This window comes from Kryptolebias marmoratus, linkage group LG4 (genome assembly GCF_001649575.2).
Source record: "Kryptolebias marmoratus isolate JLee-2015 linkage group LG4, ASM164957v2, whole genome shotgun sequence".
In the NCBI taxonomy this organism is placed as follows: Eukaryota; Metazoa; Chordata; class Actinopteri; order Cyprinodontiformes; family Rivulidae; genus Kryptolebias; species Kryptolebias marmoratus.
This window is the reverse complement of record NC_051433.1, coordinates 12,047,188-12,116,458: the sequence shown is the minus strand read 5'-3', so window position 1 is coordinate 12,116,458 and position 69,271 is coordinate 12,047,188. Positions and strand designations below refer to the sequence as shown.

Sequence of the window (69,271 nt, the reverse complement as noted above, 5' to 3'; positions counted from 1 at the left end):
GTTTATGTTTGCTGTCACTATTCACTCCTCCTCAGTCTACTCCTGCCTTCTGCCACACCCATCTCCACCTGTTGTCAATCTTCATTACTCACCTGTGCCCACTTCACCTGATTGTCCCCAGTGTTTAAAACTTGGTCTTCCTCTCCACCTCCATGCCGATTCATTGTTGCTGGTTAGATGTTTGGTTGTTTGTTTTTTGTCCACGATTCTTCCTTGCCTCGTCTTGCCATTTCTGTTAGGGATTTCTGTTAGTTATTTTTGCTGCCACGTCAGCTTTTGTTTTCCACTTTTGTTATTTAAAAATCTTTTTGTTTCTTAAATTATGAGTCTGCGAATTGGGTTTGCCACACTCTCCCTACGTCATGTCAAAGTCAATCAAATATGTGCTTCGTTGTTGTTTTTTGAGTACGTCGTGGAGTATTTTTTTGTTTCACAATGTAGGCAGAAATCTGTTACATCAGACAGTTGTATTTTGCAGCGAAGCAAGCATATTAGTTGAATAATTTCCCCCCAGTGGACTCAAAATTATTATGTGCAGGCATGTGTTCAACACGCATAGCTTACCTCAGCAAGATCCTCAAAGTCAGTAGCAAATTAACTTAAAATGACTGATAGGGATTATAACGTAGCTCGAGCCAAGTTAAACAATATTCGTTTTGGGCACTAATGAGAATTAAACATGTGTCGTGATTTGATTAAACTGTCGTTTGCATTCGGTGACACAGAGATTGTGAAAATTTAATGGCTTCATGAAAAGACTGAAACAAAGGTGTGTGGTGTTTGGCAGCCTCCAGTTAAAAATGAGTGAAAGTTGCAGCCACACTCCATTTGGCAGCCACTATTTCCTCCAATTACTCTGTAGGTGCAACTCCTGATCTCCTTCCAGCAGCTATTAGTCATTATTTAGTTCTTCATAAATGTTGTTTTTAGGCTGTAATAGTTTATGCACTTCCCTAGACAGGTTGGGGTGTAAGAAAATGTAAATTGACCCTGAGTCCCTATAAAACAACACCAACAAAAAACAAACAAACTTGAGTTAAACTGCAGCTGATTGACACCGCCTCTTTATATTCTTCTGAGTAAAAGGACTACCCATAAATCACGGCTCAGGATATGCACGTATAATCCAATCTAACGCTAACTGAGCTTCAGCCCTTCATTTCATTCCAGTAGTTGCTTTACCCCACAACTCTGCTCCACACAGGCACCACGTTTGCATATTTTTAGCTGCGGCACACAGACGCAGTGAAATTTAAACGCCAATAATCCACTGAGAAGAAACACTCACATTTACATACAGGGATGCCGGATAGATTTAAGTGGTCGTGTTGTTGAAGGGGGGAGGAAGACGACAAAAAAGATAGCTTTTTTATTTATTTTAATTTCTGGTGAAATTTGACAACATTTGAACATCTGTTTGATTAAAAAAAACATCTAGAAAGTTTTAGTGAAGGAAGAAGAAACAAAAAAAAAACACTCTTTGGAGAAGTAACGACTCATAACCAGAGAAATAACACTTCTTATGAAAATGCAACATGAACACTGAATGATGCTAAAGAAGCCAAAAACCGAGCTGTTAAAGCTCAAAGAAGCAGAACGCTAGCTAAGAGCTAAAAGCAGCAAAGTGTAGCAAAAAGATTGTTTAAAGCTAAATGTAACAAAAGGGTAGCTAAAAGCTAAAAGTAGCAAAAGCAGCATAAGAAGACAAAAAAATAGCGCAGGTATGTTGAAGCAGATTTTAAAGGGAACAGTTTTTTAAATGGAATTGAAGAGATCTCGGTGTACCTCTATGGGGGAAACCAAATGTCGGAATGAGCTGAACATTTTGACATGCGAAGGGCTAAAATAGCACAAGTTGTGCAGAAGGAAATAGATTGCCAAAATAATAATGATAAAAAACATTAAATAAAATTAAAAACAAGAAAACAGAGTGAATACTGAATCAGCGTTGCTGTGCAGCAAGATTGGATTAAAATTAGTTCATGTTCATGCTACATCGCTAAAAATCACCACCATTCTCTACAAGTCGATGACTCTTTAATATCTTTTGTAATTGCTGTGTTTAAAATCTTTATGAAATAATAACTAAAAAAAGCAGACAGGAGTGCTATAATTTCCTGCTTTTTGCATGGATATTGGACACGTTTCACATAAGGAATGAATGGTTGATGCAATAAACCTGTCTCACCAAACTGAAACCATTCAAAGAGCCATCTGCGACAGGTAAGATAATATTTGAGTGTGTTCTTTCCACAGAACCCCGCTTCAAAAGATCTGAGCGAACGGTTTAATGTCATATTTCTGTTTTATGTGTAACGTCTTCATCTTGAAAGTAAGTGTTAATCTATGTGGCACCTAAAGCCATCAGTTAAGAGAGTAAAAAAGTACAACATTGAAGCATAAAATTGAATCTTGGACAGAAGAGTAAAATTTCCCAAAGATGGTGGTTAAATTAATCTACTGCAGTAAATGTATTTTATTATTTTCCAGCCCAGATTTTGAGCAGCAGATTACAGGACCTCTATTATTTTCTGTTCCTGCTTCATTTCACACAAAGGGCTCGATCGCTGTAGGGGCAGAGACCAGCAAAATAGCTACCACATATATTCCCCCGTGCGCGCACAGTAAGTGATTCTACATTACTGACCCTCAAGGCTACATGTGCATGTGCACGTTGTTGGAAAGGAGATGCTTTATACAATGACCGTGTTTTTCTAAATGTGGCACCATGTCACAAACAACGGAGCTGATTTTACAACAACAAAAGCACCCCATTGGCTAAATTGCTCGCAATGCAAATGCATGGAGGTTTTTTTTTTTTTTTTTTTTTTCCTTTTCTTTTCTTTTTTGTTCTCCCCTATGTTAGAAAGAGCTATCTCAACCTGCAGGAAGCCACTAACAACAATTCAAGTTGCTCTGCCAGGTTCATCTTCTGTGCTCCAATACAAAACTCAAGACGAGTTCCACTAAGAGGCATGTCTAAAAAAATTACGACACTGGAGACAACATAATCACTGCTAAACTACTCAATGACAGAGCAGTGTTCGCTGGCAGGTATGCTGGGTTGCCAGTAATGTGCATCTGTCAGCACCACTGAGCCATATCAGGATTCAACAAATCCACCACTGTGCTCACAGTCCAGCTATGCCAACTACCACAGAAAATAGCCAACTCTGCCTGTCTGCCTGTCTGTCTGTCTGTCTTTCTTTCCACTTCCCTCAAACATACCCACTACACACACACACACTGCTACAAAACTGTAATTTTTTACAAAAAAAGGGTCGGATGAACCAGTCCTGATTCTATTCACAGCTGTCCAACAACATGAAAAGAACTGAGCTGGTTAGAAAAATACGTTTTTCTTCTTCTTTTTTTTTTTTTCTCTCTCTCTCTTCTCGTGCCGCTTCTTGCTCATCTTGACTCCCCCAGCAGCCGCCTACCTCTCATTAAATGAGCACAAAGAATCTTCACAATTACAGTTTGATAGACTGGTGCTTCAATTAATAAAATATCTATAACATCAGTAGGTTGAACAATTTCTCATTTTTTCCTCTTTTTTTCTTTTCTTTTTTGAACCGTTCCTGCAGTGCACGCCGTGTGGCAGCTTTACGATTAATCTAAAGGCTTCCAATCCATTCTTGGTTTTGTTGTAAAGTCAACTTGATATGTATTTGGCAGATTCTTAAGTACAGCACTGGAAATGGATTTCAGGTGCCTGAAAATTACAGACAGAGTGCCGTACAGGCAGTAGGGGAACAGTCAAACCTGTGTTTTGTGCACCCACCTTGCACGCACAGTCCACCATGTAATATATAGCATTTTCAATCAGCTTTGAAGCACAAATTTGCATATTTCATTGCATGATTAATCTCATCCATTTTTTTTTTTTTTTTTTTTTTACATTTCTATTAAAATGATGTGCAAAAAGCTGTGAAAACATTATCAGCATTAAAGAGATCGTTAAATCGGGAGCACATCTACTGTTCGAGGAGCATTTGCATCAGAGAGCTCCCTAAGAGCACAAATAAACATGTCTCATAATTATATTACCATCAAATCATCCCAACCTGACAGAAGCACAAACAGCAATGAGCAGACAAATTATTGCAAATGGATTCATTAGTCAAATAATAAGCATTATTTAATTATAAATATGTTACTAACGTGACTGATTTTTAACAGAGACGCACAGAAATGATCAAATTCAGCAGCGCCTGTGAAAAAAAAACAAAACACCCCAGCAATGGCAGGCAGAGTGGAAATTAATGAAGCCTGATAATCTTCCATTTTTTTTTCAACCCCCCCCCCCTCTTGCTTGCCACTTGTCTGTCTTGCCAAAACATTAACATAACCTGCTGACGGATATTGCCAACATGCATGCTTCGGTGCTGTCAGCTCGCATCCTGAGGTGTGAGGTTGTACATTAGATGCGTTGGAGACTTTTGAAGGTAAACTCACATTCCTCTTCCAAATGCCTAAAAGGCACGAGGCCAAATCAGTCACTTTCAGTCAATGGGAATATGTTCCCCTTTTTTTTTTTTTTCTCCAGACTCGGTTTTCTGCAACATGGGCAGTAATTATGTATTAGTCGAGTCAAGGTTATTTTTACAGCACATTCAAAAAACAACCACAGCTGACCAAAGTGCTGTACAAGGTGTCAAATCAATAATTAATTAAAGGCCTAGCAGTCCTTGAAGGAATGCATATCACCTGCTGCCTCGTGCCAAAGTTTTACACTGAAATCTTATTAAGTGGAGAAATAACTGAGTTGTAGCTGTTTTAGTTGAACCTTGAAATCAATGTTATGTGTGATATCGCGAGATGTGACACTCAAAATACATGTTGGGGATCAAACTCAGCTACGGTTACATTGTATTTTAGCACAATATCTGTAAAACTGACTTAGTTATAGTCATTTCTGTGCTTTCTAATGTCGGTTGTCTATGGCAGCCATCCTGAGTTGGAATGGCTCCAAAAGTAAATTAGTTGTAGATGTACATCCAGTGCTTATTTCCTGAAAGGTTCATTGAAATCCATCCAGTGGCTCATGAGTTATTTTGCCAACAGACAGATGCACAAATACTCATACACACAGACACGTGCAAAATATTATTGCCCACCTTTTGCCTTTTTTTCCAGCAGGCTTCAGGAACTTCAGTAAAATAATAAAACATGAACAACAAAACCAAACTTATGAACAAATAAATAAAACATTAAAGCCTGCACAATTAAAGCTGAACCATCCTTCTCTGGGGATCACTAGGAGTGGGTTGTAAGGAGTGTTTTAAAAGGATCAGTTTGGTCCGAGCAGCTCTGATTTTCAAAGATTGGCTGTTCACAGAGTAGTGGCGCTGCCGAAAAGACCCTGTCACCTGGTTTTTAGGCCTGGATCTTTGAATGGCCAAAACAAGTGACTTCTGGGCCTCAGAGCTCTGACTGGAGAGTAAAAGGTGCAGAAGATCAGACATATAAAGAAGCCCCGTACACCTTAGACTCTTAAAAACAAACAATAACATTTTAAACTGAAATCTGAAACGGATGGGAAGCCAGTGTAGGGACACCAGTGCAGGTGTGATGTGATCACACCTTTTCCTTCCTGTCGGATACAAGCTGCTAGGTTTTTCTACGGATTGCAGGCGTCAAAATGAAGAAAAAATTTAAGACAGACGGACAAAGAGTTACAGTAATACGTCAAGGTTTCAACCAGACGAGTGACAATAAAAACTGATTGTGCTGATAGCACTGTCACAACACTTTAGGCCCAGGGTACTGAAACTGTGGTACAAGTACCATTGGTGGGAATCAGGATCCCCTCTGCGGTACACAGAAGAAATTTTAGTGTCAGCTATTAAGGTAAATAAAACGCTAATTAATCATCAAAAGGTGAATTGTGAAGCAAAACTAAAAAAGCAAAGACAGCCAAAATGACAAGGGGTTCAAGCACATTATGATCTTGGCTCCAAATAGTAACTACTTGAAACAAAATAATTATGGAGAGTCATTTTAGGACCCTTGTGGAAACTAGACTGGACAATGATTTACCAAGGTTCTAGTGGCTATAAGTGCCGGTGAAGTCTCTATAGGACCTTCCAGCAACAAAAAGGTGCAAAACAGTGGAAATGCAATTCAACTTCAATTTGTATTAAGATGTGGGGCAAAAGAAGACTGCAGAGCATGTGGTGCTGTTCTCAGCAACAAAAGCAAGGAACCATCATGTATTAAACCAAGTCCTTCAACCAGGGTTAGCTGTTTTTTATTGTATCTCTATGGTTCCCTGTGAGTCAGTCCAATTACTGAAACTGTTTGGAGTCAAAGCTGAGGCACATGCCAATCAAGATGTCATGTCCTCTGTTTAACCCAGAGGTTAAACAAAAAGTTAGGTTTGTTGTTAGGATTTTGGAGACTCATCCTTAGTTGTGGGCCGTGAGTTCATTGTGCGTTTCGGCCATTAGACACTCTCACCCAGCTGAGAATGGCCTTCCTTGGGTTTGTTGAAGTGTTAAAGTTACGGTAAAGGAGCAAGATTGGTTTTTAGGTTAAAGCTAGGCATTCAAACAGGTTGGCCATGTTTTAAAAACAGTAACTTACAAGCTTTATCTCCATCCATGTTTGTATAGCTCGAATGAGGCTTGTTAGCCTGGCTGTTAGCTGGTACAGGCTAATAGAGCTGAAGTTCATCAAAAAAAACGTGAAAGGCTAAGTTGTGCTTTCTGAAAATGGACCCCATACTGGTGCCAAAAATGGAGCCTTGAGGTATCCCACAATTAAGAGGGGTCACAGCTAAAAAATGAAGAGAAGGTACAGATATGTCTACTCAGTATGTGAATATTTGGTTGGAAACTGGGACAGACAAAAACTGAAAAAAAAAAAAATCAACGACTTTTATCCTTTAAAAACAAAAAAAGTGACACCATCCAGAGTTGCCTTATGAATATGTAGGGATTATCTTCTGTCTGAATATAAAACCTACAAAACTGGGGCTTGTATTCTATTACTACAGCTGACATCAGTAGCTTCCGTGAAGCTACTGTGAAGTCTGGATGTGTCCAACATAAATGGAGCACTTTTTAAGAAGTCCGTTTGTTCACATTTTCAGTGTCAGATGAATGAGCTTCATAAGAACTCAAAGAAAGCAGTTTCAGTGTTAACATCAAGAGGAGTCAGTATCAGGTACTGACACTCCAGTGCTGCTCTGTACATCGCTAATGTGCCAAGAGGAGCTTTGCTTTGGGAAGGAGAACATGATTAGGTCATATATTAAAGACAAAAAAAAAAGATCACTTTGCAACAGACTCCAGGCCAGACCATGTTTGAATTGGGGAGCCGTGTGCATCCATGGTAACTGCATGATTTATACTGTATGTTTTCATCTTCCTGGGTGGAAAATAATATTAGACCGAGGGGTTGGTGGGAGGGGTTGAGCATATGGCATAGTACATTTTTCATCATTTCCTTTTCGGAGCATTTCTACTGTAACCTGCAGAGCTCTCCAGTTACTTTCACAAACATCAGAAAGGTAATGCATTTTCATCATGTGCCTTGTGGTCCTTGCCAATTCAGAGCCCACCAGCTTAGTGTCTACGTCCAACAGACACATTCATCACTCTTTGCTGCTCCAGAACCCTTGTCTCGGGGCGCGGTTGTGCTAAAGACAAAACACACAGAATGACAGTGGTTTAGAGGCACCATCGTGTGCGTTCTGTCCATTTTATCGGCTCCCTTCCAGCTATGAAACACGCCTTTGTCACGACAAATGTGACTGTTATCCCGGTTCGGAACCGAAAAAATAAAAAAAATGCTAAATACAGAAAAGGGCCTGTCGGTCTCCAGCCATGCATGGGAATTATCACCTGTCATTAGAAGAGACCTGCGTTTTCTGGGCAACAGTGAAACACAATTTGGAAACAGCATACTATGACAGCTTAATCAAGCTCTCCTTTATGACTCCACTGACTTTGGTTTATGTGCCTCGGGCTAATTTTACCGAATGACAGTCCTCTTCCCATCTTCTGTTTCCAGCTCACTTTCTCGTACATTTTTCCTCTAAGGTCATACTTGATTGGATCACACTAGGTTATAATCAAGGATGGCAAAAAAAAAAAAAAAAGGCAGAATATAAAATAAAATCATGACATGGTAATTATCCTTTTTAATCACAGCAAGTAATTCTACAACAGGACAGTAGTGGGCATTTCAACAATCACTTCTGTCTCTTTGGGCTCATTGAAAATGGAGTCATAGTAAAGATAAATACACACACAAATATATATATATATATATATATATGTATAATAAAATGGTTAAACTTTTCTTGATATTTTTAAATCAATTTGTCCTCAGATGGAAAAGTAATAACAGAAAATTGCTAAATTATTATCTGTCAACATCATAAATTGTCTGCTGTTAGGTTTTTCACACAATAAATGTTTTAAGGTTGATGTGACAGAAAAATAGCAGGTTTTACCAATAAGATAAAAAAAGAACATTTTCTGTAAAAAAAAAAAAAAAAAAAAGAAAGAAATCATCCTTATAATATATTTTTCTTGAATGAAACTCTTTTAAGGTTTGAGCCTAGTTAACGCAAGTTAATGTTTGTAAAACAAAATGCCAACATTTTTGAGTGATTTCTTTCATTTTTTTTTTTTTTGGTTATAGGCGTAGTTTCTATTATACATTAGTAGTTTAATTCACCGCGTGGTAATCCTGACAGAGAATACAAGCTTATAAAGAGTAAGAACAGTGTGACCTAAATATGTCTTCAGATATAACAGAAGAGTTGGCCTTCAAGGTGATACTGTTTATTAGACCAGAGGCTCAGCCTTTGCTCAAACTCCCAGCGTGCTGCTGGTAAATTGTTCACAGTAAAATCTCTTGTTTGTAAGCTGAGCTTGACAGAATGCTGGGGAGGAAAGGAAGAGGGGGGAGAAAAATACTCAGAAGAAAAGGGGTTAAAAGAAATGTTTGGGTTGGAGGTTTGGGTTAGTGCGTAGAGCTTACAGTATTTTAAATGTTAAGAAAATTAAAGGTTGTTATATGACCATACATATTTGTAATTCTCCCACTTTTGACCAAGTAATAATAATGATAGTTTTGTGGAAAACAAAAGGTCACGGTGCGGATTTTGTACCATTTGCCCCAAGCGAGAAGAGAATATGAACAAGGTTAACATTACTGACTTTACTTAGACATGTCTGTCTGTTTTAAAAGAAAAATTAATGGAAAAAAAAAAAATCATATTTAAGGCCCACTTTACAGTCATTCTCTGATTTTGTTTTAAGTCTTTGAGAGTGAATCATTTATGGAAATTAAAAACCTAGCATTCCTTGAAGAAATGCATGTTGAGTTTTAAACTAAAATCATTTTAGGGGACAGAATTACAGCTGATTTGGTCGTTATTTGCTCTCTCTTGCCATATTGGGGGACCTCATGAAATGTGTTAGTGCTCAAAGTGTGTGTTAAGGATGACTCTCAGCTACTACTGCACCAAATTTAGGGTCAACATCTGTAAAACTGAGCTGTAGAGACTTTTCTGTTGGCTAATATATGGCAAAAGTTAATCAGTTGTAGATGTACAATTAGTGATTACTTTCTGAGAGTTTCATTAGGATCCGTCCAGTGGTTCGTGAGATATTTTGCTAACACTACAGCCAAACAAACACACACGCAGACATGAGCAAAAACATGATCGCTCTTTCACTTTCAGTGGTGCCCAATAAAAATGACAAACACAGAACCAAGGCTGGTTAAAATGCTCCTGTGTGGGAACAAAAATAAAACGTTAAAGTCTCCAAAAAAAGAACTTCTAGTTTCATATAGTTTAATCTCACTAACAAGCTCTGTTATGATGCTTAAATTACTTTGCGCTGCATTACATTTCATGGATCTCTATTATATTAATTTTAATCTGGGGTGTGCTCGGTTTTTGCCTTTATTGCTCTGCTGATGCCAAAAGACAATCGCAACAATATTAAATGTAAACATAAAAGCCGAAAAAGAAATAATGTGATCATGATAAGAGCTGCACAGACTGCGTAGTAAAAAAAAAATACCAGTCAGCAGGGACTGGACCTATACAAGGCTACATAAAATGTTGAAATTTTCTCCTGCGAAAGCGGGCGATAACGTTTTTGCTTGTGTTCGTGCGTCTGTTATCCAAATATCTCATGAGCCACAGGAAGGATTCTAATGAAACTTGCAGAAACGAATCATTAGGTGAGCATTGACATCCGATTAACTTCTGGAGACAGTCCAATTAAGGAGGGCTGGCAGAGCCAACTGAACATGAAAAACACAAAAATGGCTTTACCTCAGTCAATTTTACACATATTGGCCTAATATTTGTTGTAGTAGCAGCTAAGGCTGATCATCAACACGCCTTTTAAGCACTAATGGATTGCTCAAAAATTTTGTTTAAATTTTGCTATTAAATATTTTGCTTCAATTCTGTCTGTTTGTTCACAAAATATCTCATGAATCATTTGATTTTTATTAAACAATCATTGAATGCACATCTTATAGTTTCTTAAACCAACATAATTTAAGATGGCCACCACAGCCAACTGATCTTTTAAATACAAAAATGGCTGTAGCTTTGTCAGTTTTACAGATATTGAGCTCAAATTTGACGAGGCAGTAGCTGAGAGTTATTCTAAACTCATCCTCTAAGCATGAAATCTCATAGTATATGCACAGGATTGTGCGTCGCATTATTTTCGAGGTTTAACTAAAACGTCCACAGAGCTGTCATTTCCAAACACCAGGTGAGCTTCATCTAAGACTCCCACAAAAAGGCGGCGGGCGATATGCATTCCTTCAAATGGGGTGCTAGGCGTTTAACTCAAGGTCAGTGGCGTTCACAGCACTAACAGAATAATCCAAAAAGCACAAAAGACGTAGAAAAGACCCGCATAAACGGCGACAAATACACATTAAGAACACAAAAGCAGAAAAGCGCGGGCGAGATCAGACTTCGCCAAACTGTAACACCTTTAACACGTCGACTTCCATCTGCAAATCAATACAAAGGCAATCAGAGAAAACAAACAAACGCATGAATCTTCTCGCAAAGTATTTCTTCTACCACAAGAGCAGCGGGTAATCTATTTTTTATCTTTTTCTATTAAAAATGTGTGCTCTTTGGTTAGAGGTTAGAAAACAATGAATATCGTTCAGTGATACCTTAATAATTATCATCAGAATCTAGGTTTTATAAAGAAAAATTAAGAATCCGCTTCTGCAAAGGAGATGTTTTTTGTTTTGTTTTTTTTAACTTTTGGCCTTTTGTTTCCTTGCAGATAGTCCTTCTTCTGGATACACCAGCTCTCTGCACTGTCTTGCGGTGAATGGTTACATTTTTCATGACGTTAGAAGCTTAAGCTTCAGCGTTGATGAGCATTTGGAAAAAAAAAACCCAGACTGGATCAATACAAATAGCTTTAAGGAAGAAGGCTGCTGCTGTATATGCTGTAAGACGCATTAAGCTTCTCAGCCTGCCTGTAAGGGTCACTCCCTGCATTCAAATACTATGTAAATCCAGTGTTTAATCCGAATCGTTTACCTGGAAAAACACAAACTGTATCTCGGGCTTTCCAGAGCACGATTAAAACAATTTTAGCCGCAAAGAGAACATCTTGAAAAAGTTCAGCTCTTTTGAAGTGGGTTTCTATGGAGAGGTAATAAACAATTAATAACTTACTTGTTGTTTCTTTGAACGACCTCAGTTTGGACTTATAGCAGTTCATGGGAACACAGCTAACAGCTTTTACAGTGGTCTCAGTTTTGAATTACATGATTTTTATCGCCCGCCACCAAAGGTGAAGCGGCAGTAATGTTTTGTGTTTGTTTGTCTGTATATTTCACGAACCAGTGGACAAATCTAAATAAAACTTTCAGAACGTGATCACTGGATGAACTTCCACAGCCAACCTAATTCAAGATGGTCGCTACAGACTTTCAAACCCACAAAAACAGCTATTTATGAGTCAGTTTACAGATATTGAGCTACAATCCAATGTGGTTGTAGCTAAGACTCAGTCATAAGACGTATTTTAGCGTCACTCTTGGCGTCAACCTTGTTTGTTATCGTAATCTCTCAGGAACCACCGAGTAAGTTTTAATGAGGCTTTCAGAAATAAATAAATCATTAAATGTACAACTACAACTGATTATCTTTTGGAGTCAGTCAAGTTCAAGATGGCAGCTTATCGACATTAGCCAACATAAAAATGAGTAGAACTTTGTGAATTTTACAGATATTGAGCTAAAACTTGATGCAGAAGTAGCTGAGAGTCATGCTGAACGTGACATCTCACATTATTGCTTGAGATTGACGTTATTTTCAAGGTTTGACCAAACGGACTCCAATTCCAACATTATAATTTCTCAGTATAATCAGATTTTAGTTTAAAACTCTCCTATGAAAGGTGGTGGGCAGTACACGTTCAAGGACTGCCAGGCCTCTAATTGGAAGATGGCTGCAATCAGCTTTGGTCTTTGCCCTGATTGGACTAGTCATCAGCTCATCCATAAGTCCGAATTAAGCTCTGTTTCTCCGAACCGAGGCTGTTTAAAGACGGGTAAGACATTGATTGTTTAATAACCTCCTCACAAATCCCTGCTTCAAAAGATGCGGACTGTCCCTTTAAGGGACTGTCCCTCCGTAGCATTTCATAACAAACACTGTCAACAGTAATTGAAGTGTTTTCAGTGGACTAAATAAATAGATTCTTCTCCAAATAATGAGCGGATAATTAGTCATAATCAAGTATGCTAACAAGAGCTGATTTATTAACTGATTTCTCCATACAGGCTTCACTGCATGCCAGCCTTTATTCTAATAACGCTGTCGGTCCCAATCAACATCAACCCATTTTTTATTTATTTTTTTTTCTGCAGAGAAAGAAGTCAGTTATAAAGCTTTCAAAGTGCCACGCTCTGCTGATGCATCCACACAGATCAGTATTCAGTGTCCTAATGAAGCAGCTATTCAGAGTGAAAGGTGTTTACACTGATTATAAGTCGGTGGTTCATGCAGTTAATGGCGCTACATCTGTTCTTCAGTTTATTAAAGGGAGCATTGTACATCTAGATCTTAGTTACACGAGTAGGTTACTAGTTCAACGATGTCCCCACAGAGATATCCCCGGCTTCTGGTGGCTGCGCTGAGAGGAAGTTAACGACGAAAAACTCTGCCCAGGCTGGTGAAGGCATCAGCGTAAGAGGAATAAATTGGGGAAAACAAAAGGGAGGCAAAGAGTAGAAGCAATGAGCCTGATATCTGTGGCAATTAATTTCAAGTTCAGGTTCAGGACCGAGCTTTTTGTCACTCCAGCTATGAAATAATTAAACTTGAATACCAGTGGCCTACATAGAGCAATAGGATTCACAATAATTGTTTCTATCTCACATGTGAACATGACAGGCATGCCAACTTGAGAATAAAATAGGCCCGCGAGGCATAACTTGTTAAGGCAAGAAGTTAAACAAAATCAGGTCATAATGTCTTCCGCTCGTCGTAAAGCGAACGTTAAGCTGGAAACGTGTCGGACGGATGCAAAAGAATCGTATCACCCAACGCAGATGATCTCATATCAGCTCCTCTTATCATTTGACAATGAGGGATTGTAAGGACAGGCTGACTGGGTCACGAAGTTATGACTTTGGGAAAGTTTTCTGGCGAATGTGTTCATTATCCCGTTCTGACCATGCCCTATATAAAACTGTTTACTTCTGCTGCAAAATCTTAAGCCGTTTTCAGTGTTAAAACACCGAAAAATGGTGACAGCAGGAAAGAGTGCAGCGCCGTTTGTTCAAAAACAATAAAACTCACTGTAGTCTTAGGAAATATTTTCTCTTTGTGTGGTCTCTTTTGTTCTAAATCCATAAATAACTGAGACCACCTAGTTTTTTGAAGTGAGACGTGCAGAAATGTTAATAAGCGGTAAGACATACAGTTCTACTTCCGGACGTATTCTCCCTCAGTAGCTAATTAAAAGACATCTTTTTGATCTTGTAATAGCTGTGCTTCTCGAGTAAACAAAGCAAGTGACAATGACACAATAATGGATTTTTTTATTTCAAGAGCAGATGAAACTTTTATACCGGTCTATTTTTAACTTTTTTTTTTGTAATGTAAAAGAGGTATGAGATATTTATTTCCATTCCCCTTAGTGAAAAGAAAAGAAAACTATTGCAGAGTCTGAAACAGAGCTGTAATTGCTTTGTAATTCTATTACAATGTTCTTGAAATTGTCACCACACATAGGGGCTTGTTTTATGTTGACGACAAAAAAAAGGCCTTAAGATCCAAAATAATAATAAAAAAAAAATGCAAATGTGACAAACAAAATAAAACTATGTACTGAGATGGAAATCATTTCAGCTTCTTGTTGGCAAAATATATGAACCTCTGGATGGATTTTGATGAAACTTTAATGAAACATTCACTGGATTTACCTTTAAAACTGATTAACTTTAGAGCCAATCCAATTCAAGATGGCCTCCATGGCCAGCTAATGTTAGAAAGCACAAAAATGGTTATAATTCTGTCAGTTTTACAAATATTGTACTAAGATTTGGTATTTTTGTAGCTGTCATTCACAACACTCCAACTGGTATTGTGCGGGATCTTTGCTTAAACCTTTAGCATTAACCCTGGTTTGTTAGCGAAATAGCATCTGAACCACTGGATGGATTTTAATGAAATGTTAGAAAATAACCATTGGATGGTTATTGGAGTTATTTCAATTCAAGTTGGCTGCTAAATGTCATTAACCATCACAAAAATGACTATAACTCAATCAATTTTGCAGATATTGTGCATGAGATTTTGCAAAACCTTATGTTAAAGTTTGACCAAAACATCTACAAAGTAAAACACATCAAATATCTACAAATTTAGTCTAAAACTCTGCAATTCAAGGTGGCGGGGAATGTGCTATACCTTTAAGAAATGCTAGGCCTTTAAGTCAATATCAGTCATTTTAAATAATTAAACATTATATATTTCCAGGTCATACACTTTTTGCCATCATTTATTTTTGATGTGACCATGGATATACTTGATTAAACTACACAGTGTATTTTTATGGTGGTTATAGTTTTACTAATTTCACTGATTTACTGATTTCAGACAGGAAGTGTTCGTCAAAAAAAGCGAACCGGAAAACGAGCACTTTTTTTTGTTATTTGTAACTATCAACATATCAAGATGTAAACAAGCTTTTTTACATTTTCTTAAATTCTTGAAGCCGTATTAGGGTTGTTAAAACATTACAACAATGTGTTTTATTTGTGAGAAATGTGATACAGGTGGTTAGAGCTCCGTTCAGACTGAGCGACAGTTAGAAGGCAACGGCTGCGCCCTCATGGAGTCTGGTAACCATGGAAACACGTCCGGCGTTAGCTAAACTCAGAGTAGTTTATGGGAGGCCGGAGCGTACTTATGTCATTTGTTTGCGCTTCACATAGTGAAGCTACTTGCTTATTTATTTTGGAGATAAAAAATTGAACATTTTAAGTTTTTATCGCATAATACGGTTTGGACAAATGTAACAGGTAAAAATAAATAGCTACTTTATTTTGTTTATGCGAAGGCACGTCAAGTTACGGACTGACGCATTCGACGTGACGTTTCATACAATGTTCAGGAATGATTATCAAGTAAGTGCTAGTTAGGAACCTAATGAATTTGACCATTTTGCACAGAGAGAATCTCGCTTAAATTAGCTATAACATGAGTTGTTGAATGTGGTTATTAGCCTGTCGCTTTTTCTGCAGGGGGGAGCTGTGTTTGACATCTTCAGTGGACAGGGAAAAGACCCTGTTGCTAAATGGAAACTTTGTGGGGGACCCTCTGCTATACATAAAGTGAGTTTTACCAGCTTCTGCTGCTGCTTCTCTCAGTCCTGTGTGTCCTCTCGAGTCCAGCAACTGTATCGTCCTCAACAATTCATGCTGCATCTAATACGTTACATAATGGCTCAGTAATACTGTGTTTACTAAGTAAGTGCCATATGGTGACACTCTGATAAATCAAATCAGATGTTAGCTAACCACTTTTTGTGGAGGTTAGTTGCTTTTTTCATGCAACACTGACAAATATTCTTCCCTTCATTACAATATGCCAAGCAATACTGCCAGCTAAACACTTTTTACAGCTTGAATTGATCTTGACACATAGATTTTATAGCTCCAACCTCATATATTTGCTCCCATAAAACCCATTCGTCACTCCTGGGGACATTTACACAACAGGTATACCAGTCATAACCCGCAAGGACTTAGACTCGGCAAGGCCCTCCTCTGAATTATGTTCTCTCTTAGGAGTATAATAAAGAAGTTAAAGGATTTGTTTACTGTTTGGAGGGCAGCAGCCAGACAGTCAAGATGCAAATGCCAGCGAATGCAAAAATGTCTCGTAAGTCACTACCAAGCTTTCGCGCGTCCATCTGTAGCGTTTATTTACCTTTTACTGACTTAATTGCACCTCGGCCCTCTGCTGTTTCGTTCCAGTCGGGCTCATCCAAAGGTTTTTGGTCCTTCAAGTGAATATTCCTCGGTGCTGTGATTTTTCCGCTGAGCTCGTGTGAGTACTTTTATGTAATGAAAACAATACAGCTCACAATGAACATCTTTTTTTATGGGAATGTGGACTTCTGGAGATATCAAGGAACAGTTGAATTCTGGGGATTATTGCTGCTAATAAAGATCTTAAAGGGGCATCATGACGATTGATTTTATGGCACAATGTTAATGTGAGGACACCCTCCAGAGAACACCTTAGAGACCGATAATGCTTCAATTTGCCTCATCCTGGGACATCTTAGTGACACTGCAGTTGTAATTTATGTGCTTCTTTATTTGTTATTTACAGGATAACAGATCCGGAGCACCTAAAAAGGAGGCTTCACTTCTCAACAGTGCATAAAGAGTTGTCGGCAACATTACTGCATGCGAAGATACCTTTGACAGAGCTGAAACGGGATACCGTGAGTTTACACTCTAAATTTGTGCATTTTAAATGGGTACTTGGGTTGTTGTTGTTTTTTTTTTTCTCATTTAAAACTAAAGCTCAAGCTGCATCACTGTGAACTGAAAATTAACTCGTCTTTGGTGTCCCAGTGGTCTACGTTGTGCATCGACCTCGCGTCGTGGACCGGTAAGCTGTTCAAAGGATTTTTGACCCTGGATGGCATCACGTTGTTTGCTACCTGCAAAGTCCGGAGGATCTTCACCATGAAAACAGACCCTGGGAAAATGTCAGACGACGGTAATGCCTTCGGTGTTTAGCTGCAAATTATAGAGTTGTAGCCGCTAACCCCCCGAACCCATCAGCATGCGCAGGTGCTTTTAGAGCTCGGGACGACAAAACCGCCTCTCCCTGAAGCCATTCAGTGGCCTCAGCTTCCCGATGCTCGCTGTACACTGCGTGAATAAAACAGTTGGTTGTTTTTATTCATTAGCCCCCAAAATATTGTTAAATGTCACAAAACTCTTTGAGGATTTCTTTCCTTTTTTTAAATACAGACGCGCTTCTTGGTGGAGCTAGTCTCGCGGAGATGATCCCTCGCAGTTTCCAGTACCCACTAGACGTGCGGCAAACCGCTCACACGTTGAGCGCTGAGGTTTTGCGGACGGCAGAGATGAGGCCTGATCCCTTCAGCTCTGGCTCTGGTAAGTAAACATAAAAACCACTGATTCATGGCTCAAGGTATGTAGTCAAAAAAACAATAAAATTACAGCAATCAATATCAATTAAAAAGGCTATTTAACGTCATGCTTTTGTGTGCTTTGCCTCCTCTTCGCCGCTTGCGGTCCTTTTATGCTTTAGCTTGACACTGCCCCTCGCGCACAAAACCAGGTGTGGGTTCAATGCGCGGCTTTTTTTTTTTCCCACCACAAAACTTAACTTATGCTCTATCGAACGCCCGCTAGAACTGGCGTGGCGAGTGAGAAATTGGTCTTATCTGCAGCACAGGTACCTGACCCCCATCCAGCGCTCGAGTGAATGAAACGCCTGCTGTCAGGAGAGCCCTCCGTGTAGGAAAGGCGCTGTTAAAGCTGCGTAATGGCGGAGATGAGACGTTAAACTCTTGAATATAATGGGATTTTTTTTTTTTTTTAACAGATTCAGCTTAATTTGATTGCTTTTCTACATAATTTAAGTCATTTAGTGTATGTCCATTTTATTGTCCCAAAGCTATTATTTGGGTTTATTTTAAGCAAAGACGCTAATTATAATAATTACACTGTGTTTTTTTTTTTTTTTTCTTGTTTGAAATTTCTGCGGTCTTCATTCTCGTGTTCATTCAGGCCTCACCTGTGCTCAGGGAGCTGCAATTATCTCCTCGTACAAAAAAAAAAGACATGCACCAGTAATCCCGTTCTGCTGCCTTTGTGGCCTTTTTTTATCATCAAATATTTATTTGTTCTGACAGCTGTCCAAGTCATGTTGAATCAAGCAGCAATGCCCTTAGAAGAGAGCAACAGCCACACACGAGAAATATCTCCTCCTAATTAGCATCTGCGTTATTAGCACAACATACCTAATCATAATTAAAATGATTGCTATTAAAGCGGGCATCCAATTTTGACTGTGACAGACTTGTTTGGTGTATGTTGTTCCTTCGGAGCCCAGTCTGTCAGAAACTGTTAAAAGGACTCCACAGATTTTTTTTGTCATGAAGCAACAAACAAGCCCCCATTATCCCAGAGCTGCACCAAAGACTCTCTGTTTGCTCTAAAGGTCAATGAATTTTGACTCAAATCCGTGCAGAAAAATGCTTCCACTGAACGTACATCTCATAGTAATCCTTATTGTTATCCCGTTCTTTATGGGCTTCTGACAGATTTAAAGCACACTGAAATTTGCTCACTCCAAGGGGTACATCTCAGTGTGTTCCATCTGTTGTATCGCAAAGAAGAAGGGGGAGTGATTTCCTTTCCAACTAATCTCTGTCTGTATCGTGTTGTCGATCATGTTTGTCTTGCCGAGTGGAAGTGTTTGCTCGACGCTTTGATGAGGATCAGACGGAACGTGTGTTTTTGCTGTTAGCTTCAGCAGAGGTGGTCCTGATTAGCCCCGGCACACATACAGCAAGGTCAGGTTGATGGCATATCGCAACAACTCCCACTTCAGCCTATTATTTTCACATGATAAAATGAAGCAGATTGTTAGATTAGGGGGAGAAAAAAAATACACAAAAATCTATCAACTATCAGATCACTTGTAGCGTCCAATTTAGATCCAATTATTTTTTATTTATATATTTGTATTAAAAAAAACCTACGTGCGGCTTGTTATTCAAAATAGGGAGCCACTGTATGAACTATGAAACTGCATTTAATGTTTTTTTTCTTCTTCTTTTTCTATTCACAGTGGAAAAAAGGAACCTAAAATAGATACTGTTGCTAGACAAAATGCTGCTCCTTACTGACCTTAAATATTCTGGTCTGTTCTCCAATGAGTTGAGGAATTTTCTTCTTCTTCTTCTTTTTTTTGTCCTACAGTACCTGATCAGTCTCCCACTGCCATATCAACCAAAGATCGGAGAGCCAAGCCCCAGGGTGTCTTACACACAGCCTCAGGCTCCAGAGCCTCGGCACCGTCTTCCCAGACTGGAGGAAAAAGCAGCACAGCCTCAGACAGAGTGGCGAGAAATGTACCTTTTATTTACAATACTGTAATCCAACTATTTCGAGAAGGGAAAAAAAAAGAAAGAAATGCTGGTCAGCAGCAGCATTAGGAGCAACCGTGCCGCCGGAGTGCAAGGTTCCAGTTTTTATGTTGTCATAACACGATCTGACCCTCGAGGCGTGGACTTCAGACGTCCTGTGAAGACGTCCGGAGGTGCGCAGCCTCATCAGCAGCAGTTTTCCTTAAATCTTGTGCTGTAGGATGCAACGAGGGCCTCTGTGGGTTCGACTTCTCTGCCTTTGCAGAACATCTCTCGAACGCTGAATCAGGCTGAAATCAGGCAGAAGCAGAGGCCAAGTTTACACTTTGAGTGCTCTGACATGCTCGAACCATTTCAGAACAGCTTTGTGTACAGTATAATAGAGCCGAACTGCATAATGGAGCTCAATTTTTTGATAAAAGAGCACTTCACGGAATAGTCATCTATGTAAAGTGGTTTGCCTTGATGTTAAGCGGGAATTGTCAAACAACCGCATGACTGCTACGACCCAAACAGAGCGTCGCTTATGGTATCAGGTTCTCCTCGCTGACTTGTTTTCTTCGCAGGAATTGTCCTGCAATGAAACCTCTTCCCCGGATAAATGATGCACGCTGTTCCAGGCTGTGCTAAAATGTGATTCATCAGATCAGGCGACCTTCCACCGGCGCTTCAGGGCGCAGCTTGGTGGCTGACGAGCCTTTTGTAGGCGCTTTTGGCAACGAACTGAGGTCACCGCAGACACTTGTTCGTTCTTAAGTGACTCTGCCTCGCAAAATGCAGCCATGATACACTCTGACACCTTTCTCTTGTAGCCAGCAGAAAGGTTTTCAGCAGTTATGCGCAGCTTTTAATTACCAAGCATACTGTATAATTAAGCCTTGCTGGTGTAAACACGGTCCTTCCTTGGGCAACCTGTAGTAGATAGAAAAAAACAAAAAAAACAATCCAGACTGTCATTGCCCAGCTGTTTTAAAGATGGTTTTAATGTTCTGGCTGACTGGTCTATATGTCTGGGAATTGCCCGTGCCATCACGGGAAGAATAAAACAAAATATTTAGTCACTGAACTCATATTTTTCTTTTGATTATGTGCCACAGGGTTCCCCATCAAGTCGAATGAACACAAAGATTACTCCACAGAGTCAGAATATTACCAAGATGGGTGAAAATTTATCCCACGGTCAGCGCTCCCGTACTCCTCATGAGGGTAATTTTGAGCACATGGTGTGGTTGTGTGTTTTCCTTAGAGTCTCGAATGCTTTCAACGTCTTAGCGCATCCTTGTTCCTCCTGCTATTCTATCAAACCCAATTTCTGTGTTTATCGTGTTTTGTTTCTTTTTCATTTGTCTGTTTTCTTATAAACCAACTTAGACCAAATTCTCTTCCTCTCAGCCGCATCTGAGCGCACTTGTGCACACCTAAAGGTGCGTGTGAGCTCAAGAGACGCGGACCTATATATTCCCACGTCTCTCGAGCTCACGCAAAGTGTGAAAGGAGATAGATTTTTCAATGTACTTTGGCTTCGTGTTTAGCCGAAGAGATAAAGAAATCCAGCTCAGAAAAAAGGAGGACATATTAGAAATAAAGCCTTGGAAGCAAGACGCTACTGATGTTGCAGTACACTGCAAAAACCATCAATGTAGAAAACAGAAGGGGAAAAAAAAAACGTGTTTATTTCGCTTTGCCTTAATACCTGCAAGTATCCTATGGCTCAGAGTCTTGGTGAATGAAGTAATTCTGTTTTTTTCTTCATTCTACTCTTCCAAGCGTTGTGTATTATTAAAAGCATTACCTATGATGCAACAAATCAGCCAAAAAAAGAGTCCCGTTTCAATAGAGTATGTTCTCTCCAATAACAGCTTTTATGATTGGTAATACACCCTCCTTTCAGCGTGACTGAATGCAAAATCTGGATGATTAAAATTCCTTAATTCAGCTGAACATAATGTAGCTGGATATATTCCTTTTTTCAATGAATGAATGTAAGAAGCTCAGTTACCGAAATGCCTTCATTATTAGGGATTTTCACGGTGCATAATCAGTTCACGGATATGCTCCTGGCAAGCTTTAATAACATTGTTTGAATCTCTTTTATTTATTTTTTTGTGTGTGTGTATGGCATAAACCTTTTTTCTGATGTTGAAATTATTATTTGTAGGAGCATCTTTTGCACTCCAACCACGGCCGCCTCTGAAGAGATGTAAGAAGCCACGAGTCTCCGGCGCCGGAAGAGAGAGGCTACCGTCGTCAGGTAAATCGTACGCTTCGCAAAACAAAGCGCACGTGTGTACGGGGTTTAACTGTTTCGCGACGCTCCTCCAGACGCCGAACCGTGCGGCCGGAGACGGATGAGTGCAAGTGGGGAGAAACGCACCCTTCCATCCAGTGAGCAGAAGAGCAGATGGCAGCCTCTGACCCCGCAGGAAGAGGCAGCACATCCAACCCTGGGTAAGGCAGCGGGGATAAATGTACACTTCTACGTGGAGAGATAGTTGCATAAAAATATATAATAGGACAGCAAGGAATAGGAACACGAGACAAAAGGCATTGATATGCAGGCCTGGCGATTCTGATATCTGCTTGGCATGTTCTGGTTTTAATAAGCTGCTCCTCTATACTTAAGAGAAAAATACCTATTCCTTCTCTTTATATTATTCATAAATTAGATCACTTCAAAATATTGCATGAATTTTAATGCGCCTCAGTCTAAGCCGCATCTACTCTTTTGCCCCTACCCCTTTTAAATTTTACATAACCCACATCAGGGCCACTCGCATGACCCTCCTGAATCTAACCTGCGGACGCCCCCCTCCCCACCTCGTCCTTCCCTCCACATATCGACACGCACACACATTGTCCTTGCGAAACGAGCGCATGTGCTCTGAGAGCTCATTTATGGAGGTTTCTCTACAAGCAGTAAGCTCCTTTGGTGCGGCCCTGCCCACAGATGGAAAGTAGTTAGTTCATTAATGGTAATGTGGCACATTAAATAAAAGTCAGAGGGACATCTCCTGGGCCCAGGGTTTGCCACACAGTGGGCAATTAGAGGAAGTGATTATACTGTCGAGAGGTTCAAATTTGCTCACTCATTCAGATGTAGGTGCTTCTGTCTTTGAACTCGGAGAATAAAGAGTCACGGGTTTTTTGCACGCACGCACAAATTGAAGCAACTTTCATTTGGGTTTAGAAGAGCTTTTCCCCTCCTGACTACGCGGGGAAACAGCACCGTGTCAGATGTTGATTTCGTTTTCTAACAACAGTATAAAAAACAGCTACTAAAGCAGGACAACAGCGTTTGCTTGAAGACTAGGTGTTTTCTGCAGCTTATAAGGTTCTGTTAATAAGCTGGCTTACACGAGTGATCACTCATGAGGTTTTTTTTTTGTATATAATTTTTATTTTTTAAAACATTTTGCATAATAGAATTATCAAGTAAAACCTACAAGAACAATAAGTTTAAAAAAGAGGGATTAAGAAGGATAAATGAGCACAAAATTAGGGAAATTATGCCTAATGTGCCTTTGTTTGACGTTCTACCTGTATCTGTATCTGTAACTCACCTTATCATCTATATATAATTAATGTATTTTTTATTTTAGATGAGCTTAGTCGCAGCCCTGCCAAAGAAAGTCCCGGAGCCGTCGCCACACCAGCGGAGCCTCAGCTCCGACCGGGCTCGTCCTCCGACCTGCAGGTTTGGAGCAGCTGGGAGAGTGATGAGGGCTCCGAGCCCCAGCTCACTCTGCAGGAGGAGGTCTTCACTTTCTCGTCGCCGCCGCACTCGCCCAAACGAGGCCAGAGCCAAGGTGACCAGGAGGAGGTGGAGACGGGAGATGATCGGGTCCAGACCACAGGAGGAGGAGGGCGGCGGTGTGAGGCCCGGCCTGAAGACGACTTCGTCGGCAGTGAAAGCGACGAGGTATGTTTGCTGTAGCAGAGCGACGGACGCACGCATTAAAAAGTGCATCTTAAAAAAAATAAAACTGACTTGTACTACATATAGAGCAATGATTCCCAAAGTTGGGGTCGGGACCCCAGTGTGGGTCACCCAACACCAAGTAGGGGTCCTTAGATAATCTCCAGATATCAACTTATGATAAAAAACTTAGTTTTTATGCTATGTTTGCCCCATAATCATTACAAAAACTTCAAATACACATCCATAAATTGATTTAAAAAATAGCATAATGGATGTTAAGACTGTCTGTGTTGCCATTATGTCCTTATTTAATAGTCATCAGCATTTTTGGTTGTTTAAACAGCCAACAGATGGGGTCACACACCTTTGTCACTGTTATTTTATGGGTCGGAAGCAGAAAAGTTTGGGAACCACTGATATAGAGGACTGTCTCCAAACTATGTCAATCTAATGCATTAGTAACAAATTCAGCCAGTTATAACTCCCCCCAATAGGCTTCCTGTTTGATTATCTTTAATTCAATTTAATTTAAAATTGAGATTTTCTTTTCATTAACTATTAGTGTCAGAATGTGGAGTGTATGTTTTATTATCTGGAGTGTGGTGTGTCGTAATGCGCACTTCCCTTCAAAGGTCAGTGGATTTAGTTATAAGCTGATTTTTGTTAAACGTACTGATAAATGTAACAAAGAGCAGCATTTATTTTATGCTGAGTGGGAAAATGAAACAGTCGAGCTGAAGTTATAAAGACCTATCTTCAAAGAAATGCTAATTGCTTTTACTTATTTAAAACTTTATAATAAGTTTGATAATTCACAGCTAAGAGCCTCATTTTGTTGTGCTTCTGATTAGTTTGGCCTAATCAGATTTTGGGGCATTAAAGTAATGCACGCTGTCCGCCATTTTAATAACAAAACTCCATTTTTAAAACACAAATACGCAAAAATCGTTGCCTCAACCTTGGTGGAACATGTCAGTCGAGATGCGCAGAGCTCCAGAACCGCCAGGATGATCTCAGTATTACAAAGTTAAACCGCATAAAGAATGTTTGTTTCAAAATAAGTGAATCTTTTTATGGTGACCTTTGTAAAGTGCAGGTATAACCTTTTTCTTCCACGAAGCACTGTCCCGAGTTGACATTTACTTTGGAATTCAAATTTATTACCTGTAGGGTTTAAGAAACAATTCATATCTATATTCAAAACCAGGGGAAAGTGCACAGTCCTTTTCAGGCTGTCACTTCACATCATTTAGTCAAATTGTCCTCCGCCTTTGTTTATTATAATCGGCGTACGATTAAACAAGCGAAAAAAGACCAACAACAAGAAAAAGAAAAGAGAACATCCTGTGTAAGTGTTTGCTTTGTAAGTGGGGAGAAATCACATGGTACACTCGTGCGCTCGCTCGCTCGCTCTCTCTCTCTCTCTCTCTCTCCACACCCACACACCCTCTCACAAACACACTTACACACCCACATGCAGACAGGTTGTTAGAGGCGAGCATCTTTCTCTCCGCGCAATCAAATGATCATGTTGCCTCTTCGCTGGATTCATCGGAACACTTCAAAAGCAAAAAAAAAAAAAAAAATGAGCACTTCAAAAGAAACAAACTCCTCTACACACACATGTGGCCTCAGGTTTTTTTTTTTTTTTTTTGTTTTATAAAAACAAGAAAACAATATCATTTTTTATTATTATTATTTTAAATCTACCACTGTTTTGTTTTATTACTCTTGGAAGTCAGCACAAACGGGAACGATGCGTCCGAAAAAGCCTCGCCCGCGCAAACGGAACAGCCCCCCGCCACTGCGGCGCGTCAGCCATTATGAAACTCGCCGCGCAGTTGGTTAATTTCATTTTCCGCCCTAATATTTAAGCCCCACTGCGCTTTGTGGCGACTGCTTATTAGCACTCTGGGAATTGAACTGATGACAACTGATGAGAGCGAAAATAGATTGCAGCACCTTGTAATGAAACGACACAAACTGGGGGAAGAGAAAAATAATTTGCTTTCACGTTTGACGCGCTGAAACGGCGAAACGGCGGGCCTCATTTTTGTCAAAACGAGTCGACTTACTAGTTAGGTTTGTAGCTTCGTTTGGTGGAAGAGTTCATAAGATGTAATGTATTCTATTTTGAATCTAACAAAAGTAGTGTTGTAAAGCACTTTGAGTCGCCTTGTGCTGAAAAGTGCTATATAAATAAATGTACCTACCTACCTACCGACCTAATAAAATATATATATATATTTTTGGTCTCTTTCTGCTTCGTGTTTATTGTAATAGATTTTTATAGCAGCTTTTAATACAAGGTCTTTCTTTTGTTGAGCACAAAATTACAAATCCTCTGAAACCACTGGATTTAACATGCTGATAATCAGGCAACCTCAAACAATTTAGATTGTCATTTTTTATACAGTTTCTTAAAAAAAATTTTTTATCTCAAATAACACAAACTAACCACACCTTCAACTTTGCTACAAGCATGTTCAACATAGCCGGATGTATAAATATACAGCAACAACTCTCTGCTTTCCTAATACAGTCAGCAACTTTGCTCCGCTGGTTGGAGCCCCATCCCGCCTTGCTTGTGTGGCTCCATATGTAGCCGCGCTGAGCTGCACCGTTTGGCTAGATAAGCTGCGGTGAATGGGGCACAGGAGGATTTGGATATAAAGGCATTTGCTGACGCCGTGATAACTGGACTTACGCCATTCTTTAAAGGTTTGTTTAGAGGGGAAAAGGAAGCGCTCGGAAAAGTTTGTTGGCAAAAAACTGAAACTTAACAAGCCGCCCAGACGCAGGTCAGGTAACGAGGTGTGCTAAATTAACGCTCGTACTGAAGACAGGGAGGTTCAGTGTGACTCGTAATGACATTTGCTGAGTGAATTCCTGCGAAAACGCCCGCAGGCAAACATTCCCTTCTATCAAACCGCCAAAAAGTCACGTAAATAACTTTCCGTCTGCTATTTTGTTTCATGCGGCTATTGTGATGTCAGTCTTTATGTCCTGCTGAACGGAGGCTCTGCTGTAAACTCAGGAATATTGTTTTCTTATCGCTCTGAAAGGCGATATAAAGGAAAAAGGGAGGGGAAAAAAAATGCCTTCAGACCGACTTATACATACAGACTGGACCATTTCATTACATGAAATAATGTAGTGGAATAATAACTTTGCATTTAAGCCTGCTGCGTCTCAAATTCCCAGGGTTTCTTTAAGTCGCGAACCAGGCTTTTGTTTGCTGATCGACACCGTTATTAGTTTCCTCATTAGATCCTATATATAACCTGTATATTGTCACCCAGTTCCCTTTGCTCACTTTCAGGTCTTAACACAGTAAGAACGTCGTGACAGGAAATGCGTGACAGGGAATTCGACACGATCACAGCTGTTTACAGTTCAAGAAAAAGACAAAGTGACAAAGACAAAGCTCTGTGTGGAAATGTAGGACTTAAACCTTCAATTAATGTGCCGATTCTTTTAAAAATTATTTCATATTCTGCATCCGATGCTTGTCCCTGCCCTCAGCTTTAAGTAAGTTAGCAACAACACACCAACTGTTGGCTGTGTAGCGTCACAACCTTGTCGTCAATAACGGTTCACCACCCAACCCAAGTCTTCTGCTACGCTCTAACTAGAGTTAAACTCATCTGTGTTTATTTTACCAGCCAACACTGGTCAGCCTGATTTCGATATAAATATATATATATATATTTTCATTTATTGCAAGTTGCTCTTTTCTGAAGTTGGAGCATTATTATCTTTCCAAGTGTTGCGTCAGGTTTGTGCAACTCTCTCGAGCAGACATTGGCTCCTAAACAGAGAGAAATATTAAAAGCAGAACAAAGCAATGAACTTCGAGCGCACGAAACACTTTGAAATTTACCAAAAAAAAAACAACAGAGCAAGGTAAAGTTTGTTATAGCTTTCAGATGAAAACAGATATTTGATGCATGATAATAATATATATATATAAAAAAAGGCAGTTGACTGACGGTGGAGTATCTCGGCGAAGAGCCTCCTTCCTCACCGCCACGCCCGTAACCCGTCCTTTCAATAATACATGGGACTCATTGCTTTCTTTTCACCTGAACTTATGAAAATGATAAGGCGAAGAAAGAGAAGAAGGAAACAAATAATATATAGAGCCGGTGAGCTAAAAGCCTCCGGGGGCTTATAACCCTTCACCCCCAAAGAAAGCTACGAGATGAAAGATAAAAGGAGGAAAACACAGAAGGGGGACGTTATTCGGAGGAAATAATGTCGATACCATGAATCTCCTTAATGTATATCTGTTGGTAATCAGTCCAGACATACATATCCTGCAACTGGCTCTCTCTGTTTTATGGGGAATTTGCAAAACCCTGGGAGAAAAGTGAGGAAATCATTCCAAAATTACTGGTTTTAGACTGGGATTTCTCAGGTTTTCTTTGAATATAAATAGAGTTGGATGCATCTGTTCGTGGAGTTCGGATATTAAATCCGTGGTGGTTTGTAACCAGTAGTGCAGACTCACATTAAATTAATGCTCCACAGGAGTTCTGTCGTTATGAAACATTCATGCAGGGTAGGCTTGACGTGCGCAGCTTTGCTCCGTCGGCGGACGACGGAAGCTGTCGTCGGGGTTTGTTTCCCAACAAGCTGCGGTGGCTTTTACTGCCACCCAGTTCCACGCTGACAGAGAACTGTCAGCGCACAGAGATAAACTTCCCGCAACCTTTTCACAACAGTCGTTTATGCTTTTCCCCCACGAACGCCTTCTGCTCTGTGTTTTTCGAAGATTCGCCACGCCGGGGCCTTGTTAACCCAACTGCACGTGCCTGACCGCGGCGTGGGCCGTACGACGTGGTCAGCTGATGTGCAGCGACTCTTTCGGAGGCGTCTCTCTGACGGTTCGGGTACCCCTTTTCTTTCCCAGCGAAAGTGGGTCATCGTTTGAATTCTGTGCTGCAAATTCAGCTGCCACACTCAGTCAACAAAGTTTTTAGCGTCACAAATCTTTCCAGCTTCCAGGGGGAACTTTTTGGTATTTGGAATTGTGGCTTTCAGCCACACGTTCCTTCAGTTTTGAGGGGAACCATGCATTGCTTTATATACAGTACAGCATCTTATATAACCTCCCTGATAGGCAACCAATTTAAAGCTGGAGCTAACTCTGAATGTGATGGTTGAACAGAAGGAGCGAGGGTGAAGTGAATGCTATGAATCGGTTTGCCTTTATGCTGTTGTATTTTTGTGGTGAAAACATCCTTTTGATTGGACAAAAAAACAGCATTGAGTTTTAACAACGATAAGAGATGCATCACCGATTGAAAGTTCTCTTGTTTTTCCAGGATAAGAGCCACAACACGTTCCACCGTCAAAGATCCAGCGCGTCCTCTCCTGCTCCACCCAGACCCGCTGATGCGGCCCAGCGTGTCCGAACCGAACGCCGCCCCGAGTCGTCGGAGGCGATCCAAGCGCCACAGAAACGGCCCGGGCCGCTTCTGTCCGGCGGGGGGGCTGAACCGGCGGGGATGGCCCCCGCGCGCTCCCTCTCACCGAACAGACGGGACCTCGAGTCAGAGGGCCGCGTTCGGGACGGGAACAGCAGCGTTTCGCTTTGTAGGAAACTTCTGCAAGAAGTCACGTTGGGCGGCGCCGAACAGCACAAGGTGACGCTCCCGGTCCCCGGCAAACAACAGCCCTCTCACAGCGCAGCCCCTCAAATTTGTTTTTCTGTTTTCAAATCAAGCAAATAAATAGCTATTATTTTCTATTTCCTGCTCATAATTAACTGAATAGCTGTCTGTGGGCCACCGTTGCTAATTACCCCCACTGTGAGCTGCCTCCGTTTGATGTTCCACCGTATAGTCGGTTCGATTGTGTCAACGCTAACAAGAGATGCATCCTCATTAAAGACGCTATAGGAGCTCATGGAAACAGACTTGACCCTTGAAATACCCTCTAGATTTGCAATTCAAAGTCACTTTTTAAACTGCTTTTTCCTGTTCTGAGAATTACCGTCATAATTCGAATCTGATAAAAAAAAGAAAAAAGGAAGGTGCGTGGACCTAACATGGAGGAGGATTACACTGCATCGTTACAGGAGCGTTAACCCTCTTTGAGCACTTTGTTAAGGCTTCATTGTCTGTAAATTCGTTCGGCAGTCACAGCCTGGCTCTGAGCTACTCTCAGTGGTCCCTGCAGGCAACTGTTTTCTCTGAAATCCACCTCAACATCAGGCAGACAAACAGGTGGAACACTGAATTGAATTAAAGATATTAGTTTGGTTAAATTGCATCGAACGCCTCTAGACGAAGTTTTGACACAATTCCTAAAATCTGCACTGCAGAAAGATGTTCGCTTTCATCCGCGATGTAAAAAAACGTGGGTTTCAGAGGCCGTGTGTGAAATGCGCTGCTTATTAAGAAACTTTATGCTGTCACGCCTCGCTGTCGCTCTCGTCCCCACGGCACCATGTGATCTCGGGGTTGGTTTAGACAGCCACAGAGGCTAGTGAAAATGTTTTTGGGATCAAAACCTGGTCGGTTAAAAAAAAAAAAAAAATATATATATTTGAGGGAGTCCCCCGCTTCTGTCGACGAGATCCAGGATCAGAGGGGAGTCGCCCGAAGTGATCAGAAGGCCTGAAGCAAGTTCTGTCACGTAGCTGTTGCCTTCTGCATGTGCAAAAACTCACCGCTGAGTGATATCGCAGCATCCTTCATCAGTGCAGCGCCTCACCGCTGATTTGTGCCAACTCCAGCAGTCAGCATGCAGTGACGGCTTTGAGTGAAATTTTGTCAAAGAAATATGACAAGGAGTTTGTTTCCCCTCCTGCAGCTCCAGTGTATCGACTACCATTGATTTATCACCAGGGCAACACCAGGCTACCTTACACTTTGTCTGACAAATCAAGTTACCATAGAGTTTCCTCAATCAATACAGCCAATGTTAAAGGAGGGTCAGAACAGCAGCGCATGTCCACAACTACCTTAATGTCTGTCTGGCTTTTTAAGCCGGTCTTAAGGTGTTCGTCTCTTTTTTGTTGTTGGCTCATTTAAAAAAAAAACAATTAATGCTGATAGCTTCTAAACCACTGTTCTGTGTCTTATGGGTTCGAAAGGAAGAAGACGACGCAACGATGACGGCCGCCGATCCAAGTCATCTGCGTGGCGGCGTACGGACGCGTGAAGACGACGACGACGACGAGCTCCGAATGCTGGCAAGCCTGAAGAGAGAGCAGGACGAGGATGAGGGCGGAGCTCCGGGCCTCAGCCTCAGCGCGTCTCAGATCCGCCGGTGCGACGTCAGCATCAGCCTGAGCAGCGACGACGCCTCAACCTGGACCCACGTCTCCGTGGTCTGTACTGTCATGCTCCGATGCACTTCACTGTTCACTAACAAGCGGCGGGCGTGCAGCAGACTCTTATAATCATTAGCAGTTTGTCCTTCTCCCGGTCTTTTTCTTTGAAATGTTTCCTTTGACCCCGGTTGATCCTCGCTCTTGTTCATTTCCATTTCAAGCCCCAGCTTGTGCCACCCTGAAGTGCTAATGCACCTTCCTCTCTAGACGGCTTTCTGCATTTCAAAAGCTTGTAAGGCTGGCACCGCGTTTATTGGCCTTTTTCAGCTTTTAAGAGTACACTGGATTAATATCTATAGCACCCTCGGTGACTGAAAATTATTTAGGTCATTTGAAATTTACCCCCAGAAGTCTTTAAAGAATTCAAAGATGGTTCAGTTTGCTCTTGGCTATTGAAGGTCATTATATTATGGAGCATTAGCATATGCACGATGCACTTATGAAGACAGAGCACTGCTGGGTTCACTGTAGAATCCCCCGGTGAATACATTTATCAAAAATGCTTCAGCTCCAGGGCTGTTACCAGCTCTGTACACGCAGGTGTCTTTGAAGGCTCAGGGAGTCAAGATGCACATAAATAGCGGCGTAACCACAGGGATTGTGATCTCGTGGTTCTCTTTGAGGACTTGGCGATTTGGTCACCAAAAAAAAAAAAAAACCCAAAGAAAAACAAGTGGATTTAGGTGCAGCTTTCAAAAGGAGCCAGGAGAGATTTCTAGAAGTGATCTTAAGTCAGATGCAGTGTTTAAAAAAGTGTAAATATGCACAGTATGGCAACAGCACCACCAACAGTATATACTGAAAACACTTTCAAATTAAGAGTAAGGAATGCAAACACGTTGTGGCCAACTTTTTTTTAAAATCTTTTTAAAGGAAATCAATTTAGAGCCATTTTAACAATTACACATAAGAAACACGTTTAAAAAATCTATTTACAAGGTAAAAAAAAAAGACAATTAACAAACCTGAATAAAAAAAGTAATATCTTGTCCCCCCGGTGCTGTGACTTCAGTGGTCCCCGCTGCTGTCATTCACACTGTTGTTGCTGTTCTTCCTGCTTCAGCGGCCGCTCTAACAGCCTCGACAGACTCTCACGCCCAGGTGATTGCGGGCTCGCATAACTCGAACCGAACGCAGGAAAGCCAACTCGTAGATTTAAATTAGGTTTCACGCACGGACGCGGTTGCCGACTTTATAGCTTTTCTGCGCAGACACTGAAAACGCCTGTGAGTGAAGAGAGAAGCGTCGTGTGGATGGCACTTAGACCTACAAGTGAGAGCCTGAGTCAAAGACAAGAAAAAAAAAGAAACCTAACATTAACATTTTTTTAGTATTATGTCCAAAAATGTGTTGTTTTCTTTCTTGACAGAAGAACTGTTTGCAGGAGAATCTTTGACAATTGCAAAGATTTCAATTGAATTTTTTTTTTTTCCCACCTGTCAGAAAAGCACTGGCAGGGAACTTCATCCTACCGCCTCATCAAAAAGCAATTCCACTCACGTCAGCGCAGACTAAATAGCTCACAACAAGCTCGCAACTTTGTAAGCGCGATAAAAGCACAACAAGCTCACCGGCAACGCTTGAGTGTCCCGGCGATCTTCTTCACAAAGGGGCTTTTCTTTGTCTGACAAAAAACTCAGGGTAGACGACTCCCACTCCGTTTTCTTTGTTACCTGGGTTAGACGCTCTGCGTTTTGTGGTTTGTTGGCTGAAACGTAGCAGCGGCGAGGACAACAGAGCCTGCCTGAAAAGTTCTGGGGTTTTCAACCTAAGGCGATCGGATCGACTCGACGGGGAACTTGGAACAGCACTGTTTCTCTGTAAGCTGTCAACCCAAGAAACAACCAAAAAGGTTGCAAAGCGTAACCCCTGTGCTACTTTTGTGTTGAAATACGTTTAATCCTACGTTACGTTGTTAAATCTTATCAGCTTTACTTTTAAATATGCTTCATCATATGTGGGTCGCAGCATCCTGGAGTCTTTCCCCGCCTAATTTTGGTCTGAGGTGGAGTACACTCAGGCAAACACTCAAGGCCAGTTTAGAATCACTAATTAACCTAATCTGGTCGTCTCTGGGTTTGGTTTACTTGTCTTTAACCAGCGTCTCATGAGAAAGCCCACACAAGCTCCAGCAGGAAGGGGCACCGAGACGCCAGCAGCTTCAAGACATGGACCAACCTGCTGGGAGGCGACAAAACCAACCACTTTATCACCAAATGAATTACAAGCTGGAGTCGATGTTATCGCCCTTAACTTTCTGTCTTGTCGTACAAAAAAAAAACCAACAAACTATTTTGTTCTAAAACCTTGACCTTAATGCACCTCACTGTTACTCCGAGCTCCACAGAAAGGGGCACGCGTGTCTTACGGAAAAGCTAAAGTGATAAACACAAAGCGAAGCAGCCCCGCGCCCAAATTAGATCACCGTCTTTGCATTCCTCGTCACGCCGAAGCGAGATTTATTTTTACACGCCGCACAATTTTATTGTGAAAAGGCTGCCGCCGAGCTCGGCTCCCCGCGAGAGTCGGAGGTACGGAGTTCTTCCCCCCGAAGAACAAAGGTCCACCTTTTACCTCGCAGCCTGTAAATTTGCTGTGCCAGATGTACATTAGAGGTAAACATTAGAGAGCGCGCGCACAGAAAGAAGGAAAAAGGGAAAGTGCCACTGGAGAGGAGCTGAACCACCAGCCGTCTCCTGTAAACAGCCTTGATTAAAAAGGCACTGAGGTAAACAGTGATTATCAGGCACTGTGTGGCTCGACGTGTTTGCCAGTAGGCTCGTGCAGCAAAGTGTTCCAGCTAAATATTTTTAACAATTACAAGCTGCATTTTTAAATTAAGCCTTTGCTTTCGTAACCGCTAGTTACATAGTTTACATAGTTTGAGGCAGCGTCAGTCAAAGGCAAATAAAACTCTCTATGTTTTTTTTTTTTTTTTTGATTGCCGTCGAGTCAAGTGATACAGTGATAACAAGGCAATGGAACACAAAGGCGGAAATGAGGGGGGAGTGGTAAGGATCTGGAGCACCCAAATTTTTATGATGAAACTGGCGTTATGAGTCAAAGGAAACCCGAAATGTCAGCTCTGAAAAGCCGGTCATCTTGTGTTGCTTTTTTTTTTTCCGGTTTCTGCCGAGCCGTCATCCGCTGCCAAAATTACAGGCAGCTGAAGTTGCTGTGCTGAACTTCCAAACCACACTTTGCTTTGTCGGGCCGAGAGCCGGGGTTTGTCTGAACATAAACCGTGCACTTCTTTTAGCAGCGGATCCACTCCTGCTTTCTTAGAAATTCTAGTCCACGCAGGTTACAGCGACCAACGTCGGGCACCAGGTTTTACGTTCCGTCGGGACACTGAAAGGCCCCGGTTTCTGTATTTTCAATGGCACTCTGCAGGTAACCCATCATCATCAGTCCATATTACCTGCTGAATTCCACGGGGAGCAATTTTTGTTCCTGTCTGCGGAATTACATAAAGGAGGCAGTGGGTCACACAAATAGCCAGAATTAAATCAAGCAGTGCAAAGACTACGGCTCCAGTGTGTCTGCTTCTTCATCAAAGTCATATTATAAAATAGCCCTTAACAGGTACAGCGCTCAAAGAGACTCCCGAGGCTTTAATGTGGTCTTTAGCTCGGCCCAGATGAAGACGCCTGTGTGTCTTAGAGCTGAGTGTTTGTCCGCCTGTCTCTCGTCACGTTCACCGCAGTGGTTCTGCCTCTGAATCGTGAAGCAGAAGATTGTTTTCTTGTCGTTTTATGGAGTCCTTGAGCCTGCGTTCGTTGGCCTTTCGTTGCTCATCTGTCCCTTCACTGTACCTGCTTCGACGTTATATTCAATTTCTTTGAAATAAAAGGCACATATTTTTATTTTTGTCTCGTTAGCCTGTTACAAAGCTGAACTTTTTTTTTGCGCTGATCTGACCGGGGGAAGCAAAGGATACAAGTGAATTGCAGGTTTGAGAACAAAAAATAAGAAGGTTTTTGTCAAAATTATCTTTGGGTTTCGGTGGTTTATCTCATGTTCTGTCCAAAGAGAGTACCTCCAGTGTGACACTTTGTGTCATACCAGGAGCTGATGTTCTGGACAGGCGCTCCACTTGATGCTCCACTTGATGCTCCTCTTGTTGCGTAAAATGTCTACCTGAGGTGTGTTCCAGAAAGACAAAAATGACTTAACTGCATTCTAGCATAGCTTAGCTCTCAGGAAAAACTAAACCCGATCTTGGGTCGCCACGAAAGCGAGGAAAAATGCACGGCTTGTACGGCTTTGTGTCATTCTTTACGCAGCAACCTATGCTGCAATAAGAGAAACATGAAAGCACACGTTGTATTTTTGATTCAGGGCTTCTTCCTCTGGTTCGTGCTCTCACTGCAGGACAGCATGAGCAAGTGCCAGAAGGCAGCCATTTGAAGCCCCTGTGTGAAACACGGGCGGGTTTCTGGCAGGCAGAGAGGGATTTCCAGAGTGTTGCTGATGGTGCAGGAAGGTCAGGGAGCAGAGCGGCTGGTCTGTAGCTTTAAAGCAAGTGTTCATCGGGCTCGGGAGTCGCTTGTTTTAGTCTGTGAGAGCGTTTTACTGATAGAGGTGGAAAATCTGTGTTTTTCACTGTAGCTGTTTACTCAAAAATACATGAAAGTTAAACCCATGAATTTAAAAAAAAAGGGGGCGTTTTAAGTTCAGACTCAGTTTTCATTCTGGAGTACTGGAAATTATAGCTCCTTTTTTATTATCACAAAATAAAAGGGTTTTTCATCTGCTCAGATGTAACTCAGAAATAGTTTCATGGACAGATGTGGATCATTTTAATTTTGTTTTTTTATTCATCGGTTAGGAAGGCAACCGTCTGGAGCTGTTGTGTTTTTGTTTTGGAGGCTGTTCCTGTGAACACACAACATGCAGGCAAGCGAGCTCTCGTGCAAGCGCAAGTGAAACAGGCCGTTCTTAAGCCGCTGAAACAAGTCGAATCCCGTGGAGAGGCAGCATTAGGAACGGCCATAACAGTTTGGTATGTTCTCTGTAAAAGAAAAAAAAAAACATGCACCGGTGAGTTCAGTAACATTAAAAGACCTTGACGTCCTCTGAGAGCAGCTGTGGTGGAAGAAGAGGAGTCTTTTTGTTTTAAAGTGGTAAAGCAACACCCTTCACTAAATCCTGTTAAGTGAAAAAACACCCTATAGAGCTGAATGACAGATCCGTATCAACACATGAAAGTTCGTCAGAGGGAACGCCGAGGGTTCGCCTCAGGTCACTCAGGAACCTTTCCTCGAGAGGAGAACAGCTTCAGCTTCAGCTACAGAACCTGAAATCTGCTCACAAAGGGTTTAAAGCTAAGAAACAAAGAACACCAGCTAAAAGGAGCAAAAGACTAGCTAAAAGCAGCAAAAGACTAGCTAAAAGCAGCAAAAGACTAGCTAAAACCAGCAAAAGGCTAGCTAAAAGCAGCAAAATGCCAGCTAAAACCTAAAAATACCAAAAGGCTATCTAAAAGGTAAAAGTAGGAAAGTGATATGTAAAGGCTAAAAGTTGGCAAAAAGTAGTAAATGGCTGGCTAAAAGCTAAAAATATCAAACACTTAGCTAAAAGCTAAGAGTAGCAGAATGGTAACTACAAGCTAAAAGTAGCAAAGCAGTGGCTAAAAACTAAAAATAGCATACAAAGACAAAAACAGAGCACAGTATGCAAAATAAAACAATGTTTTAAAGGGACTGACTAAATCTCAAAGTGTTCCTTTTGGGAAATATTTGTATGTAGAGTAAAATATTTTGAAAAGTATAAAACTTACACAAATCAAATGTCATAGCACCTCTCTCCAGAACGAGCTGAATGTTTTGACAGAGGAACGGCTAAAACGGCACGAACTATGCAGAAGTAATTAGATTGGAAAGCATGAACGCAAAAATAAAAATAAAACAGGAAAACAACAGCGTGAACGCCGAATCGGCATTAATTACAAAAAAAAAGTTCTCCAAAGCAAAGAGCAGCCCTAAAACAACGCGTGTGAACAAGTAAACCTTAAATCAGACTGATGTGTACCAAAAAAAAAGTGGGTTAGAGAAGGCTTGGCAAGCATACATCATGTGTGAAATATGTGGAGACAGGATGATAGCAGCGCCATGCATGGCTTCCACCGGCGCCGGGTCACAAGTGTGTATTGATGATGCGACAGACTGAAGCAGTCGGATGAGTTATAAAGTGTATAGAGATATACTGCCTGCTCAGGTTCAGCCAAATTGAATAACGCTGCTTCATGGACCAGATGGACAGCGGTCCAAAACATATTGCAGAAGAAACTCATGAGGTAATTTAAGGTAAAAAAAAGAGGCAAATCAATCACTTGGTCTCAGCCATATTGAGCTGTATTTTACTTGCTGAAGACTAAAGACAAAAAAGAGCCACAAACAATAAACCGCTCCAGACAGCTGCAGTAAAGCCTGGCAAAGCATCACAGAGGAGGAAAACCCATTCTGGGATGTTCATTAGATCCTGACTTCAGGCAGTCGGCTTCACCAGAAGATTCTCAATAACGCTGTAAAAGGCGGAAAGCCGGAGTACCCAGAGGGAAACCCACACATGCACAGGGCGAGCATGCAAACTGCGCACAGAGTCGCACTGACCCGAAGTTACCTCCCTCTCTCTGTCACTCCCGCTCTTCCAGGAGGGTCATACCCGACACAAGCGCCACGAACCGCCACGCCACTGCGCAGCCCCCCCTCCCCAAGCCTCCTGAAAACCGCACTGGAGTTGACAGAAATCCTCCTCGCGGGCGCACGCGAGTTGGCTAGACTCCTCGTGACGGTCGCCTGTCAAAATCTGGCACTTTTATTGGTTTTTGGAGGCATCAACATTTGACGAGTAATGACCTTTCAATTAGTCATTCTTAGCATTAAAAATAAAATTATTTCAATCTTGACGTGCAGTAAGTGCACATCTTCTTCTTCTTCTCTTTGTGTCATAATCACATCCTCAGTAGCCTCTTTAACAGTACGAATATGAATAAATAATAATTTGAATTTCGTGAAATGTGTTGAGGTTGAGCATCGGTGACATTTGAAGCATCTTCTGACTTTTCTCTCTCTTCTCTCCCATCCAGCCGGTGAATCAGGGGCATCACTATCAGAAGGAAATGAACCCGTTGCTTCAATCAAACCCAAGGTAAGGTCGGCACTTATTGCGGCATACAAGTCAAACGCTGCGCATTCAGAGTAAAAATGTGGGCTAACCATAGCGTGTGGCCTTTCTTTCCGTTTCGTACATCCTTGTGTCAGGCTGAGAGAGCAGCTCCCTTTAAAAAAAAAAAAAGGACCTGACACGTCTTGCTCCTTTAGATATTGGATTATTAATATTCTCGGCGAGGAGAAGGTAATCGTTTGAAAGAACTGCAAGCACCACTGATATTTATCATGTATTACCTTTAAAAAAAAAAAAAAAAGAAGAAGTCGAGTTTGTATTTGAATTAGGTTTTATATTCAAAAATATTCATGAATCTAAAAAAAAAAAAAGAAGAAAGCTGGAGATTCCTAACTAGATGGTAACCAGGGGCTGCAGTATTTACACTAAATGTCAGCTGTCAGATGGATGAGGATTATCTCGCTCTCAGATGAGTACAAATAAACTTAAGAGTGTGTCAGGTGCAGGGCTTTTCTGCTCCCAGAACGGCTGTTGTCATTTTCACATTGACTTTTTTATTATTTTAATATATATATATATATATAGAGAGAGAGAGAGAGATGATTACGCTTATCTCTGGAGAAGATTTGATGGCGCTTTCTTTTCAATCACTCCCAGATCTGTGGTAGACGTCAGACTTCGGGTTCTCAAATAAAAATGCAAGCAGTTTGTTTTTGTTTGTTTGCTTTTTTTTTGTTTTTTTGTTTTCCCCCTTCTACACATGAAAAGAGTCAGTGGGTTTTAAAAGGGCTAGCAGCCAAAAGACACGTCGTTGTGCTTCCCCGCAGGTTAACGCGAACTAAACTTCTAACCCTCGAGAAGGAAGGAGAAAAAAAAATGGTTTAAATTGACTCTTTTTGCTGCTGCAGGAGAGAAAATAATTCAAAGCGTTATGGCCGACATTAACTTCGTGCAAGTGGAGTTAAGCAGGATGCACCTTTTAACCACAACAGCGCAGAAAAATGAAATAGATGTTCATAGCGACGTAGGGATTTTGCAAAAAAAAACCCAAAGATTTTTGTATCACCAGGAGAGAAAATAACTAGAATTTTTTTTTCCCCCTCCCCGCTTGTGTTATTTGTATTTGAGATTTGTATAATTCAAGAAAAGATTCAACAAAAATGTATAACCTTCACGAAAGCCCGATTTGTTGTTTTTTTTTTATTGCATTTTATTTTATTTTATCCATCCTTAGAGGAAAGTCAGCTCAGAGATCTGAGGAGCTTTTGAAACGGGTTCAAACGCTGCTTCATCGCTATCATTAATCGAAGTAGTTCTAATAGGGAATAATAAATAATAAAAAAGAAAAACAATCTATCATGTGACAGCGCAGCCTTTGAGTGAATCTCCTGCACCTGTCTGGAGGCTGCGCCGTGGCGTGCTGTTTGTCCGTCCCGGCGCCCTGCTGTGACAGGGTATGAATGGATCCGGTTGTCCTTGGAGGCTCCTGGAGACGCTGCCTCGCCTCGCCTCGTGGGCCCGCCGCAGCGCCACAGATGCGCCTCTGTTCTCGTCCGTCTCTTTACGGGCGTACACAAGCACGCGGCGTTATTACAAAGGAAGACAAAGAGGTTGCATCACAGATTCCGCTGCTCTTAATTATGCAGCCGCCTCCTTCCCAACGCTTGTGATTTATTGATGAAAAGCGCACCCCCCTCCACCCCACCCCCTTTTGAGAACACATGTTGACGAGCACGTGTTTGCGTTACCGGTTGGAGAACCGTGTAGGAACATCCGACCAGCTGCAAGGATGGATGTTTACCTTTTGTTGCGTCTGACTTAACGTAAGCGTAAGAATGCCAAGGCGCTGCTCTCGGATTGAATGTCCACTGAAATGAAGCTCGCTCTCGACTGCCACCTCAAGCACGCCGCTCCGCAGCATCCCCAGCTGTAAAACTGAAAATTAGACTGAGGAGCAAGGCCTGCTTTCCATATTAAACAGCAGCTGCACAGGATTTGTTGTTGTTTTCTTTGTTTTCGTCTTTTACCGGAAACCCTTACAGTAAATTCTATCACTGTGGGTTTTTTTTTTTTTTTGGAGCATCCTGGCACCGCCGCAAAGCTCTCTGTCTGTCGAGAGCCACAGCTTCCTTGACAACTAAAACGCTCCTGTTTCCGTGCTTAATGTTGCCATGGCTTTTTAAGAAACATTTTACCGTGCGACGTGCCCTCTTCGGTAGCGCCGTTTTGACACGGGCTTGGTTCGCATGAAAACAGCCGGCCATATCGTAAAAACTACCTTCACAACATGCTGTTGAGAACTTTAGCGGCGTTGCCAAGTTATAATATACATACATATATATATATATATTCTTTTTCGTCTGAAAGCTGCAGTATTTGGGAACGAGAAACAAAAATATTTTCAGGACACCATTTGCTTTGCAGAGGCGGCGTACCTGCGCACATCAAATGAAGCCGAATTACCGTCTTTATACCAGGTCTGTATTTGGATTTTTTTTTTAAATCCAAGAATTTAATCACTCTTGCCAAGTCCCACTTAACATTTTGAAGTCCAATTTACACCTCGGTAGCAGGGGCCCTTGTCCTTGAAAATTGCTTCCATTAACTTTTGTACAATGTTCCTGCCTATCAAACAGTCAGAAGGGGCTTTTTTTTTTGGAGTGAGGTAAATGCTTTTGTTAGCAGGAAAAATCAAAGCCTTGGCGGAGATAATGCGCTGTCTCACATATGAAGGGTCTAAAACCCCACCACCACCAAAAAAAAAAGGGCAAAGAAGGATAAAAAGTCGTCTTTAAACGCATGGAATCAGACTGTGAAAACATATCTTGTCAGGTTTAATATTGGCGTGCTACTTATTCGTTCAAACGCATCTTTTTTTTTTTTAAATCATTGTTTAAATTTTTGTGAAGTTGTGACCGTATAATTCCAAAATCTGGATTTGTTGCAAAAGCTGCTTTCAGATTTAACACTTAAATGGCTGAAGCAGCATCAAATTCACAGTATTTTGTAAAGAAATGCCGTGCACATGATACGGCCCTTTTTGCTCGACGAGTCAAAACGCTGTTTTCAATCGCTGTGCTCCTGGGTGGCGCGACAGACCAAACCGGTGGCCAACATTTGAAATGATCCTGCTGCGAGGCAAATATTGTACAGAAGATTATAACTGTAATTCCAACGTTTAGTTCGCTCCGCCTCGCTCTCACCCAGAGGCGCGAGATGTTAATGGGCGATTGCACAACCGACGTACAGCCAGAAATGATTATGAACGCCGCTTAACAAATGAATCTCTCACCGCTCCCGAGCAGTAACTCATCTCAAGATATTTCCCCTCTCTGGCTGCAGTTGTGATTCAAAAAAGCAGGGTTTTTTGTTTTTTTTTCCCGTTCGCTGGGGAGGGAAAAAGTAGCAGACGTATATGGTCGTACCCCGGCGGAGAGGAGGGCACGCTCGTTTAGGGAAGAAACGAAGACCCTTGGAAGCCGCAGCTGGAGTCTGAATTTAATAAGTGGCCCTTCAGGTAAATCTGCGAGACTGCAGGAGAAGTGGCTCAAGGACAGTGGATTCATGGATGGGCTTCGGAGAGCGCGCGATGATGGGACTCCATTGTTAAAATGTCATAGGCTAAGACGGCGAGTGTAATGGTATGTGTTGTCATGACTGTCTGGCTTTATGGTCTTCTCCCTAGAGAGTGGATGGACGTGCTCAGCCCTCCTATTATGCCTCCCAGCCAGCAGAGAAGGTCAGGCTGCACGCAGAGCCATTTGGAAAGACTAGTCAGAGGTATGGTAACCTTCGTTATAGTCCTTTTACCCCTCCCGGACGGCTTTTTATGTCCTTGGGAGTGCGTAAGGCAGCAAACAGGCCGATGCTTTAACGCGAGTTTACACGGAAGCTAATGGAAGCGGTCGTCGGTGACAGAGCTTTTAGAGATGTTACGTTTTCCACCAAGGATGCGCGCGGCGTGGCGGGGCGGCAAGTGAAAGTGTATCTGATTAGAGTCCCGGAAAAAAAAAAAACAAACAATAAGTGCACAAGAGTGGAGCTGTTTGTCCTCCACATGACTCCATAGGTCAGAGGAAACAGCCCCCACCCCCCCGCAGACACGTCCACAAGGTGAGCCGTCGAGACCTTTCCCAGTTTACTACATCATTTTCAAACCTGTTACACCGTGTGTCATATAATTAGTTTCCATTCTTGTCGCACCGGCGTTCAGGTGAGATAAAAGCGCTCGTCCCGACGCATCCCGTAACCTTCTTTAGCGTTTAACTGCCTGTCAATTTACCATCTCAACTCCCGTGCTTTAAGGTAGCGGGGGATTACAGGGAATCTCTTTACAGCTTCATAATTTGGCGCTGCGTCTGGGTGTCTTAGGGCTTTGATTGATTAAGGGGGGCCGGAAAAGAAAAATGACAGCAGCAGAAAACTTTTAAATCCCCAGAGTCTGAAGGTCACCCAACCACCAAGCTTCTAATTCCCTTTTATTTCAAGCCGGCAGAGGAGACCCTCAAAAAAAAACCCACACAAATCACTCATTCATCTTTTTATCTGTGCAATCTTGTTGCATCTTTATGTTTTGGACACAAAGGTTTCAGAGTGATTTTTTTTTTTTTGGCTTTAATACAGGAGAAGACGAGCCGGTGAAAGAAGAGGAGGATGAAGATGAATATCTGACACTGCTCTATGATCCTTGCCTCAACTGCTATTTCGATCCTCAGACAGGGAAGTACTACGAACTGGCTTAACTCGAAGCCCATTAGAATCGGAATTAATAAATCACATTAACAGCGAATGAATTGCTTCAGGATCTTTTTTTTTTTTTTTTTCTTTTTGAGGCCAAGCCTTATTGATCGAAAGCGGATTCCCCATTCATGACAAACCCCCTTTTTCTGTGTTTTTTGTTCCTGGAAAACTATCGGCGGCTTTGTGTCGCCACGTGTACTTCGTCACGCTAAAGGTTTTTTTTTTTTGGGGGGAGGGGAGGGAGCGAACTCAATCCAATGCAAGTCTTTTTTTCTTTTTTTTTACCAGGCATGAGATCATTCACTCGCACATCTGAGTTCAAAATGAGTTCTTTTTTTTTTTTAAAAAAAGAAAAGAAAAAGTCTTGGCTAGGAAATGGATATGGAAGCTTTTTAAAGAACGCACTGGAGCTTCTTTTTTAAAATGACATTTAAATTGTAGATGGATTTAATGGCATTTTTTTTAGTCAGAATTTATGCAAAAAAAAAGAAGAGAACTGTCACCAAATGGGTTGCCGTGTATCCGACGTGTTTTGTTTTTTGTGTTATTTGAAATAAATGTTTTGACAAATGGTTGTGGTTCCAGTTTTTTGTGTATGTGTGTGTGTGTGCTGCTTTTAAATTGGACAGTGTTGCCCAGAATATGAGGTTGAAGCGGGAGGGAGGGAGGGGGGAGTATGATTGATTTTAATTCATTTGAATGCTTTCGAAATACTCCGGGCTTTTTCATGGCGTGTTACTGAAACAGAGCAACAGCAGGTGGGCTTGCAGACGAGGCTGGCAGCTCTTTGAACCGAGGGTTTTTGTTTTTGTTTTGTTTTTTGCACTCATCACACCTGAAGCAAACGGGGATATTGATTCATAATTTTGCGGCTGATAACAATCACTTGAGGTAATGAAACAATAAAAAAATAAAAATGGGAGGGGAGGGAAAACAACAGGTTTTGCGTTCAGTTACTCCTAATTACACTGGATCTTGTTCGGCGTCCCGGAGTGAAACATGACAACATGAGCACGACTGGATTTGTCATTTTAATATGTTCAGCACAACGATATGCTGTTTCTGAATCTGATAGCAGTGGATCGGGCATCAGAAAACCTTGGGCAAAGAGTTCATTGTTTTTTTGGACTTTTTATTCTCCTGCCTGACAAAAGCTGGTTGTGGAAAAATGTGCAGCAGCAAGGAGTCTTGAAAACGTTACATAAGGACCCGCCATGAATTACCCACAAGTCATACATTTTAAACATGAGCTCAATGTTTTATATCATAATGCATGACTGCCTGGAGCATGTCAGGGGGATCAGCCTGTGAATGCTCCCTCTCAAAGTTGAGCCAGCGTGACGTCAGGGAACCCGGAAGTGGGCGGGGGGAAAACAGGTGAGAGGAACCAGGAAGTAAAACAAAACAGAACTGCGAGGTCTCCAAGAGCGACGAAAGGGGAGAAGTTTTATGAGGTGTTTAAAAGTTTTTTTTTAGTCTCATGTGTCGGAGTTAAAATCATTCTTCACGATGAGAGAAGGTTAACACATCTCTGAAGTTGTCAAAGATGTCAGAACAGCAGGTAAATGTTGTGGAAACTCTGTTGAAGTCGCAGAAAGCGGCGTTCAGGCAGCTTGTTAGCTTCTGGCTGTGAGCTTAAACGTGTGGCTTGAGGTGTTTTTAAAATAAAATAAAAGAGAGAAAGAGGGTAGAAACACAAAGCAAAGCAAGTCGATAAAGACTCACGACACAGGAAGAAACGCTGAAACTATTTTTATTTTATTTATTTATTTGGCTCTGAATACTTCCGGTGACTGAGTGACGTAACGGCGACATTTTCCTGAACATTTTGTCGCTTTTTTCTTCATTCAAGTTCCCAAACTCAGTTCAGAGTCATTGTGTGCTCCGAATCACAAAAGGATAAAATAAAACTCCTGCAGGTGAAGCTTTACAATAAGCCATGTAGATGAATAAAATATATATATAAAGGAATAATCGGACTGCTGCAGGAACATCATTTCTGACCATTTTATGCTGAGTTTACATTTCTAATCCAAACAAAAAAAGAGTTATAAATCAAGATAATGTTTGCTTACAGAGGTCTGGAGCGTTCACTATAAAAAGAGACACTTTCCCCATTAAATAAATCTTTGTCCGGGGGTGCCTAAACTTAGTTGGAGATTAAAATGAAAGTAAATGGAACAATGCAGCTCATTTTTATATATTTAAAAACTTTTTTACAGTTTGAAATAACAGAAGGAAAATAATCAGCTGACATTTATTAGTATGTTTCAGTTTTAGGACATAAAGAAGGGCAAACAGTTTGCATTTACCTCCTTTAACCTCTGATTTATGGAGTCCTTACTACATTTCTGGACATTTTATAACACTAAATAGTACTAATAGTACTCTACTTTGAAGTAATACTCATATAGTTTGAATCCTGTTAAGTTATTTGAGTCAAAATATAAAACAAAGTAGGACAGTTTGTTGGATATTTAATTATGACTCCCTGACTTTTCTCCAATAACGACCAATAACGAAGATATACCTTACTTTACCAAAACTATTAAGTTATTTTATGAACGCCAAACTTTCGCTTCAAATTATTCTGCCTTATTCTTGCAGAATGCTTGATTCCAATAATGTGTTGACAAAACCAAGCTTTGTAGGTAATAAAGGTTAAAATGTTCTAGTAGATTCAGCGACAGACTGAATTATATGTCAGGGAGTTAAATTGACGAAGGGGTTCAATCAGCTAAAACGGACTGATTGTGGCTTTAAACTGTCCCGAAAGGAACATTTTATTCTCATTGCGGCAAACTGGACGAGAAAACGGCGCCTCTAACTTTTAGTATTGGTTTCATTTTTGGTCAAAGCAACCAGGAGAAACTGCAGGAGGGGCCGAAGGGCGTCGTGAAGCTCCGGAGCTGAAGCTGCAGATGCCTGTTTTCTGTCAGCATCCTAAATACAGCTAAAACTTTCTTCAGCAGAAGTTTCTGAATACCTGGTGGTTCGCAGCACTTAACTACTGATGGCTCACTTATTATCGATTCTGTGAAAGATTACCTCTGTTCGCTGTAATCAATAAGAAAGCCACCGAGTAATTAGTCATTACTCCACCCATTAATTACCGCTTACACCCCACAGAGTGAAGCGCTGCGTTACCGTAAGTGATCGTCAACTGGTGGCCCACAGGCCATATTCGCCCCATGAGCTCATCCCCTTCGGTCCACAAAATTTTCACCGTATTTGCCGCGCTATAGGGCGCACTGGATAACGACTTTAATTTTTTTTTTTTTAAACATAGCTATTTCAGCAGAAATTTAAAAACAAAGGGGCTAGAATGACCAGAAAAGTTGCTAATCGAAGGCCGGCTGAAATTTTTTTTGTCCTCGCCGACCCCTGCGTTACCTCACAACAACTCTTCCCTTCCCTAAGAAGCATCCCTTTTCTTTCTTTTCAGAGTTACACCTTTACTGGTGGCAGAAACGCAACAAGTAATTCAACAATTCGTACAAACAAGCAAGCAAACAGACAGATTCATCATCTTGCCTTACGTCGAATCAGTCTGAAAGTGTGAGGACGACTGTATTCGAAAAAAAAAAAAGGGATAAATATTTTCAATCACCAGCGAAATAAAAGCCACTTCAGAGATCGAACTGAAAGCTTTGCGATGATGGCGTGAGAGCGTGATCCTCAAACGGCTCGTTTTAATTCAACCCTCGGCTCGAGGGGCCACAAGGCAGAGACGCTATCCGTGATGTAATGAAGGACTTCTCAGTGCTCCTCAGGATTTCCTGGTATTATGTGTCACTGCTCGGAGTGCAGAGACGTTAACTAGCGATAACGAGTCACCGCTAGTTTCGGCCTCTTTCACCAGTTCACCCGGAGGTTCATTAGAGAATTATTAAGGAAGCACTTTCGGATTAGGCAATTATCAAGTCATTCTCAATTTGTTTCTTTCTTCATTTTTAATTAGCTTATCATTAACTGATCATTAGCTGCCTTAAAGGATTAAATTAGGAGTTACTCGCCAACTAATGTTCAACCAAGTGGTTTCTTATTTGTTTTTTATTGGGTAAGTAGCCAAAATGTACCGTTTCTAGTTGAAAAATTTTGTCTTTTTCGGACTCGGTTGCGATTACTTCCATTCGAATGTCAATACATTCTTAGAAAAATACACTTTGACGTTATATGATTATAAAAGTAGCAGTCATAAAGCTTTACAGGAGCAGCAGGAAGGCTAAAAGTTGTCATTTGTAATTCTGTCTGTCGAGAAAATGAATAAATTTTAAGTGAAATCATGCATGAAAGGTATTCACCACGAACTATGAAATAAAACATAAAGAAGGTTTTCCCGAATTATATGAAAAGGTGTCATTTCGGGGAGTTTGTAAGGGTAGTGTAGGCAAAAGGGTCAGAAGGTGAACAGAAAATCGTCATCAGCCATCCATTTCAGTTCTTGTCATTCCTTTTATTTGTTCTTCAGACAGACCTCTCTCCCCCAGCTTCCAAAACATACTGTTTTTATAGCTATTTGGCAACACACCTGTGCGTGAGTGGACTAAGCCACAATGAAACAGATCAGACAACAAACATCTAAACAGAAAACGAGAATAAAATTATTAATTTAATTTACAAACTCCTCAACATAATAAAATGGTCTACAAAATAAACTATATAATACAAGATAATCCAGAAAATTTCTTTAAAGAAAAACAAAGCATTACTCAAAAGAAAACCCTCTAATTTGTAGAACCCAGCCAGGTAATCAATGACATCATCCAGCCATTAAAGCAGGAAATACTGGGCCGGCCCCTCCCATACTCCTGCCCTGCTGAAGATCTACAAAGACAAACAATGGTGAGTAAAATGGAAAACAAAAACCATAAATATACTTTGAAACAAATTTAACCAATAACCAATGGTAAAGTAAGTGACGCCTAAATAAGAATAAGGGACAAGTGGTAAACACAAAATGAACCACTTTGTCACAGAGTTTGCTTTCGCAGTTTTCCAGATGTCCTGATATAGGATACAATGATGAAATGCAGGTACACGCTCAATGTAAACAAAGCAAACCACGTGTAAGCTTGAGTCAGATAAACAGATCCGACCCAGTCTGGGTGTGTTCGTATTTTCGTCACCGTGTGAGTTTGACTTCGCAACGACACAATGACTACCTTCAAGGCTGACGCCTCGTCTGAGAAACTGTTCCGGTTGAGGCTGTTAGTTTTCCGTCACGCTCGACGCCCCGTCCCAGTCGTTCCCGCGGACACTCACGTTCACAAACTCTAAATGATCTGACGCTCTGCCCTTTCCCCCTTTTAAAGGCGCTCCAGGCCGGTAGATGATGTGCTTAATTAATGCCTGTCAAAAGTTTATTTCTTTAATTATTTTTTCTTTTGTGCTTACTCGGAGTTTCCCGGCCCTGCCTGCTGCTGAGCTTTTCGGCTGAACACCAGGATGATTTATAACCCGGCGCTGTCCAGCTGTCATATCTCCTGCGTGTATTTCCTTTTTATCTGTGCCACACATCATGAACTGAGCTGTTAGCTTTATGGGCTCTTTAACTACCCCACTGTTACATCTTATTGGATTCATTTGTCTTTTTAGGCCGGTTTAAGGCTTCACCCCGGCGTTATTGCATCGGTGATCCTGATCTGTGTGGCGGCGGCCGCTGCTGCCGTATTGATCATCCGAAAATACTGCTTCCCAGTCAAGTAAGCGGGCTTGATTAATGAGCCGTAACGCGATTATTTTACCCCATTAGCGCGGGCTGTGGGAGTGGGGGGTGTGTGAAAAAAAAACTCATCAGCCCGCTCTGTCACGTAACTTTCTTCCAGCGAGGCAACGTACAGATACTCTCTGCTGAAGAGGATGGAGGAGCAGCGGTCGGAGGAAGATGGCGACGGGTGGGCGTCCACAGTGGGAGAGGAGTCAGACGAGGTCAGTGCATTGTGGCTCTCCCTGTGTCCCTTCAGCACAACTCAACACAACCTTCCTCATCACGCGCCGCTTCCCGTTTCTCTTCTCGTGACAGGAGCTTTTGGAATGAATCCCCAGCCGGGGCCGCTGCCGGACGGCGCTGAAGCGGAGGAGTTCATTATCGAACGGATTATGTGGTCAGAAAGGGCTGCCGCTGACGGCTTTTTGTGTTTTTAATTACCTGCAGGTTATCCTTTTTTTGTTTTTTTTTTAAAATTTGTTTAACTCTCCGCATAATCCTAAAAGGCTGCGTTTAAAACAACGCGAAATAAGAGTTCGCAACGGTTTCTCCCGAACAAAAGCTGCCGATTGATTCCTGATAAATGCAGTTTAACGTTCATGGGTTTTATTTATTCAAATTCTGCTCCGACTTTTATCTTCCTTTGGTTTGATGTGAAATATCGACCGTGATCTGGAGTATCGCCGACTCTGATGAGTTAAGCAGTTTTTTATTTTATTTTTTATTTTTTGGGGGGCTATAGAGAACAGATACAGTAAAAGTCGGTGCCTTTGAAGTGACATCAAGCTGCTGAGAAGCAATAATCTTTGGCCTAGTTTTTACCTCTCGGGCTACATATAAGCTGCAGTTGGACCTTCTGATAGGTGAAGGTTGTAGCTGCAGGCGTGACTCAGGGCTGAGGGGGAAAAAAAAAAGATACTTGAAAAGTCAGCTTTATTTTTTTATTTTTTTGGCAGTATTTTTTTTTTTTTTTTAAAAAGAGCTCTAATAGAACATTTATCAAATATTTATTGGATGCTGCAGATACAAGGCAAAATATCAGAAGCTTATGTGTTTTTATGTGTGAGATAATATATTTAAGCAGCAGCTTACACTGGATTTGTGCCTCTTAAAGTCAGATTTCTATTAATTTAACAAAAAAAAGCACATTAGTTTCCTAATTTACTGCTGATCTATGGTGATCATTTTTTTTTTTTTTAGCTGCTTTGTTGTTTTTGCGTCAAATCCTTATTAGATTCATTGCTCCACTGTTTGGATTCATCCTGATTTGGGGTTATATGAGCTGCGTGTGCAGTCAGTATCTTACCTGCAGCACAGTTCACCGGCGGACTGTGTGAACGAAGCGAACGCCGACACCGGAGACGCCACTTTTCGGGTCGATAACTGCTCTAATGGAGCTTCTAGTTCAGCAGCTTTCAGTTAAATCAACGCTAACCGGAAGTGACCATATTTGGGAAGGTGGGAGGAGCTAAATAGTTGTGCTGATAAACTAGGGAAGGAATTTAAAATAACCTGGAGGAAGACGACACTTTTTACATGAGAAAGATGTTTTAGTGTCCGTGCACTTTAAAGGGATAGTTCAGAGTGTTTGAAGTGGGAGTCTGTGGGAAAGTAATAAACAGTCAATATCTTACCTGTTGAAGCCAGCTCTTTGAACAGATGGAGAGTTTAATTCAGGCCAAGCTAACGAGCTAACGGCTGGTGTGAGCCGAGCCGAGACCGAAGTGGATCACTGCCGTCGTAAAACAGCTTCTCTTTAAAAGAGTTAATAATGTTTTTATGTCAACGAGTATTTTATAAACTGTTACACTGCAGTCAGTTTTCTCACTACTGCTAGCTGCTGCTGCTGCTGCTGCTGTTTGTGCTAGGAGGTAGCCATAGAATTCAATAGAAATAATTGGGGGAAACCAAAACTGCTGATCTGATAGTGTTTGGAGAGCGCAGCAGAAATCCCCGCTGGTCTTGGCCCCACCCTGACTAGCCATTAGCTCGTCAGTTTGGTCAAAACGGAACGTCTCGTTTGTCCGATCTGAGGTCTTCAGCTGGTAAGATATTTGTTAATGACCTTTACACGCCACGGCTTTAAGTCACTTTGGTTTCTTTCTCGTGTGACATCGAACAATTTTAATTTTTATTCTTATTTAATAAGCGGATTGTTTGTTTTTTGTTACAAATAGTATAAAAAGTACAAGAAGACGCATGCAGCGAGTGTGCAGGAAAAAGGAAACTCCAAATAAAAGGTGCTGTTACTGAACTTTTTTGTTTTTTCCTGAAAGTTTAAACTATCAATTCAACGTTTATAGGAGGGTGAAAGATGTCACAGTTGACACAAACCAGATTAAAGAAGCAGTGAAGGTGGCTTTTTTTCTTTTTTTAACTGTGAATTTGTTCAGTAAGTAAACTTTATTTAAAAAAAAAAAAAAAAAAGGATGTCTAAATTTGAGTGTTTTCTTAAAACCAACATCAGCTTAAACAAACATCTGAGGGGTTGAGTCAAACTTTTTATACATGTATATTCATTTTGGTTCGCTTCCCCCCTTCACATTCATCAATATTTGAATAAACTAAAGTCTGGTTCTCCGTACGCCGAAACGCCGAAGCGACGCTCCTCACAGCAGGGCCTGAAAGGTAAAAGAAGAAGAAGAAGAAGGGGGGGGCGGTAAAACTGGGTCTAAGTGTAAGCAACATGTAGAACATTTTCACAGTTTCACAGGAGCGAAGCTGTTACACCGCTCGCTTCAAAGCAGCCAGACTCCTTTGGAGGAAAACAAAAAAAACAAAAACAAAAAGTGCTAATTTTACCTGGCAGATCGCACGCTTCCCTTCTCTGCTGCCGCGTCAATCTTTACATCCCAGCCGTTGTGTTAACGAGATAAACTACAGATCATTTTAGAAACAACAACAACCTGGAATGGGTTAAGTAGCTTGTTTTAAAAAAAAAAAAAAATATATATATATATATATATATATTAGGAAAGCAAGAAATAATAGTTCAAGTGAGTAAAGTTTGGCGGGAAAGCGTCCCGCTAACAGCTTTCTCAGGCGTGTTCAGTGCGAGTCTGGGGAACAAATGGAGCGCATTATTTCCCTGGCAGAGTAATAAATGGTGCTAATTAGCAAGTGGAACTTTATAAATGCGCACCTTTATGGCGTGGGTCCGGCCGCGGCCACACAGGCGGTGGCTGTCTCAAACTAGATTTACCGCTTTATTTTTTTTTTGAGACAAGCGAACAGATCCGCTGCTGAAAATACGACTCCTTAGCTCCGTCTGCCTGGTTCTCTTCGAAGCGGTTTTAATTTTAATTTTTCTCCAATGCTAACGTTAACCCACTTCAGGTCAATTTGGCGGGCGCTCTCATATGGGCGTCCGGGCTGTGGGGATGTGGCGTGGCGGGTTCTGACAAAACGAGGAAGAAGAAGAAGAAGAAAAGGGAAAGCGAGAGAGTTGCACCTGCCGGGGAGCTGCGAGCAAACGCTGTGACGCTCTGAGCCAGAGTGTCACAGGACGCCGGTGGCAGCTCCTGATGAATGATTAATCAGAAAATTACCTCTCAGTGTTTCCTTTCGCTCTCTGCGTCTCTCATTGTGATCAAGAAATGAAGGAATAGAAGGCAGACGGCCGATCTTCTGCCTCCTTTTATACGTAAACACTCCTCTGTTCTCGCTGCCGTGCCGATCTAATACGTGTGAACATTTCAGAAATATAAATATAAGATTATTTTTTTAATAAAAGTGCTGATGTTGTTGTACCCTGATACTTTCTCACATCTAGAATGCACAGATTGTTTAATTCAGCCCACTGCCTTTCACGGCTGAATTTCAGACTGTGGTTCAGGAGATATTTTGCTAACAGACAAACAAGGTCGACGATGTTGTGCAGTGAGCAGCACTTACAGCACTCTCAGCTACTACCACGCCAAAATTCAGCACTTTATTCATCAACTTGACTGAGTTACAGTCATGTCTGCTCTGTCTCAGCTAGCTGTGGCAGCCATCTTGAATTGGGGCTGAGTCCTAAAGGTTAATCAGCTGTAGATGCACGTTGAATGATCACTTCCTGGAAGTCTCATGAAAACCCATCTGGCGGTTCATGAGATATTTTGCTAACAGGCACAAGCAGAATGCATTGTCATCCGCTTCTGTCGGCGGGCAAAAATGTAAACCATAAATGGCCGCTTCTAGTCTGCTCCTGTCAGAGAGCTCCCTCTGATCAGTCAATGGCAGTACACAAAGACCCTCTAGTGGCGCTCTTTGGTATTACACCGAGCTCCTGCTGTACTGCCGAGGCGTTTTTAAGACATTTAACTATAAATATTCCGATATTTTAACTTTGCTCGAATCAGCTTGATTTGGAGAGAACAAACAAAAAAACAAGAAAATGCTATAAAAGCTGCTCCTTTACTGCCTCCAGCTTTACTGTGTTGATATTTAATGCTGGTCATTTTATAGATTAATGCATTTTCTAATAAAAATGGCTTTAAAGCAGGAGTGCAGCCGTGAAGTGGGAGGCTGTTTTATGCCAACACCTCATATTTCACACACTTTTATCCTCTTCAGCTAAATTTATTTAGAGTTTTGTGATCATAAAAGTTAAAGAAAAAAAAAGCTAAAGAAATTCAATTTAGGTTTGAACATTTAACAGGATGTGTTTAAGTATTGTCAGGGAAAACAAAGCCTAAAGTGATGATATGGGCATGTATTTTATCAGAAATCTCGGAACGTAGCCACAGGCTGACCATCTACAGCTCATTAAATTGTGGAGTCAAGTCCAAATTTAAGATGGCCGCCTCAGCCTGTCAGTGTTAGCCGACACAGACGTAGCTGTAACTCAGTCAGTTTTACAGATACAGAGCTAAGGTTTGGTGTGGTAGTAGCTGAGAGTCATCCGCGACGCACACTCTGATCTCGCAGGATTAAGTTGGTTCCAGGATTTAAAGAAAATAGCTTTTTGTTTGTTTGTTTTTTGCTTTACTGCATCCTGGATGACTGATAATCTGCACCAGCGATATTCCTGTAGCTTTAAAACTCCAGCGGGAAATGATTACTTCTTTATTTTTTTCTCTTTGTAAGATTTGTTTTTCCTCCCAAACCTGAACCTCCGACATGTCCACACGGTAACGCGGAGCAGTGGCAGGTTGTTGAGTCTGACCACGCCCTGATCCGGGTGACGCAACGTACCCGGCCCAGATCCAAACAATGCTCTGAAAGCGTCTCATCTCTTTGTAGATGTTTAATTAACTCTGCTTTGTTTTTGTTTTTGTTATTTTTTATTTGTTTCTGTGAAAGAAACTGTAGCGCAATCTCATCTGCCCGCTAAGTTCCTGACTGGCATTATTGCACAACCGTGTGTTTATTTACGTTTTATTTCCTCCCCCTTCTGTACCAGAGCTTTTATTGCACAACCATCTGCAGGTGTAATCTTCAGGCTTTTTTTTATTATTGTTATGCCATTTTGCACACTTTAATGCTTCTTTATTGTTTCCTTGTTGTTGTTGTTGTTGCTGTGATGAAACTCCTTACAATAAAAAGACAACCTGTATGGTTTACTTGCCACGAAACGTCATTTTTGTTCAGATTGTCTCCATGAAGGTGAAAGTTCAAGCTTGGCTACAGGTCAGAGGTCAGCCTTGAAAGCAGTGGTCTTCAGTAAAAAAAAAGATTTCTCCTTTTTGCAGACATTTATCCGAGTTTTCTCCACTCGCCGTATTGACTTTTCAGGCCTTGAGCTGACAGCTACGAGCCAGACGTGGGAGTTAGACACTAGAACAGCTGTGCCGCCTGGAACGGATAACTGTGAATGTGGAAAAATTAAAAATACCATTAAATTGGAAAAAAAATAGCTGTACGACTTAAAACAACATTCTAATGTTTAAAAAGGCTAGGCCTCTTAAAATGAATTACTGTAAAATGTCAAAAAAAATGCATCATTTAAAATTAATTACGGTAAAGGCGGGACAAAGCTGCAGCAGTAAGTGTGAGTAAATGTATATTAAAAAAAAAGCTCACTAGTGATGGGAACGACAGCTCCTTTGAGTAAACTGAATCACTAGAATCAGTTCATTAAAATGATTCGTTCAAAAGATTCGTTCACCAAATCCTTCAGTTCACACAGTTTATTAGTTAGTTTAGTTTATTTCTTTTGTGCCATACACCATTAAAGGTGCCCAGCCCCCATGGGCTTATAAGACACACAAACATATTTCAAAGATGCAGACAGAGACCAACATCATCATCCTTCAAACAGAAACAGATCACTCCTCGGCGGCAGTATGTTTTTTCTGCCCATGCACGAATCAGCAGTACCTGCACGCCGCTGTGTCGTTTAGATTTACGTCACGAGCGAGTCACAAAACGCGGTTCTGTTCCACTGAACTAAGTAATGAACGAACCAGTGAATAAAGTGATTCGGTTCAGTTCGTTCACTCAAAAGATTCGTTCATTTGAGCGACTCGTTCATGTACGAGACGACCCTACAGCTCACCTTATATTTCCACGTGGGCACCTCCCTCCAGCCTCGGGGCCTTTTACCGGAGGCCTGACAGCTTAATCTGTAATTTAAAGGAATACGTTTGTCTTTTAGTTTTCTTTGTGACTTTGTGACTCTTTTCGGCAGCGTTGCCTCCCTTTACAGCTATGGACCTACATACCTTGGTAATGACACGTCGCGGTACTAAATCTGTCACCTGCCGACGTCCGTGTTCCTCGCCTTTCCTTTTAGGCAACGACTCCAGGTTGCTGAATTAATTTCACATCTGATTCCATGTTGCTTTAAGTTTCTTATCAAGGAATGTGTTTTGTACGGCTCTGCTTTTAATCCTTTGATTGTTTTGTGTGTGTTTTTTTTCTTCTTTTGTTTGTTTTTCTTGTGGTCTCTCGTGGTTTTGTGTGTGAGCTGCTTTATGCAGATATGGATTTTACTCAAAATTTACATACAAATAGAAAATCCTGACAACTGCTACAGTGATTCTTTAACCCTTTTTTCTTTTTTTTCCTCCACATACGTGTGCAATTTGAAACACGGAGCTTTTGGCACCATTTTCTCCTCGTTTTTTTTTTGCTCCTCATCTGTCAGTTGCGTCTTATTTGCATACATGCCCCAAGGTCACGATCCCAGATATCTGGTATTCGTTTCAGCTTTTTTTTTTCTTTTGTATTTTTTTTTTTTTCTGCTAAACTTGACGATCAAGTTTGAAATGGGTGTGCTAGTTAAGTGTTCCTTTATACTCTGCACGTCCTGTTTTTTATGTAACGAAGAGCTCTGACACACATTTCGTCTCATCCTTTTTGCTGAGACGAATGCTTGACCCACCAGAGACAGTTGTTAGACTTTTCTTTTTTTTTTTTTTTTTTGGTTTCTGTTTGGAGAGCGTCTTCACAGATGAGATGACACCAAAGCTCCTCTGTAGCTGGGAGATGTTTTTTACGGCGCACTTGAATTACATTTAAAAAGGGACTCTTTGGCAGGAAAATAAAGCGCTTGTTTTTGTCGCAGACATGAGGGATCGAGGTAAGACGCCACCTCAGAGCTGGTACTTTTTTTTTTTGCTTCTCTGACTCCTGATCTTCATCTGAATGTTTGCTTTCCCTCCGTCTTGGCAGTGGCTCTGACTCTCACCGCTGCCGTTGTGTTCCTCTTCCTCACGGTACGATTTTTTATGGATTCGGTTGATGCACATGAGAAGTCCAAAAGGCTCATTGGTGAGAGACTTAATCCCCCCCCCCCCCAAAAAAAAACATTTTGTGTCATCTCAGCTTCACAATCTTCTTCTTTCCCTCTTTTTAAGCGCTTTATCAGATGCGCCAACAGTTAAATGGAGGTTAGTCTTTCCCAGTTTGTAACACATTCAGGCGCTTCTTAAACCTTTTACTCAAGTTTTACGATTTTACCCCGTCTTCCTAAGGCATGTCCACATCGGGACCAAAGTGCAACCTCCCCAGAGTGTGCCCCCCGGACCACTTTGCCTTTCGGCTTCGGAGCGGAGCTGCTAATGTCGTCGGCCCACAGATCTGTTTCGAAGGGAAAACGTAGGTGTCGATGGAGTTAAACTATCAGCAGGCAAACAAACACACACAGTAACGAGGTGAATTCACCCCATTCCTCTGTGTCTCTGCAGCATTATGAGTCACATCCTGAACAACGTGGGGCCGGGGCTGAACATGGTGATCGTAAACGGTACAAACATTCGGACAGAGAAACGACCCATATATGAACTGGAATCTGGAATCTTGTGCTCAAAAGTTTAATCCTAAGGTTTAAAACGGTCCCGCCTGCCGAAGGGTAAAGGTGGACTTTAGGTTTTTGCACGTGTGCATGTGTCTGTTACTAAAATAGATCATAAATTGCTCAATGACATCTAATGAAGCATGCGGACTTTACAGCTACACAACTTCTGGAATGACTCCAGTCCAAGATGGTGGCTGCAGCTGATCAACATTAGCCAACAAAAATGGCTGTAACTTTGTTAATTGTACAGATATTGAGCTGAAATTTGGCGTGGTGGTAGCTGAGAGTCCTTCGCAGCAAATACTCTGAGCGTGTCCATGAGATTGCACGTAATGTTGTTTTCAAGGCTTAAGCAGTAAGCGAAAACACAGACACCTCTAACCAAAAGACGATCTAAAACTCAAATATGCATTCCTTTAATTTATGCTATTTTAAAAGCTTTTACATATTCATGCTCAGTGTTTTTGTTTGCTGTTTTTTTTTCCATCTGTCCAGATTGTAAATTTTCTTTTGTTTTTTTTTGACAAACAGCTGAAAGCGGACTTGTAGAAAAATCTGGCTTTGTCAATGTGATAGCAGGAGGTAAGAGTCAGAAACTTTATTTGAATGAAATTAACATTTGAAACATTACTTCACCTTTAAAGGTTCTTTCTCTCTCTCTCTCGTTCTTTTTATTATTATTATTTGCCTGGACGATAGAAAAAGAAGACATTCTGGCATTTTTAAAGGCGATAAAACCCGGAAAGATCGTGTTGGTGGCCTCGTTCATTAACGCAGCAACAAAGTACGATTACATTGTAGCTTTTCAACATTTAGGAAGGCGATCTAGAAACACACAAACGTGACCCGCTCTGCCTTTCGTCTCACAGAATGACAAGAGAAATGAGGAACATCTTTGTCAACATGGGCAGCACCTCGATCCTTAATGTTAGACACAGAGACAACTGGGTGTTCGCCGGAATATCTGCGTCTAAAATCAAAAGCCCCTTCGAGAAGGTGAGCGAACCCTTCCCGCGCTGCCTTACTGGTTCTATTTGTGTTGCCTGTTTCAAAAGGGAGAGCGGCGTGATTAAAACAACTGATTTCTTCCCTTCTCACCTGCCAGCGAGTCGTTAATGATGAGAAAACCAACGCTTTTGATGGATGGCCACAGATGGTGGAGGTGGGCGGCTGTTTCCCAAGGAACCTGAATGCCACACAATGAGCTGCAACATATTATGGATCGTTATTTTTATTCCTTCCTTACTCTTTTTTTTTTTTAATCAATGGACTTTTAAGATACCCCTGTAAAAGGACCCCTCTTCAAATGATAAAACTAACTATAAGCCAATTGTTGGTTCTCAGAATCATTGGCACCACTGCTGTATTGTAAGTATAAGATTTTTACATCTTTAGACAATATAAGAACAAATGGAAGATATCTGACTCTGTAGAAATACAATAAAATGAACCTTGAACCCAATTATTGGTAGTCTTGCAGATTTTTAATCAGTCCCTTTGAAGCCTCCTGTTATATTCATTTCTTTCTGTGATCAATGTTTTTAACACATTTAGATCTTCTGTTTGGTTCTTGTGGCCTGTGGGCCTCAGTAATTCCAGCTCATACGACTTGTTTTTACGTAAAAACAAACAGTCAGATAAAGCTCAGGCTTTATCTGTAAGTTTGTTGGAGCCAAAATAAATGGAAACCAAAAAAAGCTGTAAAAAACCCAACAGCTAACGAAAGCAGGAACGATTTATGTGCACAGTCTGTCAAATGTTACATCTGAGCCGGTGACTGGATGAGCGTGGCCCCGATTAATGTAGATAATTCAGGATTCTTTGAATGAAATGTGACTGCAACCTCTTGGTCAGGATTTCATGTTGTCTTCATCTTCTGACACACTTCCTGTCAGGCTCCTGGCCTCTCTGCTCATCCCCAGGTGTCTTGATAGAAGATATGGCCTCAGCAGCAGTGTATTGTTTGCCACAGACTGAACTGTAAGCAAGCCCTTATGTGCCTTTGTATACCAGAGCTGCCAGAGGAGTTCTATATATGATAGAAACAATGTCTGAGAGAATGCTAACAGGTTTGGTTCCCCTAAGGGGAAGATTCTGTCAGGATAAGAATGTGATCGTTGCCATTATTGCTAACGAGGGAGGTACACTATACTGCTAAAAGTATTTGCTCGCCTTCCTTCACACGCATGTAAGCTCGAGTGCCATCCCATTCTTAATCCATAGGGTTTAATTTGATGTTGGCTCACCCTTTGCAGCTATAACAGCTTCAGCTGTTTTAGGAAGACTTTCCACAAGGTTTAGGAGTGTTTATGGGAGTTTTTGACCGTTCTTCCAGAAGCTCATCTGTGAGGTCAGACACTGATGTTGGACAGAAGGCCTGGCTCACAGTCTCCGCTCTAATTCATCCCAAAGGTGCTCTGTCAGGTTGAGTTCAGGACTCTGTGCAGGCCGGTCAAGTTCTTCCACATCCATGTCTTTATGGACCTTGCTTTGTGCTCTGGTGCTCAGTCATGTTGGACCAAGAAGGGGTCATCCCCAAACTGTTCCCACAAAGTTTGGAGCATGAAATTGTCCAAAATGTCTTAGCATGCTGAAGCATTACGAGTTCCTTTCACTGGAACTAACTCCTGTAAAACAACCCCACACCATGATCCTCCCTCCACCAGACTTTACACTTGGCACAATGCAGCCTCCTCTGCTCTGGAGTCCTGCTCGGCCATGGAAACCCATTCCATGAAGCTCTCTACGCACTGTTCCTGAGCTAATCTGAAGGCCACATGAAGTTTGGAGGTCTGCAGCTGTTGACTCTGCAGAACGTTGGTGACCTCTGTGCTCCATGAGCCTCAGCATCCTCTGGGCCCGTTCTGTGATTCTACCTGGCCGACCACTTCATGGCAGAGTTGCTGTTGCTCCCAGTCGCCTCCACTTTGTTATAATCCCACTAACAGCTGACTGTGGAGTAGTTAGTGGTGAGGAAATTTCACGACTGGACTTCTTGCACAGGTGGCGTCCTATTATGGTACCATGCTGGAATTCACTGAGCTCCAGAGAGCGACCCATTCTTTCACAAATGATTGTAGAAGCAGTCCTCATGCCTAGCTGCTTGATTTTATACACATGGCCATGGAAGGGATTGGAACACCTGAGTCCAGTGATTTGGATAGGTGAGTAAGTACTTTTGGCAATATTGTGTGTGTGTCTGTGCCTGTTTTTAGGAACTATAAACACCTGATTGTCAGGATTGGTACTCGTTACGAGGACCAAAGCCTGGTCCTAATACGGTGGAATGTCAATTTGGGTTAAGGGTTAGGTTCAGGGCTAAGGTATGAATCTAGTTTAGGTTAGGAATAGGGTAATGGGTCAGGGTTAAGCTATAGAAAGGAATGGAAATCAATACAATGTCCTGATAAAGATAGAAACAGAAGTGTGTGCTAATTCGTTCAAAGCAAGTGTGTCTGAGTGTTAAGTAAAGGAGTTATGTTTTTCTGCTGTAGTCAGTTTTACACCCAGTGTCTCACACATTCATTACTAATGAAAACCAAAGGTGTAACAAAGTTGAATTAAACACACATCACTTAATTAGACTTAACACTTATTTTGCTTGTTCAGATGACTTGTGCGAACAAAGTCCTGGGATTTCCAGTCAATCCGATAAAAGGAAATAACATTTTTTTCAGAAAGAAACTTTCCAAATTTGACAATTTTGAACATAAAGTAGCCTACAAGGCATTTGACGTGGCAGAGTGGCAGACCGGTGGTCCATATTTAAAAAAAAAAAAGGGGGAACAGAAACGTGTGTTTCATCTGTCAGGGGTGTCATGTCGCTCAGCCTCACGGGGAGCGTTTACTCCAGGATGTTGGAAAGGAAACTCCAACTGATAATCCTAAATTGGCAAAAAAAAAGTAGGGAACTGGACTTCTCTTTTGTTTCTTGAAGACGTTTCACCTCTCGTTTAAAGGGCATCTCCAGTTCCAGTCATGCGTTGGGAGTTCCAGGCTTGTAATGACCACATGAATGAGGCCGTTAAGTCAAAAACCAGCCGTTAATAGAACCAACTGATCAGACCTCGGATTTAGGAGGACCTGTGCGGATTTCACCCGGTTCTTGGAAAAGTGGACCAGATCTTCACCCTTGTGGATTTTCTCCGGGTAGGGGGGGTCATGGGGGTTTGAATGTCCAGTAAACGTGTGTTTTGTGGACCTGGGTGTTTTAGGACGGGTACTGCAGGAATATTGCGTGTCGGTGTCACTCTTTGTAGGCCAGCCGGCCCCTGCGAGAACTGTGACACGGAGTCGATATTGTTCCTGGTGCAGGTTGGTTTCTTCCAGAGCCGAGCCGCCATATTTTTTTTCTTTTTTTTTGCCTCCAGCCCCGTTTGTTGGTGGTTATGGACTGGCGCTGGAAGCACAGAGATATGGAGAGGACGGGCCGTCTGCTCTGGGAGCCTCGGGGGTCTCATCTCTGCTTTCGGCGGATGATGTGGTTCAGCTGGCATCTTCAAACCGTGACCTTTAGCGTGCACTGGGGTGGCTCGCCGAGGACGAAGCAGCTGGAATGAGAGAGTCGGCTCCTCTTCGTCGGAGCTCATGGTTTTCAACCGGAAAAAAAATAAATCTCCCTCCAGGTTCGGGGTGAGTCTCTACCTCAAGTGGAAGAGTTTAAGTATCTCAGTGCTTTGTTCAGGATTCAACATGAAAATCTTCAGCAAAAAAAAACCAAAAACCCATCGTGATCCACTTAAGTGCTTCATATTCTCCTAAAACGCAACTTTAACTTCTACCACTGCTGTTTGTAATCATTTTGTTTTGGCTGCTGCTTTTTTTTTTTTTTTTTAATCCCTTTCTTCTGTCTACTGAAGCGGTGAGAAATTAAGCTGAAATGAGTGCAGAAACTCTGTCCCATCTGAGCCACAGCAGGTGTTTAAGCAGGCTCTAAATCTGGATCCGTGCTGAGGACGTGGCAGCCAGCCATGGCGGGAAGGTAAGCTCGCTCCCATCCTCCTCGTTTAGCTTATTTCTTCATCAGACATAACATGTGAGTCATTTCACAAAACAACATTAGGATAATCTTGCAGATGCATCCATGGAGCAAAAAAAACAAAACAAAAAACATAATTTAAAAAAATCCCATCATGGGATTTATTGTGTTTTTGAGGAGATTAAAAATATAATAGGAGAAAAAAACAATTTAACCGCATATTCTGTGCGTACTTCTGTGTCATAATGACTTCTACATCCAGGATTATCCATGTACGAGTCTTAAAACTAACTGCTTTTGTTTCCCCCTGCAGTTGTCTCTACCTTTGACTTATTTCCCAAAAGGAAGTGAATGCTTGAACTAAAGGCAGGTCTTTATCCGACTGAAAAGACGCCCACTGAACTGTGGGCCTCAGAGACTGTTTATCCTGTCATGTCCTATTAATTCCTCTCCACACAATCTCCTCTGTGTGAGATTGGCCAAACAGCAGGACTCCCCCTTCATCAACCAAACAGCCGCTGGCAGTGGTGTTACCATTAAAGCGCTTCGAGCACTTCTTCAGATTCTCCGTCTGTGGGGCGGGTGATTCTCTGTCGTCTTAATGAATTTTTAATGTTTTGAAGTATTAAAGCAGGAACTTGAAGGTTTTTTTTTTTCAACTTGTCTGTAAGTGTCCAGATTTTCTACATCTGAAATCCAGCTAATGATATAGACACTGTAGAGCAATCTGATGTTAAAGAAAACATTTTACCACGCTGTGTGTGTGTGTGTGTAAGCATGTTTAGTACACACACACTAACTCTCTCTTTTACCAACACCCTGCAAATGTTTTTGAGCTAAAGACACAAATTTACATTGCTTTAAAACTAAATGTTTTTGATATTTTTGTTATATATAAACTTAACACAAGAAGTAAGGACATTTGTGTTTGGTTGATTATTTCTTTGATGGAACGATGCTTCTTGGCAATAAATTATGTACCGTTGGAAAGCCTGTTTATTTCCTTTTAAATGGGCCACATTTGTTAGGAAAATGCATTTGTGGGTTGAGCAGCTGAGCTGAGTGTGTGGGTTGCGCCCATGAAAAACTCGCCAAATCTTCCCTGTTAAACAGCTTATTCTGCTGCTGACGCTTATTCCGTGCTGTTTATTGGATCGGGTGATCAAAGTCTGAAGAAACAGTTTAACAATTTGTTCATTTACCAAAAACAGGGGCCTCAGTAGCATGTGGAAGAACCATACACAGCCACTACAGCACCTCCCCCTCGTGCTGCTCGCCAGCGTGGTTGACACCACCAGGGGTTAATCCCCACCACATGCTCTGAGTGCTAACAGATCACACAAGAATTTTGTGTAAAAGTTTAGCATTGAATTTTGGACTCTACCCTGTCTGTTGGCGAAAAGTTGCAGCTAATCAACCTCTGAAAACGCAAAACTGAACCGAACTCGATCAGTTTTTCAGACCCTGAGCTAAAACTCGCCGTGGTCGTAGCCGGGAGTCATTCCCGTCACATGCTCCGAGTTCTAACAGATCACGCAAGTTTCTTTTTTTTTGTTTAAAACGTTGGCGACACGCGCCCCTTGGTGCTCGTTTCATTTCAGCTGTAGCTCCTCGTAGGTGAGAGCGCCCAGCTGCACCTCAGATTTCTCCCATTTTTTTAAGGGGGTTCTAATCACATTGTGCGCCACCGACGGCGGAATTTGACACAGAGAAATATTCCTTTCACAGTAAAATCGTTCATTATTTGCCCACACAGTCTTTCACATGCTGGTGAACCCGCTCAACCTCTCTGAGCTGCTCTTTCTTCGCTCACCATTCATGCTGCCAACGAATGTAATTAATTTCAAGATATTTCTTCTTTTTTTTTTTTAAATTATGCATTTCTTTTTAGCATCGAATGAGCACTTTAAATATGCGATTGTTCTAAATATTACCTACTTGTTTGTTGACATTTTCCACAGTGTTTCAGGTGTTTTTCGCTTCACGTTGGTTGAATAGTTTATCAAACGACGAAGACGGGAAAGATGAACTGTTTATCCAGCTGTCCCATCTGAATCCCATTGGGGGGGAGGAAGATAATTCTTGCCTCGTCAATTATTTCTGCTCAAACTCCATCAAATGAGGAACTCGGGACGAATCCAGCTGTGTCTTTTTTGATCCTTTCATTAATGGGGCGGCGGCTCACCTTAAGGGCGCTCACTCCACTGGACCTGAAAACAATTTACCACCGTCACAGTACAACAGGCGGGCCGTCATCTAATTGCCTGTGTGTGCGACAAGTTTTTGTTTGTCTGTCTGTTAGCAAAATATCTCAGGAGCCACCGCGCGGATTTTGCCGAAACTTTCAGGAAGTGGTCGCTGGATGGACTGCCTACGACGGATTCACTTTCATAGTCCACCCGATTCAGGAGGGCCACCACGGCTCATCAAGCCTGGCAAACACAAAAATGGCGATAGCGCTGTTAGTTTTACAGACGGAGAGCTAAATTTTGGGGTCGCAGTAGCTGAGAGTCATCCTCAACGCATACTCAGAGCGCTAACTGATCGCACCAAATATTTACTTAAAACTTCGGCGTGAGCTGCTGCAGTCAACCCTATCTGTTTAGTTAGCAAAACCTTTCAAAAACCACACACTATTATTCTGTCAAAAGGCAAGACTATATAGTGGATATTGTATTATGAAGTGCTTGACCTCTCTGGCTATTAGTGGGACACTGAAATTCATAAACATTATTATAAATGTAAAAATATTGGCCGCCTCTCGCTGTAAGGCTGCAGTATGCTAATTGCTTAACCTGCTTGGCATCCATAATGTTGGTTATTGTTCTAATGCTCGCCCTGAGCAGGCGGGTCGAACTGTTTACCTCTTCTGAACCGTGTGTGCACGTAGGAGGAATCAGAAACGAATCAAAATTTTTGCGTGGCCTTTTGCCAGGAAAAGCGAAGGTGGACATTAATGTATTCACGGGCGGAACATTTTTATTGATTTTAGCTGTCGCTGATAAAGAGCAAAACGGTTGATCTGGTGTATCAACGAGCTGTCGATGGAGCACTTTGTCGCGAGGTGGTCACGTGAGCTTTGCTTTAAATCTGTAAGTTTTGTAAGAAGAAACCAGACAAGCCTTTTGAGACAAGCTGAATCTGAATTTTTCCTGAATTGCAAGCTTTAAGTAATCATCATTTTTGTTGTCTCAGAGAAGAAGTGAAGGCACTGCCTGATCTTTATCTCCAAATTCTGTCTTTTTATTTTGTTCTGATATTTAGGAATCCTCTTTGGTGGGAAGATTCACACTGTCTGTTTTCTTCTCTTTAGCCTCTGTGATGCACTTGCATCAATTTGAACGAGAGATTGAGCTCCCAGAGCTTCAGCTGCAGAGTGAGGAGGAGGGGGATGGTAATCTAATCAAACTCCACGAACCTCTCGGTCATTTCACTGCCTCCAGGAGACTCCATGAGCTCCACAAACAACTGAGGATGATGCACATTAGTTTGGCCAAACACACCAAAAGGGTCCGGTCCCAGGTTGGACATGTCTGTAACTGATTAAGTCTCTTTGTGTTTTGGATCAGAGATTAGTCCAAGGAGGAAACTCTGAAGTCAGCAAAGAGAGAAGGAGGCAAAACAAGAGTGTTGCATCTCCTCACCAAGGCAAATAAACACAAAAGGTATTGTTTTACTTACAAATATTACCAGTAAATATTATTTAAATCTAGTAAACAAACCCTCCTTTGGTGATCCTCAATTTTTATTCTGACTGCAACTTTCTGTGAAGCGCTGAAGGGCAAACAAACAAGAAACAAACACACTGTATGTGAGACGTGCCGTCATTCCACAATCAGCCACTGGAGGGCAGTCACGCCCAGGCTTTGCTCCTGTGCTGAATTTGTTCTTGTTCAGCACATCATATCTGTCTTGATGTTCCTCAAAGGTTGATGCAGTTTCCATGGAAATGAACTGAGACTCACCACGTTAAAAGAACGTGGCCGATAAAACTGCATTACGATGCTGTTCGCGTGGAGTTCTGCCTTTGTAGTGAACTTCACGGCTCTTTCAGGTTCTGTTAGGCCCCAGAAAAAAAGGAAATGGACGTGGACGTTTACCCCCTTTTTTTGCATGTAATTACCTGTATGTGGGGTACTTACTGGGTATATATCAGGCAAGCAGCTGTGTGCAATAAGGTGTCTTAATATTGTAGCTTGTTGAGTGGGACAATCTGACTGACTTTTACTATAAGAAACACAAAAAATGCTCTTTGATAAAATCATGTTTCTGCTCACACTGTGCGTGATTCACAGACTAACACATTTACATGTTGCTTATTTCTACAAAAGGAAAGCAACAACCAAACAGGTTAAATTAGTTCAAACTAGAACAAGGCTTAAACCCTGTCATGAATTTGCGCTGCAGCTGAATTTATTTTATAAACTGTTGCATTCCTTAATGCTACGCTGTTATTGTTTATGGTTTCCTGATTGGTTTTTTTTTTTGGTATATTTTACAGCTTTTTGTTCCTACGTCTTTTGTCATTTGCTTCAAATTTCTTATTTTATTCAGCTGAAGCCGTCTTCCTTGTGCAGGTTCACATCCACCTGCTTTAAATCAGCCAATCAGGCGTTGTGTCCTCCCCCAGCAGTGACCGTGTCACGACAACACACACACAATGCATAGACAAGGAAGTTTTATTTCATTTCCTGCAGTCGTATCTTTGTGGGTACAAATTGTATTTTCATACATCTTTTTTTTTCAATAACCCATGATGCATTGCATCCATACGTTTGTAGCTCAAAACAGCTTTTACAAAAAAAGGATATACAATATATACTTATATTTATATATTTATATATATAATATACATGTGTTTCTTTATGCATTTAGATGTGTTTTCGATGGGTTATAGAAGCTTTTTTTAAAAAAACAAAACAAAACACACAGCCAAGTGGAAACGAAATCCCGAGAAAAGGTTCAACAAAAAAAGTCGTTACCAAACGTAGAACAGCCAAGTTATCAAAGTCGTCAGCGCTGGCCGCCGTACACTTAACACAAAGCCCTTCGAACACAGTTTGCATATATTCCACAATTACAGTCGTGTAAACCCGGAGTGGTCGGCTTCTTTCAGGTGACAGGAAACACATCGGGAACGAAGGGGCGGCTCGTGGATTAATTCAGGTTGTCTTTAAAGCTAGAAGTGGCACGAGACAAGTAATAGCAAGACTCCTTAAAAGGAAATTAGCTGTGTTAAAGTTTGTTTTCAGCTTAATCTTTTCTTCTGCAGACTCGTGGCAGCTCTTAAACTGAGTTTAAATTAAAAAAAAAAACAGAAACAAAAGTAAAACATCCTCATTTTCCTGCGTATGGCTTCAATACGTTTGTCTTCTACTCAGAAGGCCAACTATAGAGTGCTGATAGAGGGGTTGTGTAATTGCCTGCATATGTGTGTGTGTGTGTGTTTCCTTGTCCGTCTGTTGGCAAAATATCTTGTAAACCACTAAATGGGTATTAATGAAACTCTCAGAAAGGAATCACCGAATGTTCATCTACAACCAATTGACTTTTGGAGTCAGGCCCGATTCAAGGTGGTCGCCAGAGCTAATCCACCTCGGCGAACACGAAAATGGCTATAATTCAGTCGTTTCGACAGATATTGAGCTGAAATTTGGTGTGGTCGTAGCTGGGGCTTACCCCCAACACGTACTCCCAAGTGCTAACAGAACGCACAAGTTCTCTGTATAAAACTTTGGCATGCAAGGCGGCGAGTGATATGCATTTCTTCAAGGAAAGCTACTTTCAGTGAATTAGTTTGCACTGTGGCCGATATGTTTGTTTGGTTTTTTTCTACTGGGGTCTGGGTATAAACAAAATGAGAGTAAAGCAAGCGAAAGAACAGCGCTGTAAACAAACATAAGAGAGGAAAAAGGACATTTGACCGTCGTGGTCAATGCAAATGATAAGTCCACTGTGCTGTGATGTATTCTGTCAACAGCATTACTTCTGGTGTTCATCACTTCACATTATATAGCTCAAAATTACATTGTTTTTTTTAATTATTTTTTTCTCAATACAACATAGTAAGAATAAATCGTGTGTTTATACTAATTGATCATCATTCATGTAAACATATTTAACCAGGTCATGCAAACAGTAGACCAAAAACTTCTTCCACTAGAGGTGCACAGCACAGAGCAGGCGGAGCACCCAGACTGAGATCCCTCCCCCCGACTCAACGTGAGCCGGGCCTGGGCCAGAACCCAGAGTCCGACAGCAGCCGGTGACTGCTCGGCCTGGAGAGGAAGGAGCAGAAGGAGCAGAAGGAGCAGAAGGAGCAAGGTGCAACAGAACTAAAAGCGTCCTTGTGGCGTGATGACGACTCACGGGGATCTCAGTTTGAGCCTCTGATAACAGAACAGCCATAAAAAACAAACAAACAAAAGAGTCTCCTTTTTGATATTCATACATTTTAGTGTGTGTGTGTTCTGTTCTTGTTTTTTTTTTTTTTTTTTCCCTGACAGGAAGCATGCAGACACTTCAGGTCAAAACCAGCCACCACAAACCCAGTCTGAGCCAGAATATAGAGTCCAAAACCCTCAGATTCACCTTCAAATCTGTTTTTTTTTTTTTGTCTATACAGGCTTTTAACAAAGAGGGGAAATCCTTCTGAAGGGACACAAATAAATGCTTTGGTTCTCTTAAAACCCTTATAACGAGTCGTTTTCATATAAATGTTACGACCTCGTTATCACCTCCCAGACGTTTCATCTCGTTCTGATCTGTAGCACAAAGAATAAACAACTACAAAGTGTTACAGTGGGTCAGAAATGGACGGAATTGGACTTTAACTGGAAAGTGTCGGAACAAACTGAATTATATTTGGGCTGAAATGGTCTCGATTGGACTGGCTTATGTAGAGTCATAAAGGGACAATTCAGATTCTTTAAAGTGGGGTTCTGTAGAAAGGTCATAAGCAATTACTATCTTACCTGTAATAGATAGATCTTTGACCGGCCTCAGTTTAAAAAAGGACAGTTTAATTTGAAGCTCATTTTTCGGCTAACGGCTCGTAGCCGTCAGCTTGTCAAAATTAAACTCAGTGTCTCCAAACTGAAAACGCTCAAATAGTGATCTACAACATAATGATACTTTCCACAGAGCTCCACTTCAAAAGATCCGAGCTATCCCTTTCTGGCTTTTTCTAGAGAAGAGTTGCTAAAACAAGCCAAACAGAAATCAAACAGCCTCACTGAAAGGCGTGAAAGAAGCCTACGAGAAAGGGGATTCTTTATTCGTTACTGGATGAAGACTAAAACGTGGTGCAGGAGGAGCTTTCCTTTGTGCTCTTTTCTAGTCAGATTTTATTTTATTTTTTTATTTTTTGCAGAGGAAAATATGACAGTAATGTAGAGTGTGCAGTTCAGGTGGATGTAAACGCACGATAACTGTGATTAGAGGTAGAAGGGACACGCAAATGGGATGATAATTATCATGGAGGACTCAGCTTTTGATTGAAAATGCCCCCCCTCTGCCTCTGAAGTAAACATCCTGAACCACATGTCATGT

General features: G+C 41.5%; 3 protein-coding genes across 3 annotated transcripts in view; 2 read left to right on the top strand and 1 right to left on the bottom strand.

Annotated features, from left to right (window-relative positions):
- Positions 1 to 15,404: 15,404 nt before the first annotated feature.
- On the top strand, positions 15,405 to 43,382 carry cfap20dc (CFAP20 domain containing). Its single transcript, XM_017408218.3, has 17 exons — positions 15,405 to 15,660; positions 15,778 to 15,867; positions 16,324 to 16,417; positions 16,513 to 16,585; positions 16,874 to 16,988; positions 17,122 to 17,269; positions 17,527 to 17,673; positions 19,510 to 19,661; positions 20,774 to 20,882; positions 21,835 to 21,927; positions 21,999 to 22,124; positions 23,276 to 23,595; positions 28,926 to 29,246; positions 30,701 to 30,937; positions 38,031 to 38,092; positions 41,754 to 41,848; positions 42,692 to 43,382. Exons 1-17 carry the CDS (start codon positions 15,586 to 15,588, stop codon positions 42,808 to 42,810), a joined length of 2,376 nt encoding a protein of 791 aa, XP_017263707.1. The 5' UTR covers positions 15,405 to 15,585; the 3' UTR covers positions 42,811 to 43,382.
- Positions 43,383 to 55,780: 12,398 nt separating this feature from the next.
- si:dkeyp-67f1.2 (uncharacterized protein LOC556106 homolog) lies at positions 55,781 to 58,204 on the top strand. The gene is made up of 9 exons (XM_017408184.3): positions 55,781 to 56,025; positions 56,118 to 56,216; positions 56,303 to 56,335; positions 56,420 to 56,543; positions 56,633 to 56,691; positions 57,274 to 57,324; positions 57,442 to 57,526; positions 57,612 to 57,738; positions 57,848 to 58,204. The coding sequence occupies exons 1-9, from the start codon at positions 56,013 to 56,015 to the stop codon at positions 57,944 to 57,946; spliced, it is 690 nt and encodes a 229-aa protein (XP_017263673.1). The 5' UTR covers positions 55,781 to 56,012; the 3' UTR covers positions 57,947 to 58,204.
- A 9,995-nt stretch (positions 58,205 to 68,199) lies between these two features.
- camk1a (calcium/calmodulin-dependent protein kinase Ia) overlaps positions 68,200 to 69,271 on the bottom strand; it is an 18,575-nt gene continuing 17,503 nt past the window's right edge. The window contains exon 12 of the mRNA XM_017407989.3: positions 68,200 to 69,271. This exon is cut by the window's right edge and continues 474 nt beyond it. The gene's annotated coding sequence lies outside the window, so the exon portion shown is untranslated.

Excerpts from the sequence above, each read along its gene's own strand:
- cfap20dc (XM_017408218.3), top strand. The coding sequence starts at position 15,586 with ATGCGAAGGCACGTCAAGTTACGGACTGACGCATTCGACGTGACGTTT. Across the intron at positions 17,674-19,509 it reads TCCCTTCAGCTCTGGCTCTG|TACCTGATCAGTCTCCCACT; the intron begins GTAAGTAAACAT and ends TTTGTCCTACAG. Across the intron at positions 20,883-21,834 it reads CTCCCGTACTCCTCATGAGG|GAGCATCTTTTGCACTCCAA; the intron begins GTAATTTTGAGC and ends TATTATTTGTAG.
- si:dkeyp-67f1.2 (XM_017408184.3), top strand. Across the intron at positions 57,325-57,441 it reads TGTCAATGTGATAGCAGGAG|AAAAAGAAGACATTCTGGCA; the intron begins GTAAGAGTCAGA and ends CCTGGACGATAG. Across the intron at positions 57,739-57,847 it reads TCAAAAGCCCCTTCGAGAAG|CGAGTCGTTAATGATGAGAA; the intron begins GTGAGCGAACCC and ends CTCACCTGCCAG.